The sequence below is a fragment of the Pagrus major genome, chromosome 6 (assembly GCF_040436345.1).
Source record: "Pagrus major chromosome 6, Pma_NU_1.0".
Classification (NCBI taxonomy): domain Eukaryota; kingdom Metazoa; phylum Chordata; class Actinopteri; order Spariformes; family Sparidae; genus Pagrus; species Pagrus major.
In genome coordinates this window covers 39,145,176-39,217,264 of record NC_133220.1, presented here as the reverse complement: position 1 = coordinate 39,217,264, position 72,089 = coordinate 39,145,176, and positions in this window count along the sequence as shown.

Sequence of the window (72,089 nt, the reverse complement as noted above, 5' to 3'; positions counted from 1 at the left end):
CCTCAGTGAAAAACCTTTTTATAGTGAAATACAACTTTAGTTACTGCACAGTGCAAAAAGAGGCTTCTATCGCTCTGAAACGCTCAAAATTGACATGAGTGAGTGTTCACCATAAATGAATTAAAAGACAGGTGAGACCATGTTTGCCATGAAATAGATCCAAATTCAGCAAGTCCAGGCTAGGAAACTTGTTTGAAAATCCTTTTTTCAGTAAAATTCAGCTTTCTCTACTGCACAGTGCAAAAAGACGCTTCTATCGCTCTGAAACGCTCAAAAGTTGACATAAGCCAGTTTGCACCTTTAATGAATGAAAGTGCAGGAAAAACCTTGTTTGCCATCAAGAAGATCCAAATTCAACCAGTTCAGGCTAGTAAACTTGCTTGAAAATCCCTTTTTCAGTGAAATACAGCTTACTCTACTGCAGAGTGCCAAAACGTGCTCCAATCGCTCTGAAACGCTCAAAATTGACATAAGCCAGTTTGCACCTTTAATGAATGAAAGTGCAGGAAAAACCTTGTTTGCCATCAAGAAGATCCAAATTCAACCAGTTCAGGCTAGGAAACCTCAGTGAAAAACCTTTTTATAGTGAAATACAACTTTAGTTACTGCACAGTGCAAAAAGAGGCTTCTATCGCTCTGAAACGCTCAAAATTGACATGAGTGAGTGTTCACCATAAATGAATTAAAAGACAGGTGAGACCATGTTTGCCATGAAATAGATCCAAATTCAGCAAGTCCAGGCTAGGAAACTTGTTTGAAAATCCTTTTTTCAGTAAAATTCAGCTTTCTCTACTGCACAGTGCAAAAAGACGCTTCTATCGCTCTGAAACGCTCAAAAGTTGACATAAGCCAGTTTGCACCTTTAATGAATGAAAGTGCAGGAAAAACCTTGTTTGCCATCAAGAAGATCCAAATTCAACCAGTTCAGGCTAGTAAACTTGCTTGAAAATCCCTTTTTCAGTGAAATACAGCTTACTCTACTGCAGAGTGCCAAAACGTGCTCCAATCGCTCTGAAACGCTCAAAATTGACATAAGCCAGTTTGCACCTTTAATGAATGAAAGTGCAGGAAAACCTTGTTTGCCATCAAGAAGATCCAAATTCAACCAGTTCAGGCTAGGAAACCTCAGTGAAAAACCTTTTTTCAGTCCAATACAGCTTATGCTATTACACAATGCAAAAAGACGCTTGTCTCGCTCTGAAACGCTCAAAATTGACATAAGCCAGTTTGCACCTTTAATGAATGAAAGTGCAGGAAAAACCTTGTTTGCCATCAAGAAGATCCAAATTCAACCAGTTCAGGCTAGTAAACTTGCTTGAAAATCCCTTTTTCAGTGAAATACAGCTTACTCTACTGCAGAGTGCCAAAACGTGCTCCAATCGCTCTGAAACGCTCAAAATTGACATAAGCCAGTTCGCACCTTTAATGAATGAAAGTGCAGGAAAAACCTTGTTTGCCATCAAGAAGATCCAAATTCAACCAGTTCAGGCTAGGAAACCTCAGTGAAAAACCTTTTTTCAGTCCAATACAGCTTATGCTATTACACAATGCAAAAAGACGCTTGTCTCGCTCTGAAACGCTCAAAATTGACATAAGCCAGTTTGCACCTTTAATGAATGAAAGTGCAGGAAAAACCTTGTTTGCCATCAAGAAGATCCAAATTCAACCAGTTCAGGCTAGGAAACCTCAGTGAAAAACCTTTTTATAGTGAAATACAACTTTAGTTACTGCACAGTGCAAAAAGAGGCTTCTATCGCTCTGAAACGCTCAAAATTGACATGAGTGAGTGTTCACCATAAATGAATTAAAAGACAGGTGAGACCATGTTTGCCATGAAATAGATCCAAATTCAGCAAGTCCAGGCTAGGAAACTTGTTTGAAAATCCTTTTTTCAGTAAAATTCAGCTTTCTCTACTGCACAGTGCAAAAAGACGCTTCTATCGCTCTGAAACGCTCAAAAGTTGACATAAGCCAGTTTGCACCTTTAATGAATGAAAGTGCAGGAAAAACCTTGTTTGCCATCAAGAAGATCCAAATTCAACCAGTTCAGGCTAGTAAACTTGCTTGAAAATCCCTTTTTCAGTGAAATACAGCTTACTCTACTGCAGAGTGCCAAAACGTGCTCCAATCGCTCTGAAACGCTCAAAATTGACATAAGCCAGTTTGCACCTTTAATGAATGAAAGTGCAGGAAAAACCTTGTTTGCCATCAAGAAGATCCAAATTCAACCAGTTCAGGCTAGGAAACCTCAGTGAAAAACCTTTTTTCAGTCCAATACAGCTTATGCTATTACACAATGCAAAAAGACGCTTGTCTCGCTCTGAAACGCTCAAAATTGACATAAGCCAGTTTGCACCTTTAATGAATGAAAGTGCAGGAAAAACCTTGTTTGCCATCAAGAAGATCCAAATTCAACCAGTTCAGGCTAGGAAACCTCAGTGAAAAACCTTTTTTCAGTCCAATACAGCTTATGCTATTACACAATGCAAAAAGACGCTTGTCTCGCTCTGAAACGCTCAAAATTGACATAAGCCAGTTTTCACCTCTAATGAATGAAAGTACAGGAAAAACCTTGTTTGCCATCAAGAAGATCCAAATTCAACCAGTTCAGGCTAGGAAACCTCAGTGAAAAACCTTTTTATAGTGAAATACAACTTTAGTTACTGCACAGTGCAAAAAGAGGCTTCTATCGCTCTGAAACGCTCAAAATTGACATGAGTGAGTGTTCACCATAAATGAATTAAAAGACAGGTGAGACCATGTTTGCCATGAAATAGATCCAAATTCAGCAAGTCCAGGCTAGGAAACTTGTTTGAAAATCCTTTTTTCAGTAAAATTCAGCTTTCTCTACTGCACAGTGCAAAAAGACGCTTCTATCGCTCTGAAACGCTCAAAAGTTGACATAAGCCAGTTTGCACCTTTAATGAATGAAAGTGCAGGAAAAACCTTGTTTGCCATCAAGAAGATCCAAATTCAACCAGTTCAGGCTAGTAAACTTGCTTGAAAATCCCTTTTTCAGTGAAATACAGCTTACTCTACTGCAGAGTGCCAAAACGTGCTCCAATCGCTCTGAAACGCTGAAAATTGACATAAGCCAGTTTGCACCTTTAATGAATGAAAGTGCAGGAAAAACCTTGTTTGCCATCAAGAAGATCCAAATTCAACCAGTTCAGGCTAGGAAACCTCAGTGAAAAACCTTTTTTCAGTCCAATACAGCTTATGCTATTACACAATGCAAAAAGACGCTTGTCTCGCTCTGAAACGCTCAAAATTGACATAAGCCAGTTTGCACCTTTAATGAATGAAAGTGCAGGAAAAACCTTGTTTGCCATCAAGAAGATCCAAATTCAACCAGTTCAGGCTAGGAAACCTCAGTGAAAAACCTTTTTTCAGTCCAATACAGCTTATGCTATTACACAATGCAAAAAGACGCTTGTCTCGCTCTGAAACGCTCAAAATTGACATAAGCCAGTTTGCACCTTTAATGAATGAAAGTGCAGGAAAAACCTTGTTTGCCATCAAGAAGATCCAAATTCAACCAGTTCAGGCTAGGAAACCTCAGTGAAAAACCTTTTTATAGTGAAATACAACTTTAGTTACTGCACAGTGCAAAAAGAGGCTTCTATCGCTCTGAAACGCTCAAAATTGACATGAGTGAGTGTTCACCATAAATGAATTAAAAGACAGGTGAGACCATGTTTGCCATGAAATAGATCCAAATTCAGCAAGTCCAGGCTAGGAAACTTGTTTGAAAATCCTTTTTTCAGTAAAATTCAGCTTTCTCTACTGCACAGTGCAAAAAGACGCTTCTATCGCTCTGAAACGCTCAAAAGTTGACATAAGCCAGTTTGCACCTTTAATGAATGAAAGTGCAGGAAAAACCTTGTTTGCCATCAAGAAGATCCAAATTCAACCAGTTCAGGCTAGTAAACTTGCTTGAAAATCCCTTTTTCAGTGAAATACATCTTACTCTACTGCAGAGTGCCAAAACGTGCTCCAATCGCTCTGAAACGCTCAAAATTGACATAAGCCAGTTTGCACCTTTAATGAATGAAAGTGCAGGAAAAACCTTGTTTGCCATCAAGAAGATCCAAATTCAACCAGTTCAGGCTAGGAAACCTCAGTGAAAAACCTTTTTTCAGTCCAATACAGCTTATGCTATTACACAATGCAAAAAGACGCTTGTCTCGCTCTGAAACGCTCAAAATTGACATAAGCCAGTTTGCACCTTTAATGAATGAAAGTGCAGGAAAAACCTTGTTTGCCATCAAGAAGATCCAAATTCAACCAGTTCAGGCTAGGAAACTTGTTTGAAAATCCCTTTTCAGTGAAATACAGCTTACTCTACTGCAGAGTGCCAAAACGTGCTCCAATCGCTCTGAAACGCTCAAAATTGACATAAGCCAGTTTGCACCTTTAATGAATGAAAGTGCAGGAAAAACCTTGTTTGCCATCAAGAATATCCAAATTCAACCAGTTCAGGCTAGGAAACCTCAGTGAAAAACCTTTTTATAGTGAAATACAACTTTAGTTACTGCACAGTGCAAAAAGAGGCTTCTATCGCTCTGAAACGCTCAAAATTGACATGAGTGAGTGTTCACCATAAATGAATTAAAAGACAGGTGAGACCATGTTTGCCATGAAATAGATCCAAATTCAGCAAGTCCAGGCTAGGAAACTTGTTTGAAAATCCTTTTTTCAGTAAAATTCAGCTTTCTCTACTGCACAGTGCAAAAAGACGCTTCTATCGCTCTGAAACGCTCAAAAGTTGACATAAGCCAGTTTGCACCTTTAATGAATGAAAGTGCAGGAAAAACCTTGTTTGCCATCAAGAAGATCCAAATTCAACCAGTTCAGGCTAGTAAACTTGCTTGAAAATCCCTTTTTCAGTGAAATACAGCTTACTCTACTGCAGAGTGCCAAAACGTGCTCCAATCGCTCTGAAACGCTCAAAATTGACATAAGCCAGTTTGCACCTTTAATGAATGAAAGTGCAGGAAAAACCTTGTTTGCCATCAAGAAGATCCAAATTCAACCAGTTCAGGCTAGGAAACCTCAGTGAAAAACCTTTTTATAGTGAAATACAACTTTAGTTACTGCACAGTGCAAAAAGAGGCTTCTATCGCTCTGAAACGCTCAAAATTGACATGAGTGAGTGTTCACCATAAATGAATTAAAAGACAGGTGAGACCATGTTTGCCATGAAATAGATCCAAATTCAGCAAGTCCAGGCTAGGAAACTTGTTTGAAAATCCTTTTTTCAGTAAAATTCAGCTTTCTCTACTGCACAGTGCAAAAAGACGCTTCTATCGCTCTGAAACGCTCAAAAGTTGACATAAGCCAGTTTGCACCTTTAATGAATGAAAGTGCAGGAAAAACCTTGTTTGCCATCAAGAAGATCCAAATTCAACCAGTTCAGGCTAGTAAACTTGCTTGAAAATCCCTTTTTCAGTGAAATACAGCTTACTCTACTGCAGAGTGCCAAAACGTGCTCCAATCGCTCTGAAACGCTCAAAATTGACATAAGCCAGTTTGCACCTTTAATGAATGAAAGTGCAGGAAAAACCTTGTTTGCCATCAAGAAGATCCAAATTCAACCAGTTCAGGCTAGGAAACCTCAGTGAAAAACCTTTTTTCAGTCCAATACAGCTTATGCTATTACACAATGCAAAAAGACGCTTGTCTCGCTCTGAAACGCTCAAAATTGACATAAGCCAGTTTGCACCTTTAATGAATGAAAGTGCAGGAAAAACCTTGTTTGCCATCAAGAAGATCCAAATTCAACCAGTTCAGGCTAGGAAACCTCAGTGAAAAACCTTTTTATAGTGAAATACAACTTTAGTTACTGCACAGTGCAAAAAGAGGCTTCTATCGCTCTGAAACGCTCAAAATTGACATGAGTGAGTGTTCACCATAAATGAATTAAAAGACAGGTGAGACCATGTTTGCCATGAAATAGATCCAAATTCAGCAAGTCCAGGCTAGGAAACTTGTTTGAAAATCCTTTTTTCAGTAAAATTCAGCTTTCTCTACTGCACAGTGCAAAAAGACGCTTCTATCGCTCTGAAACGCTCAAAAGTTGACATAAGCCAGTTTGCACCTTTAATGAATGAAAGTGCAGGAAAAACCTTGTTTGCCATCAAGAAGATCCAAATTCAACCAGTTCAGGCTAGTAAACTTGCTTGAAAATCCCTTTTTCAGTGAAATACAGCTTACTCTACTGCAGAGTGCCAAAACGTGCTCCAATCGCTCTGAAACGCTCAAAATTGACATAAGCCAGTTTGCACCTTTAATGAATGAAAGTGCAGGAAAAACCTTGTTTGCCATCAAGAAGATCCAAATTCAACCAGTTCAGGCTAGGAAACCTCAGTGAAAAACCTTTTTATAGTGAAATACAACTTTAGTTACTGCACAGTGCAAAAAGAGGCTTCTATCGCTCTGAAACGCTCAAAATTGACATGAGTGAGTGTTCACCATAAATGAATTAAAAGACAGGTGAGACCATGTTTGCCATGAAATAGATCCAAATTCAGCAAGTCCAGGCTAGGAAACTTGTTTGAAAATCCTTTTTTCAGTAAAATTCAGCTTTCTCTACTGCACAGTGCAAAAAGACGCTTCTATCGCTCTGAAACGCTCAAAATTGACATAAGCCAGTTTGCACCTTTAATGAATGAAAGTGCAGGAAAAACCTTGTTTGCCATCAAGAAGATCCAAATTCAACCAGTTCAGGCTAGGAAACTTGCTTGAAAATCCCTTTTTCAGTGAAATACAGCTTACTCTACTGCAGAGTGCCAAAACTTGCTCCAATCGCTCTGAAACGCTCAAAATTGACATAAGCCAGTTTTCACCTTTAATGAATGAAAGTGGAGGAAAAGCCTTGTTTGCCATCAAGAAGATCCAAATTCAACCAGTTCAGGCTAGGAAACCTCAGTGAAAAACCTATTTATAGTGAAATACAACTTTAGTTACTGCACAGTGCAAAAAGAGGCTTCTATCGCTCTGAAACGCTCAAAATTGACATGAGTGAGTGTTCACCATAAATGAATTAAAAGACAGGTGAGACCATGTTTGCCATGAAATAGATCCAAATTCAGCAAGTCCAGGCTAGGAAACTTGTTTGAAAATCCTTTTTTCAGTAAAATTCAGCTTTCTCTACTGCACAGTGCAAAAAGACGCTTCTATCGCTCTGAAACGCTCAAAATTGACATAAGCCAGTTTTCACCTTTAATGAATGAAAGTGCAGGAAAAGCCTTGTTTGCCATCAAGAAGATCCGAATTCAACCAGTTCAGGCTAGGAAACCTCAGTGAAAAACCTTTTTATAGTGAAATACAACTTTAGTTACTGCACAGTGCAAAAAGAGGCTTCTATCGCTCTGAAACGCTCAAAATTGACATGAGTGAGTGTTCACCATAAATGAATTAAAAGACAGGTGAGACCATGTTTGCCATGAAATAGATCCAAATTCAGCAAGTCCACGCTAGGAAACTTGTTTGAAAATCCTTTTTTCAGTAAAATTCAGCTTTATCTACTGCACAGTGCAAAAAGACGCTTCTATCGCTCTGAAACGCTCAAAATTGACATAAGCCAGTTTGCACCTTTAATGAATGAAAGTGCAGGAAAAACCTTGTTTGCCATCAAGAAGATCCAAATTCAACCAGTTAAGGCTAGGAAACCTCAGTGAAAAACCTTTTTATAGTGAAATACAACTTTAGTTACTTCACAGTGCAAAAAGAGGCTTCTATCGCTCTGAAACGCTCAAAATTGACATGAGTGAGTGTTCACCATAAATGAATTAAAAGAAAGGTGAGACCATGTTTGCCATGAAATAGATCCAAATTCAGCAAGTCCAGGCTAGGAAACTTGTTTGAAAATCCTTTTTTCAGTAAAATTCAGCTTTCTCTACTGCACAGTGCAAAAAAACGCTTCTATCGCTCTGAAACGCTCAAAATTGACATAAGCCAGTTTGCACCTCTAATGAATGAAAGTACAGGAAAAACCTAGTTTGCCATCAAGAAGATCCAAATTCAACCAGTTCAGGCTAGGAAACCTCAGTGAAAAACCTTTTTGTAGTGAAATGCAACTTTAGTTACTGCACAGTGCAAAAAGAGGCTTCTATTGCTCTGAAACGCTCAAAATTGACATAAGCCAGTTTGCACCTTTAATGAATGAAAGTGCAGGAAAAACCTTGTTTGCCATCAAGAAGATCCAAATTCAACCAGTTCAGGCTAGGAAACCTCAGTGAAAAACCTTTTTATAGTGAAATACAACTTTAGTTACTGCACAGTGCAAAAAGAGGCTTCTATCGCTCTGAAACGCTCAAAATTGACATGAGTGAGTGTTCACCATAAATGAATTAAAAGACAGGTGAGACCATGTTTGCCATGAAATAGATCCAAATTCAGCAAGTCCAGGCTAGGAAACTTGTTTGAAAATCCTTTTTTCAGTAAAATTCAGCTTTCTCTACTGCACAGTGCAAAAAGACGCTTCTATCGCTCTGAAACGCTCAAAATTGACATAAGCCAGTTTGCACCTTTAATGAATGAAAGTGCAGGAAAAACCTTGTTTGCCATCAAGAAGATCCAAATTCAACCAGTTCAGGCTAGTAAACTTGCTTGAAAATCCCTTTTTCAGTGAAATACAGCTTACTCTACTGCAGAGTGCCAAAACGTGCTCCAATCGCTCTGAAACGCTGAAAATTGACATAAGCCAGTTTGCACCTTTAATGAATGAAAGTGCAGGAAAAACCTTGTTTGCCATCAAGAAGATCCAAATTCAACCAGTTCAGGCTAGGAAACCTCAGTGAAAAACCTTTTTTCAGTCCAATACAGCTTATGCTATTACACAATGCAAAAAGACGCTTGTCTCGCTCTGAAACGCTCAAAATTGACATAAGCCAGTTTGCACCTTTAATGAATGAAAGTGCAGGAAAAACCTTGTTTGCCATCAAGAAGATCCAAATTCAACCAGTTCAGGCTAGGAAACCTCAGTGAAAAACCTTTTTTCAGTCCAATACAGCTTATGCTATTACACAATGCAAAAAGACGCTTGTCTCGCTCTGAAACGCTCAAAATTGACATAAGCCAGTTTTCACCTCTAATGAATGAAAGTACAGGAAAAACCTTGTTTGCCATCAAGAAGATCCAAATTCAACCAGTTAAGGCTAGGAAACCTCAGTGAAAAACCTTTTTATAGTGAAATACAACTTTAGTTACTGCACAGTGCAAAAAGAGGCTTCTATCGCTCTGAAACGCTCAAAATTGACATGAGTGAGTGTTCACCATAAATGAATTAAAAGACAGGTGAGACCATGTTTGCCATGAAATAGATCCAAATTCAGCAAGTCCAGGCTAGGAAACTTGTTTGAAAATCCTTTTTTCAGTAAAATTCAGCTTTCTCTACTGCACAGTGCAAAAAGACGGTTCTATCGCTCTGAAACGCTCAAAATTGACATAAGCCAGTTTGCACCTTTAATGAATGAAAGTGCAGGAAAAACCTTGTTTGCCATCAAGAAGATCCAAATTCAACCAGTTCAGGCTAGGAAACCTCAGTGAAAAACCTTTTTATAGTGAAATACAACTTTAGTTACTGCACAGTGCAAAAAGAGGCTTCTATCGCTCTGAAACGCTCAAAATTGACATGAGTGAGTGTTCACCATAAATGAATTAAAAGACAGGTGAGACCATGTTTGCCATGAAATAGATCCAAATTCAGCAAGTCCAGGCTAGGAAACTTGTTTGAAAATCCTTTTTTCAGTAAAATTCAGCTTTCTCTACTGCACAGTGCAAAAAGACGCTTCTATCGCTCTGAAACGCTCAAAATTGACATAAGCCAGTTTGCACCTTTAATGAATGAAAGTGCAGGAAAAACCTTGTTTGCCATCAAGAAGATCCAAATTCAACCAGTTAAGGCTAGGAAACTTGCTTGAAAATCCCTTTTTCAGTGAAATACAGCTTACTCTACTGCAGAGTGCCAAAACTTGCTCCAATCGCTCTGAAACGCTCAAAATTGACATAAGCCAGTTTTCACCTTTAATGAATGAAAGTGCAGGAAAAGCCTTGTTTGCCATCAAGAAGATCCAAATTCAACCAGTTCAGGCTAGGAAACCTCAGTGAAAAACCTTTTTATAGTGAAATACAACTTTAGTTACTGCACAGTGCAAAAAGAGGCTTCTATCGCTCTGAAACGCTCAAAATTGACATGAGTGAGTGTTCACCATAAATGAATTAAAAGACAGGTGAGACCATGTTTGCCATGAAATAGATCCAAATTCAGCAAGTCCAGGCTAGGAAACTTGTTTGAAAATCCTTTTTTCAGTAAAATTCAGCTTTCTCTACTGCACAGTGCAAAAAGACGCTTCTATCGCTCTGAAACGCTCAAAATTGACATAAGCCAGTTTGCACCTTTAATGAATGAAAGTGCAGGAAAAACCTTGTTTGCCATCAAGAAGATCCAAATTCAACCAGTTCAGGCTAGGAAACTTGCTTGAAAATCCCTTTTTCAGTGAAATACAGCTTACTCTACTGCAGAGTGCCAAAACTTGCTCCAATCGCTCTGAAACGCTCAAAATTGACATAAGCCAGTTTTCACCTTTAATGAATGAAAGTGCAGGAAAAGCCTTGTTTGCCATCAAGAAGATCCAAATTCAACCAGTTCAGGCTAGGAAACCTCAGTAAAAAACCTATTTATAGTGAAATACAACTTTAGTTACTGCACAGTGCAAAAAGAGGCTTCTATCGCTCTGAAACGCTCAAAATTGACATGAGTGAGTGTTCACCATAAATGAATTAAAAGACAGGTGAGACCATGTTTGCCATGAAATAGATCCAAATTCAGCAAGTCCAGGCTAGGAAACTTGTTTGAAAATCCTTTTTTCAGTAAAATTCAGCTTTCTCTACTGCACAGTGCAAAAAGACGCTTCTATCGCTCTGAAACGCTCAAAATTGACATAAGCCAGTTTTCACCTTTAATGAATGAAAGTGCAGGAAAAGCCTTGTTTGCCATCAAGAAGATCCGAATTCAACCAGTTCAGGCTAGGAAACCTCAGTGAAAAACCTTTTTATAGTGAAATACAACTTTAGTTACTGCACAGTGCAAAAAGAGGCTTCTATCGCTCTGAAACGCTCAAAATTGACATGAGTGAGTGTTCACCATAAATGAATTAAAAGACAGGTGAGACCATGTTTGCCATGAAATAGATCCAAATTCAGCAAGTCCAGGCTAGGAAACTTGTTTGAAAATCCTTTTTTCAGTAAAATTCAGCTTTCTCTACTGCACAGTGCAAAAAGACGCTTCTATCGCTCTGAAACGCTCAAAATTGACATAAGCCAGTTTGCACCTTTAATGAATGAAAGTGCAGGAAAAACCTTGTTTGCCATCAAGAAGATCCAAATTCAACCAGTTCAGGCTAGGAAACTTGCTTGAAAATCCCTTTTTCAGTGAAATACAGCTTACTCTACTGCAGAGTGCCAAAACGTGCTCCAATCGCTCTGAAACGCTGAAAATTGACATAAGCCAGTTTGCACCTTTAATGAATGAAAGTGCAGGAAAAACCTTGTTTGCCATCAAGAAGATCCAAATTCAACCAGTTCAGGCTAGGAAACCTCAGTGAAAAACCTTTTTTCAGTCCAATACAGCTTATGCTATTACACAATGCAAAAAGACGCTTGTCTCGCTCTGAAACGCTCAAAATTGACATAAGCCAGTTTGCACCTTTAATGAATGAAAGTGCAGGAAAAACCTTGTTTGCCATCAAGAAGATCCAAATTCAACCAGTTCAGGCTAGGAAACCTCAGTGAAAAACCTTTTTTCAGTCCAATACAGCTTATGCTATTACACAATGCAAAAAGACGCTTGTCTCGCTCTGAAACGCTCAAAATTGACATAAGCCAGTTTTCACCTCTAATGAATGAAAGTACAGGAAAAACCTTGTTTGCCATCAAGAAGATCCAAATTCAACCAGTTCAGGCTAGGAAACCTCAGTGAAAAACCTTTTTTCAGTCCAATACAACTTATGCTATTACACAATGCAAAAAGACGCTTGTCTCGCTCTGAAACGCTCAAAATTGACATAAGTCAGTTTTCACCTCTAATGAATGAAAGTACAGGAAAAACCTTGTTTGCCATCAAGAAGATCCAAATTCAACCAGTTAAGGCTAGGAAACCTCAGTGAAAAACCTTTTTATAGTGAAATACAACTTTAGTTACTGCACAGTGCAAAAAGAGGCTTCTATCGCTCTGAAACGCTCAAAATTGACATGAGTGAGTGTTCACCATAAATGAATTAAAAGACAGGTGAGACCATGTTTGCCATGAAATAGATCCAAATTCAGCAAGTCCAGGCTAGGAAACTTGTTTGAAAATCCTTTTTTCAGTAAAATTCAGCTTTCTCTACTGCACAGTGCAAAAAGACGGTTCTATCGCTCTGAAACGCTCAAAATTGACATAAGCCAGTTTGCACCTTTAATGAATGAAAGTGCAGGAAAAACCTTGTTTGCCATCAAGAAGATCCAAATTCAACCAGTTCAGGCTAGGAAACCTCAGTGAAAAACCTTTTTATAGTGAAATACAACTTTAGTTACTGCACAGTGCAAAAAGAGGCTTCTATCGCTCTGAAACGCTCAAAATTGACATGAGTGAGTGTTCACCATAAATGAATTAAAAGACAGGTGAGACCATGTTTGCCATGAAATAGATCCAAATTCAGCAAGTCCAGGCTAGGAAACTTGTTTGAAAATCCTTTTTTCAGTAAAATTCAGCTTTCTCTACTGCACAGTGCAAAAAGACGCTTCTATCGCTCTGAAACGCTCAAAATTGACATAAGCCAGTTTGCACCTTTAATGAATGAAAGTGCAGGAAAAACCTTGTTTGCCATCAAGAAGATCCAAATTCAACCAGTTAAGGCTAGGAAACTTGCTTGAAAATCCCTTTTTCAGTGAAATACAGCTTACTCTACTGCAGAGTGCCAAAACTTGCTCCAATCGCTCTGAAACGCTCAAAATTGACATAAGCCAGTTTTCACCTTTAATGAATGAAAGTGCAGGAAAAGCCTTGTTTGCCATCAAGAAGATCCAAATTCAACCAGTTCAGGCTAGGAAACCTCAGTGAAAAACCTTTTTATAGTGAAATACAACTTTAGTTACTGCACAGTGCAAAAAGAGGCTTCTATCGCTCTGAAACGCTCAAAATTGACATGAGTGAGTGTTCACCATAAATGAATTAAAAGACAGGTGAGACCATGTTTGCCATGAAATAGATCCAAATTCAGCAAGTCCAGGCTAGGAAACTTGTTTGAAAATCCTTTTTTCAGTAAAATTCAGCTTTCTCTACTGCACAGTGCAAAAAGACGCTTCTATCGCTCTGAAACGCTCAAAATTGACATAAGCCAGTTTGCACCTTTAATGAATGAAAGTGCAGGAAAAACCTTGTTTGCCATCAAGAAGATCCAAATTCAACCAGTTCAGGCTAGGAAACTTGCTTGAAAATCCCTTTTTCAGTGAAATACAGCTTACTCTACTGCAGAGTGCCAAAACTTGCTCCAATCGCTCTGAAACGCTCAAAATTGACATAAGCCAGTTTTCACCTTTAATGAATGAAAGTGCAGGAAAAGCCTTGTTTGCCATCAAGAAGATCCAAATTCAACCAGTTCAGGCTAGGAAACCTCAGTGAAAAACCTATTTATAGTGAAATACAACTTTAGTTACTGCACAGTGCAAAAAGAGGCTTCTATCGCTCTGAAACGCTCAAAATTGACATGAGTGAGTGTTCACCATAAATGAATTAAAAGACAGGTGAGACCATGTTTGCCATGAAATAGATCCAAATTCAGCAAGTCCAGGCTAGGAAACTTGTTTGAAAATCCTTTTTTCAGTAAAATTCAGCTTTCTCTACTGCACAGTGCAAAAAGACGCTTCTATCGCTCTGAAACGCTCAAAATTGACATAAGCCAGTTTTCACCTTTAATGAATGAAAGTGCAGGAAAAGCCTTGTTTGCCATCAAGAAGATCCGAATTCAACCAGTTCAGGCTAGGAAACCTCAGTGAAAAACCTTTTTATAGTGAAATACAACTTTAGTTACTGCACAGTGCAAAAAGAGGCTTCTATCGCTCTGAAACGCTCAAAATTGACATGAGTGAGTGTTCACCATAAATGAATTAAAAGACAGGTGAGACCATGTTTGCCATGAAATAGATCCAAATTCAGCAAGTCCAGGCTAGGAAACTTGTTTGAAAATCCTTTTTTCAGTAAAATTCAGCTTTCTCTACTGCACAGTGCAAAAAGACGCTTCTATCGCTCTGAAACGCTCAAAATTGACATAAGCCAGTTTGCACCTTTAATGAATGAAAGTGCAGGAAAAACCTTGTTTGCCATCAAGAAGATCCAAATTCAACCAGTTCAGGCTAGGAAACTTGCTTGAAAATCCCTTTTTCAGTGAAATACAGCTTACTCTACTGCAGAGTGCCAAAACTTGCTCCAATCGCTCTGAAACGCTCAAAATTGACATAAGCCAGTTTTCACCTTTAATGAATGAAAGTGCAGGAAAAGCCTTGTTTGCCATCAAGAAGATCCGAATTCAACCAGTTCAGGCTAGGAAACCTCAGTGAAAAACCTTTTTATAGTGAAATACAACTTTAGTTACTGCACAGTGCAAAAAGAGGCTTCTATCGCTCTGAAACGCTCAAAATTGACATGAGTGAGTGTTCACCATAAATGAATTAAAAGACAGGTGAGACCATGTTTGCCATGAAATAGATCCAAATTCAGCAAGTCCACGCTAGGAAACTTGTTTGAAAATCCTTTTTTCAGTAAAATTCAGCTTTATCTACTGCACAGTGCAAAAAGACGCTTCTATCGCTCTGAAACGCTCAAAATTGACATAAGCCAGTTTGCACCTTTAATGAATGAAAGTGCAGGAAAAACCTTGTTTGCCATCAAGAAGATCCAAATTCAACCAGTTAAGGCTAGGAAACCTCAGTGAAAAACCTTTTTATAGTGAAATACAACTTTAGTTACTGCACAGTGCAAAAAGAGGCTTCTATCGCTCTGAAACGCTCAAAATTGACATGAGTGAGTGTTCACCATAAATGAATTAAAAGAAAGGTGAGACCATGTTTGCCATGAAATAGATCCAAATTCAGCAAGTCCAGGCTAGGAAACTTGTTTGAAAATCCTTTTTTCAGTAAAATTCAGCTTTCTCTACTGCACAGTGCAAAAAAACGCTTCTATCGCTCTGAAACGCTCAAAATTGACATAAGCCAGTTTGCACCTTTAATGAATGAAAGTGCAGGAAAAACCTTGTTTGCCATCAAGAAGATCCAAATTCAACCAGTTCAGGCTAGGAAACCTCAGTGAAAAACCTTTTTATAGTGAAATACAACTTTAGTTACTGCACAGTGCAAAAAGAGGCTTCTATCGCTCTGAAACGCTCAAAATTGACATGAGTGAGTGTTCACCATAAATGAATTAAAAGACAGGTGAGACCATGTTTGCCATGAAATAGATCCAAATTCAGCAAGTCCAGGCTAGGAAACTTGTTTGAAAATCCTTTTTTCAGTAAAATTCAGCTTTCTCTACTGCACAGTGCAAAAAGACGCTTCTATCGCTCTGAAACGCTCAAAATTGACATAAGCCAGTTTGCACCTCTAATGAATGAAAGTACAGGAAAAACCTAGTTTGCCATCAAGAAGATCCAAATTCAACCAGTTCAGGCTAGGAAACCTCAGTGAAAAACCTTTTTATAGTGAAATGCAACTTTAGTTACTGCACAGTGCAAAAAGAGGCTTCTATCGCTCTGAAACGCTCAAAATTGACATAAGCCAGTTTGTACCTTTAATGAATGAAAGTGCAGGAAAAACCTTGTTTGCCATCAAGAAGATCCAAATTCAACCAGTTCAGGCTAGTAAACTTGCTTGAAAATCCCTTTTTCAGTGAAATACAGCTTACTCTACTGCAGAGTGCCAAAACGTGCTCCAATCGCTCTGAAACGCTCAAAATTGACATCAGCCAGTTTTCACCTTTAATGAATGAAAGTGCAGGAAAAGCCTTGTTTGCCATCAAGAAGATCCAAATTCAACCAGTTCAGGCTAGGAAACCTCAGTGAAAAACCTTTTTATAGTGAAATACAACTTTAGTTACTGCACAGTGCAAAAAGAGGCTTCTATCGCTCTGAAACGCTCAAAATTGACATGAGTGAGTGTTCACCATAAATGAATTAAAAGACAGGTGAGACCATGTTTGCCATGAAATAGATCCAAATTCAGCAAGTCCAGGCTAGGAAACTTGTTTGAAAATCCTTTTTTCAGTAAAATTCAGCTTTCTCTACTGCACAGTGCAAAAAGACGCTTCTATCGCTCTGAAACGCTCAAAATTGACATAAGCCAGTTTGCACCTTTAATGAATGAAAGTGCAGGAAAAACCTTGTTTGCCATCAAGAAGATCCAAATTCAACCAGTTCAGGCTAGGAAACCTCAGTGAAAAACCTTTTTTCAGTCCAATACAGCTTATGCTATTACACAATGCAAAAAGAGGCTTGTCTCGCTCTGAAACGCTCAAAATTGACATAAGCCAGTTTGCACCTTTAATGAATGAAAGTGCAGGAAAAACCTTGTTTGCCATCAAGAAGATCCAAATTCAACCAGTTCAGGCTAGGAAACTTGCTTGAAAATCCCTTTTTCAGTGAAATACAGCTTACTCTACTGCAGAGTGCCAAAACTTGCTCCTATCGCTCTGAAACGCTAAAAATTGACATAAGCCAGTTTTCACCTTTAATGAATGAAAGTGCAGGAAAAACCTTGTTTGCCATCAAGAAGATCCAAATTCAACCAGTTCAGGCTAGGAAACCTCAGTGAAAAACCTTTTTATAGTGAAATACAACTTTAGTTACTGCACAGTGCAAAAAGAGGCTTCTATCGCTCTGAAACGCTCAAAATTGACATGAGTGAGTGTTCACCATAAATGAATTAAAAGACAGGTGAGACCATGTTTGCCATGAAATAGATCCAAATTCAGCAAGTCCAGGCTAGGAAACTTGTTTGAAAATCCTTTTTTCAGTAAAATTCAGCTTTCTCTACTGCACAGTGCAAAAAGACGCTCCTATCGCTCTGAAACGCTCAAAATTGACATAAGCCAGTTTTCACCTCTAATGAATGAAAGTACAGGAAAAACCTTGTTTGCCATCAAGAAGATCCAAATTCAACCAGTTCAGGCTAGGAAACCTCAGTGAAAAACCTTTTTATAGTGAAATACAACTTTAGTTACTGCACAGTGCAAAAAGAGGCTTCTATCGCTCTGAAACGCTCAAAATTGACATAAGTGAGTGTTCACCATAAATGAATTAAAAGACAGGTGAGACCATGTTTGCCATGAAATAGATCCAAATTCAGCAAGTCCAGGCTAGGAAACTTGTTTGAAAATCCTCTTTTCAGTAAAATTCAGCTTTCTCTACTGCACAGTGCAAAAAGAGGCTTCTATCGCTCTGAAACGCTCAAAATTGACATAAGCCAGTTTGCACCTTTAATGAATGAAAGTGCAGGAAAAACCTTGTTTGCCATCAAGAAGATCCAAATTCAACCAGTTCAGGCTAGTAAACTTGCTTGAAAATCCCTTTTTCAGTGAAATACAGCTTACTCTACTGCAGAGTGCCAAAACGTGCTCCAATCGCTCTGAAACGCTCAAAATTGACATCAGCCAGTTTTCACCTTTAATGAATGAAAGTGCAGGAAAAGCCTTGTTTGCCATCAAGAAGATCCAAATTCAACCAGTTCAGGCTAGGAAACCTCAGTGAAAAACCTTTTTATAGTGAAATACAACTTTAGTTACTGCACAGTGCAAAAAGAGGCTTCTATCGCTCTGAAACGCTCAAAATTGACATGAGTGAGTGTTCACCATAAATGAATTAAAAGACAGGTGAGACCATGTTTGCCATGAAATAGATCCAAATTCAGCAAGTCCAGGCTAGGAAACTTGTTTGAAAATCCTTTTTTCAGTAAAATTCAGCTTTCTCTACTGCACAGTGCAAAAAGACGCTTCTATCGCTCTGAAACGCTCAAAATTGACATAAGCCAGTTTGCACCTTTAATGAATGAAAGTGCAGGAAAAACCTTGTTTGCCATCAAGAAGATCCAAATTCAACCAGTTCAGGCTAGGAAACCTCAGTGAAAAACCTTTTTTCAGTCCAATACAGCTTATGCTATTACACAATGCAAAAAGAGGCTTGTCTCGCTCTGAAACGCTCAAAATTGACATAAGCCAGTTTGCACCTTTAATGAATGAAAGTGCAGGAAAAACCTTGTTTGCCATCAAGAAGATCCAAATTCAACCAGTTCAGGCTAGGAAACTTGCTTGAAAATCCCTTTTTCAGTGAAATACAGCTTACTCTACTGCAGAGTGCCAAAACTTGCTCCTATCGCTCTGAAACGCTAAAAATTGACATAAGCCAGTTTTCACCTTTAATGAATGAAAGTGCAGGAAAAACCTTGTTTGCCATCAAGAAGATCCAAATTCAACCAGTTCAGGCTAGGAAACCTCAGTGAAAAACCTTTTTATAGTGAAATACAACTTTAGTTACTGCACAGTGCAAAAAGAGGCTTCTATCGCTCTGAAACGCTCAAAATTGACATGAGTGAGTGTTCACCATAAATGAATTAAAAGACAGGTGAGACCATGTTTGCCATGAAATAGATCCAAATTCAGCAAGTCCAGGCTAGGAAACTTGTTTGAAAATCCTTTTTTCAGTAAAATTCAGCTTTCTCTACTGCACAGTGCAAAAAGACGCTCCTATCGCTCTGAAACGCTCAAAATTGACATAAGCCAGTTTTCACCTCTAATGAATGAAAGTACAGGAAAAACCTTGTTTGCCATCAAGAAGATCCAAATTCAACCAGTTCAGGCTAGGAAACCTCAGTGAAAAACCTTTTTATAGTGAAATACAACTTTAGTTACTGCACAGTGCAAAAAGAGGCTTCTATCGCTCTGAAACGCTCAAAATTGACATAAGTGAGTGTTCACCATAAATGAATTAAAAGACAGGTGAGACCATGTTTGCCATGAAATAGATCCAAATTCAGCAAGTCCAGGCTAGGAAACTTGTTTGAAAATCCTCTTTTCAGTAAAATTCAGCTTTCTCTACTGCACAGTGCAAAAAGACGCTTCTATCGCTCTGAAACGCTCAAAATTGACATAAGCCAGTTTGCACCTTTAATGAATGAAAGTGCAGGAAAAACCTTGTTTGCCATCAAGAAGATCCAAATTCAACCAGTTCAGGCTAGGAAACCTCAGTGAAAAACCTTTTTATAGTGAAATACAACTTTAGTTACTGCACAGTGCAAAAAGAGGCTTCTATCGCTCTGAAACGCTCAAAATTGACATGAGTGAGTGTTCACCATAAATGAATTAAAAGACAGGTGAGACCATGTTTGCCATGAAATAGATCCAAATTCAGCAAGTCCAGGCTAGGAAACTTGTTTGAAAATCCTTTTTTCAGTAAAATTCAGCTTTCTCTACTGCACAGTGCAAAAAGACGCTTCTATCGCTCTGAAACGCTCAAAATTGACATAAGCCAGTTTGCACCTTTAATGAATGAAAGTGCAGGAAAAACCTTGTTTGCCATCAAGAAGATCCAAATTCAACCAGTTCAGGCTAGGAAACTTGCTTGAAAATCCCTTTTTCAGTGAAATACAGCTTACTCTACTGCAGAGTGCCAAAACGTGCTCCAATCGCTCTGAAACGCTCAAAATTGACATAAGCCAGTTTTCACCATAAATGAATTAAAGGACAGGTGAGACCAGGTGAGACCAGGTTTGTCCTGAAATAGATCTAAATTCAGTAAGTCCAGGCTAGGAAACTTTCTTGGAAAATCCTTTTTTCATTGAAATACAGCTTACTCTACTGCAGAGTGTCAAAACGTGCTCCTATCGCTCTGAAACACTCAAAATTGACATGAGTGAGTGTTCACCATAAATGAATTAGAGGACAGGTGGGACCAGGTTTGTCATGAAATAGAACCAAATTCAGCCAGTCCAGGCTATGAAACTTGCTTGAAAAACCTTTTTTCAGTGAAATACAGAGTACACAGTACAAATACACAGTAGTAACACACATTACACAATAGAAAAACACTGCACACATTAGAAATACAAAGTAGAAATACAGAGCACAAAGTAAAAATACACATAACACAGTAGAAATACAGAGAAAACAGTAGAAATACACAGCAGAAATACACATCACACAGTAGTTATACACTGTAGAAATACACATCACACATTAGAAATACAGAGTTTGAATCCACATCACACAGTAGAAACAGACTGTAGAAATACAGAGCACAAATTGGAAATATACTGTAGTAATACACACAGCACATAGTAGGAATACAGATTAGAAATTAACATCACACAGTCAAAATACACATCACAATAGAGATACACAGTAGAAATACACAGTAGAAATAAACATCACACAGTCGAAATAAACAGTAGAAATACACAGCACACAGTCAAAATACACCGTAGAAATACAGAGCAGACAATAGAAATACACAGTAGTAATACACATCACAGTAGAAATACACATCACAATACAAAAACACAGTAGAAATACACAGTAGAAATAAACATCACACAGTCGAAATACATAGTAGAAATACACAGCACAGAGTCGAAATACACAGTAGAAATACAGAGTAGACAATAGAAATACACAGTACAAATACACATCACAGTAGAAATGCACATCACAATAGAGGTGCACAGTAGAAATACACAGTAGAAATACACATCACAGTAGAAATACACATCACAATAGAAATACACAGTAGAAATACATAGCACACAGTACAAATACACTAGAAATCCATATCACAGTCGAAATACACAGGAGAAATACACATCACAGTAGAAATACACATCACAATAGAGATACACAGTAGAAATACACATCGCACCGTAGAAATACATATCACAATAGAGATACACAGTAGAAATACACAGTAGAAATAAACATCACACACTTGAAATACACAGTAGAAATTCACAGCACACAGTCGAAATAGACAGTAGAAATACAGAGCAGACAATAGAAATACACATTAGAAATAAACATCACAGTAGAAATACACAGTAGAAATACACAGCACACAGTACAAATACACTGGAAATACATAGCACACAGTCGAAATACACCGTAGAAATACTAAGCATACAATAGAAATACACAGAAGAAATACACATCACAATAGAAATACACAGTAGAAATACACAGAACACAGTACAAATACACTAGAAATACATAGCACAAAGTCGAAATACACAGTACAAATACAGAGCAGACAATAGAAATACACAGTACAAATACACATCACAGTAGAAATACACATCACAATAGAGATACACAGTAGAAATAAACATCACACAATTGAAATACACAGTAGAAATACACAGCAGAAATACAGAGGAGACAATAGAAATACACAGTAGAAATACACATCACAGTAGAAATACACATCACAATTGAAATACACAGTAGAAATACAGAGCAGACAATAGAAATACACAGTAGAAATACACATCACAGTAGAAATACAAATCACAATAGAAATACACTGTAGAAATACACAGAACACAGTACAAATACACTAGAAATACATAGCACACAGTCCAAATACACAGTACAAATACAGAGCAGACAATAGAAATACACCTTACAAATACACATCACAGTAGAAATACACGTCACAATAGAGATACACAGTAGAAATTCACAGTAGAAATAAACATCGAACAGTAGAAATACACATCACGGTAGAAATACACATCACAATAGAGATACACAGTAGAAATACACAGTAGAAATAAACATCACACAGTTGAAATACACAGTAGAAATACACAGCGCAGAGTCAAAATACACAGCAGAAATACAGAGGAGACAATAGAAATACACAGTAGAAATACACATCACAGTAGAAATACACATCACAATTGAAATACACAGTAGAAATACATAGCACACAGTACAAATACACTAGAAATACATATCACAGTATTAATACACAGTAGAAATGCACATCACAGTAGAAATACACATCACAATAGAGATACACAGCAGAAATATACATCGCACCGTAGAAATACACATCACAATAGAAATACACAGTAGAAATACACAGCACACAGTCCAAATACACAGTCCAAATACAGAGCAGACAATAGAAATACACCTTACAAATACACATCACAGTAGAAATACACATCACAATAGAGATGCACAGTAGAAATTCACAGTAGAAATAAACATCGCACAGTAGAAATACACATCACAGTAGAAATACACATCACAGTAGAAATACACATCACAATAGAGATGCACAGTAGAAATTCACAGTAGAAATAAACATCGCACAGTAGAAATACACATCACAGTAGAAATACACATCACAGTAGAAATAGACATCACAATAGAGATACACAGTAGAAATAAACAGTAGAAATAAACATCACACAGTCAAAATACACAGTAGAAATACACAGCACAGAGTCGAAATACACAGCAGAAATACAGAGAAGACAATAGAAATACCCACTAGAAATACATATCACAGTCGAAATACACAGGAGAAGTACACATCACAGTAGAAATACACATCACAATAGATATACACAGCAGAAATACACATCGCACCGTAGAAATACATATCACAATAGAGATACACAGTAGAAATACACAGTAGAAATAAACATCACACACTCGAAATACACAGTAGAAATTCACAGCACACAGTCGAAATAGACAGTAGAAATACAGAGCAGACAATAGAAATACACATTAGAAATAAACATCACAGTAGAAATACACAGTAGAAATACACAGCACACAGTACAAATACACTAGAAATACATAGCACACAGTCGAAATACACTGTAGAAATACTAAGCATACAATAGAAATACACAGTAGAAATACACATCACAATAGAAATACACAGTAGAAATACACAGAACACAGTACAAATACACTAGAAATACATAGCACAAAGTCGAAATACACAGTACAAATACAGAGCAGACAATAGAAATACACAGTACAAATACACATCACAGTAGAAATACACATCACAATAGAGATACACAGTAGAAATTCACAGTAGAAATAAACATCACACAGTAGAAATAAACATCACAGTAGAAATACACATCACAATAGAGATACACAGTAGAAATAAACATCACACAGTTGAAATACACAGTAGAAATACACAGCGCAGAGTCAAAATACACAGCAGAAATACAGAGGAGACAATAGAAATACACAGTAGAAATACACATCACAGTAGAAATACACATCACAATTGAAATACACAGTAGAAATACAGAGCAGACAATAGAAATACACAGAAGAAATACACATCACAGTAGAAATACACATCACAATTGAAAAACACAGTAGAAATACAGAGCAGACAATAGAAATACACCTTACAAATACACATCACAGTAGAAATACACGTCACAATAGAGATACACAGTAGAAATTCACAGTAGAAATAAACATCGCACAGTAGAAATACACATCACAGTAGAAATACACGTCACAATAGAGATACATAGTAGAAATTCACAGTAGAAATAAACATCGCACAGTAGAAATACACATCACAGTAGAAATACACAGTAGAAATACACAGCACACAGTACAAATACACTAGAAATACATAGCACACAGTCGAAATACACTGTAGAAATACTAAGCATACAATAGAAATACACAGTAGAAATACACATCACAATAGAGATACACAGTAGAAATAAACATCACACAGTTGAAATACACAGTAGAAATACACAGCGCAGAGTCAAAATACACAGCAGAAATACAGAGGAGACAATAGAAATACACAGTAGAAATACACATCACAGTAGAAATACACATCACAATTGAAATACACAGTAGAAATACATAGCACACAGTACAAATACACTAGAAATACATATCACAGTATTAATACACAGTAGAAATGCACATCACAGTAGAAATACACATCACAATAGAGATACACAGCAGAAATATACATCGCACCGTAGAAATACACATCACAATAGAAATACACAGTAGAAATACACAGCACACAGTCCAAATACACAGTCCAAATACAGAGCAGACAATAGAAATACACCTTACAAATACACATCACAGTAGAAATACACATCACAATAGAGATGCACAGTAGAAATTCACAGTAGAAATAAACATCGCACAGTAGAAATACACATCACAGTAGAAATACACATCACAGTAGAAATACACATCACAATAGAGATGCACAGTAGAAATTCACAGTAGAAATAAACATCGCACAGTAGAAATACACATCACAGTAGAAATACACATCACAGTAGAAATAGACATCACAATAGAGATACACAGTAGAAATACACAGTAGAAATAAACATCACACAGTCAAAATACACAGTAGAAATACACAGCACAGAGTCGAAATACACGTCACAATAGAGATACATAGTAGAAATTCACAGTAGAAATAAACATCGCACAGTAGAAATACACATCACAGTAGAAATACACAGTAGAAATACACAGCACACAGTACAAATACACTAGAAATACATAGCACACAGTCGAAATACACTGTAGAAATACTAAGCATACAATAGAAATACACAGTAGAAATACACATCACAATAGAAATACACAGTAGAAATACACAGAACACAGTACAAATACACTAGAAATACATAGCACAAAGTCGAAATACACAGTACAAATACAGAGCAGACAATAGAAATACACAGTACAAATACACATCACAGTAGAAATACACATCAAAATAGAGATACACAGTAGAAATTCACAGTAGAAATAAACATCACACAGTAGAAATAAACATCACAGTAGAAATACACATCACAATAGAGATACACAGTAGAAATAAACATCACACAGTTGAAATACACAGTAGAAATACACAGCGCAGAGTCAAAATACACAGCAGAAATACAGAGGAGACAATAGAAATACACAGTAGAAATACACATCACAGTAGAAATACACATCACAATTGAAATACACAGTAGAAATACAGAGCAGACAATAGAAATACACAGAAGAAATACACATCACAGTAGAAATACACATCACAATTGAAAAACACAGTAGAAATACAGAGCAGACAATAGAAATACACCTTACAAATACACATCACAGTAGAAATACACGTCACAATAGAGATACACAGTAGAAATTCACAGTAGAAATAAACATCGCACAGTAGAAATACACATCACAGTAGAAATACACGTCACAATAGAGATACATAGTAGAAATTCACAGTAGAAATAAACATCGCACAGTAGAAATACACATCACAGTAGAAATACACGTCACAATAGAGATACACAGTAGAAATTCACAGTAGAAATAAACATCACACAGTCGAAATACACAGTAGAAATACACAGCACAGAGTCGAAATACACAGCAGAAATACAGAGATGACAATAGAAATACACAGTAGAAATACACATCACAGTCGAAATACACATCACAATAGAAATACACAGTAGAAATACACAGCACACAGTACACATACACTAGAAATACATAGCACACAGTAGAAATACATTGTAGAAATACACATCACACAGTCCAAATACACTGTAGAAATACACAGTAGCAATACACATCACATTACAAATACACAGTAGAAATACTGCACAGTGCAAAAAGAGGCTTCTATCCCTCTGAACGCTCAAAATTGACATGAGTGAGTTTTCACCATAAATGAATTAAAGGACAGATGAAACCATCTTTGCCATGATATTTATCCAAATTCAACTATTCCTGGCAAAGCAGCTTCCTTGAAAAAAAACTTTTTTCAATGAAGTACTTCATACTCTACTGCACAGTGCAAAAAGTGAATTAAAGACCAACGGAAACCATGTTTGCAACAATGCAATAATCCAACTTTGGCCATCCACAACAAAATAGAACACAAAAGAACATATGAAATATGATCAAATTTGAAACAGAAATATCCATATTTTATGGACCAGAAGGTCCTGCAGCATGTGACCTGGTGCTCTCTACAAATGCACCTGTTACACTTGGTGCAGGTGGTAGAAGACCTCTATTTTAGCCTTGTGCACAACCAGCATTCAGCTCTCCTTCTGGTCGAGCTGGTGGCAGCAGTGGCAATGGCGGTGTCGGTGGTTTCTGCTAGGGCAGCAACAGTGGTCTGTAACTTCACCACCATGGCAGCAGCATGTCGGTCATCGAATCGGAGGCTGGCGCTTATCATATGAAATCGTTTGTGGGACATAGTGGTCCTGACGACTGTTCTCCCACTCTGGTCATCCCACAGACTGCGGGTAGAGTCCCCTTTGGACCGGTACACACCTGCCAGGATGAGAAGTCCCAAGTACGCTCAGCCAAGCTGTATGTTTATCTTTAGCTGTGAAAGCAGTCAGGTGCATAAACACAGTGACAGTTGTTTTTGTTTTTGAGTACAGCAAAGGCAAGAGGCCATGTTTTTACTCAAGCACCTCTTCGAAGACACATGAAACACAACCCTCAAAAAATGCCATTTTTTCCCCCTTAAAAGATCAATGCTTGGTTACAGATTCACACACTCTCTCTCTCACACACACACACACACGCACAGGCGCGCAAACACACACACACATGAAAACTCTTGGGGTCGGCTAATACTCACAGGGCTGCATAATATAACTGGCAAAAAGTACAAGTGAAACCATGTTTGACGTGAGCCAGTTTTCACCATAAATGAATTGAAAGACAGGTGAAATGCTCTTTGCCATGAAATAGATCAAAATTCAACCAGTTCAGGCTAGGAAACTTCCTTGAAAAACCTTTTGTCAGTGAAATTCAGCATACACTACTGTACAGTGCAAAACAATTGACATGAGCCAGTTTTCACCATAAATGAATTAAAGGACAGGTGAGACCATGTTTTCCATGAAATAGATCCAAATTCAACCAGTTCAGGCTAGGAAATTTGCTTGAAAGACCTTTTTTCACTCAAATACAGCTTATGCTACTGCACAGTGCAAAAAGAGGCTTCTTTCGCTCTGAAACGCACAAAATTGACATAAGCCAGTTTTCACCCTTAATGAATAAAAGGACAGGAAAAACCTTGTTTGCCATCAAATAGATCCAAATTCAACCAGTTCAGGCAAGGAGACCTCAGTGAAAAACCTTTTTTCACTCAAATACAGCTTATGCTACTGCACAGTGCAAAAAGAGGCTTCTCTTGCTCTGAAACGGTCAAAATTGACATAAGCCAGTTTTCACCCTTAATGAATTAAAGGACAGGAAAAACCTTGTTTGCCATCAAATAGATCCGAATTCAACCGGTTCAGGCAAGGAGACCTCAGTGAAAAACCTTTTTTCACTCAAATACAGCTTATGCTACTGCACAATGCAAAAAGAGGCTTCTCTTGCTCTGAAACGCTCAAAATTGACATAAGCCAGTTTTCACCCTTAATGAATTAAAGGACAGGAAAAACCTTGTTTGCCATGAAATAGATCCAAATTCAACCAGTTAAGGCTAGGGAACTTGCTTGAAAAGCCCTTTTTCAGTCAAATACAGCCTATGCTACTGCACAGTGCAAAAAGAGGCTTCTCTCGCTCTGAAACACTCAAAATTGACATGAGTGAGGTTTCACCATAAATGAATTAAAGGACAGGTGAAGCCATCTTTGCCATGAATAGATCCAAATTGAACTATTCCTGGCGAAGAAACTTGCTTGAAAAAACTTTTTTCAGTGAAATACAGCTTAAGGCTAGGAAACTTCCTTGAAAAACCCTTTTTCAGTGAAATACAGCTTACTCTACTGCACAGTGCAAAAAGAAGCTTCTCTCGCTCTAAAACGCACAAATTGATATGAGCCATTTTTCACCAAAAATGAATTAAAGGATAGGTGAAACCATCTTTGCCATGAAATAGATTCAAATTCAGCAAGTCCAGGCTTCAGTGAAATACAGCTTAATCTTTTTTCCATGTGCAAAAAGATGCTTATTTGACTGGGAAAAGCTTAATTTTGCCAGAAGTGAGTTTTGACCAAAAACGAATTAAAGGAATGTTTATCCAACTTCAAATATTCCTGGTACGAAAACTTCCCTGAAAAGCCTTTTTGTCAGTGAAATGCATGATCCACTTCACAATGCAACAAGACGCTTATCTCGCTCAGAAACGCTGAAAATTGCCATAAGCCAGTTTTGACCGAGAATGAATTAAAGAACATCTGAATCATGTTTTGCATAATATTTATCCAACTTCTTTTGAGGCACTTGAACACATAAAATTGCTTTTTCACTTTCATTGAAGTGTTTGAATTTGAGTGGTATAATCAACTTTGTAATACCTGTGGTGTGATGAGAATTTTGTACTTCATGTAGAGGAATGTGAATTGAAGTTTTATACAGCCCTATTCAAAGAGCCTGTTTAACATGAACTGTAACCTGTGACTTTGTTTTATGACCTTGTTTTATGACTTGTTTTATGACCCATGTAAGGTACTGAGTAATCACTGAAGGTAAACACTGTCTTTACTTTACTCACAATAGAAATACACAGTAGAAATACACAGCACACAGTAGAAATACACATCACACAGTAGAAATGCACAGTCGAAATGAACAGCACACAGTAGAAATACACAGCACACAGTAGAAATACACAGTCGAAATGAACATCACACAGTTGAAATACGCTGTAAAAATGCAGAGCACACAGAAGAAATACACATCACCCAGTAGAAATACACTTTAGAAATACAGACCACACAGTAGAAATACACAGTAGAAAAACACATCACACAGTTGAAAAACACTGTAGAAATACACAGCACACATGTGGAATACAAGGTAGAAATACAGAGCACACAATAGAAATACACAGTAGAAATACACAAGACACAGTAGAAATACACAGTACAAATACACAGTAGAAATACAGAGCATGCAATAGAAACATACAGTTGAAATACTAAGCACACAGTAGAAATACACAGTGAAAAATGCACAGCACACAGTCGAAATACACAGTAGACATACATAGCACACAATAGAAATACAAAGTAGAAATACATAGCATACAATAGAAAAACAAAGTAGACTTACAAATCACTCAGTAGAAATACACATCACACAGTCGAAATACACAAGACACAGTAGAAATACACAGTAGAAATACACATCATACAGTAGAAAGAGAGAGTAGAAACGCACAGCACACAATAGAAATACAAAGTAAATATACACAGAACACAGTAAATACACATTGCACAGGAATAATACACAGCACGCAGTAGAAATACACTATAGAAATACACAGCACTCAGAAGAAATACACAGCAGAAATATACAGCACTGAGTATTAATACACCGCAGAAATACACATCACACAGTAGAAATAGACAGTAGAAACACACAGTAGAAACACACAGCACACATTAGAAATACACAGTAGTAACACACAGCACACAGTAGAAAAACACAGTAGAAATACACATCACACGGTAGAAATACACTGTAGAAATATAGAGCACACATCACACAGTAGGAATACACATCACAAAGTCGAAATACACAGTAGAAATACACATCACACAGAAATACACAGTAGAAATACAGAGCACACAATAGAAATACACAGTTGAAATGCACAGCACACAGTAAAAATACACAGCAGAAATACACAGCACACAGTAGAAATACACAGTCGAAATGAACATCACACAGTTGAAATACACAGTCAAAAAAAACATCACAGTAGAAATGTACAGTAGAAATACACAGTAGAAATACACAGCACAGAGCAGAAATACACAGTAGAAATACACAGCAGAAATACACAGCACATAGTAGAAATACACAGTAGAAACACACATCACACAGTTGGAATACACAGTCGAAACACACATCACACGGTAGAATACGCAGTTGAAAAACACATCACACAGTCAAAATACACAGCACACAGTATACATACACAGTACACAGTATAAATACACAAGAAACAGTATAAATAAACTGTACAAAGTATAAATACACACTTTAAATTCACATTGCACAGTATAAAAATACAGAGCACACAGTATAAATACACAGTACGCAGTATGAATACACATTACAAGGTATACACACACAGTACACAGTATACATACACAGTACACAGTATGAATACCCAGTACACAGTACAGAGTATAAATACACATACACAGTTGAAATACACAGTCGAAATACACATCACACAGTAGAAATGCACAGTCAAAATACGAAATACACAGTAGAAATATACATCACAGTAGAAATGCACTGTAGAAATACACATCACAGTAGAAATACACTGTAGAAATACACAGTACATAGTAGATATACACTGTAGAAATACACAGTACATAGTAATAATACACTGTAGAAATACACATCACACAGTAGAAATACACTGTAGAAATACAGAGCACACAGTAGTAATACACTATAGAAATACACATCACACAGTAGAAATACACTAGAAATACAGAGCACACAGTAGAAATACACAGTAGAAATACACAGCACACAGTAGAAATACACAGTAGAAATACACATCACACAGTAGAAATATACTGTAGAAATACAGAGCACACAGTGGAAATACACAGTAGAAATACACAGCACACAGTAGAAATAGACAGTAGAAACAGGATTTGCTTAATTTCTGGACGTATCCTACCTGCACTCCAAGACAAAATAATGAAACGCAATCTGAGGGCATCTTTAAAAGGCTTGTTTTGGGGTGCAAGTGTGGCTCACGCCCATACCAATTTGAACACGCCAGATCTCTGAAGCTAAGAAGTGTTGGTCCTGGTGAGAGTTTGGATGGGAGATCGCTTGGGAATGCCAGTGCTAAGCTTTTTGACTTTGCTCTACAGACACCAGAGGGCGCTGCAGCTTCTTCAGTGGAGACAGAGGGTTGAAAAAAAACAGCAGCCTGTTTCTTGTTTTCCGGTTATGCAGGCTGTCTGTTTAGGTGGAGAAATGTAAATGACTAGTCCTTCACTTCCTATTTCCACTGTATGCTGTTTTATACTACTACTTCATTCCATTTCAGAGGGAAATATGGTACATTTTCCTCCTCTAAACATGTAATTATTTGATCAAATTGAATACATCAATGAAAATGCTGCTGAGACAATAATGTGTCATTGCTTACCAATCCACTGATAGCTGTTTTTCATACAGCGAAAGCCTTAGAAATGTAAAAACAGGTGACAGCAGAGCTTGTTATGAAGGCTCATTTTTCATCCTGGTAACCGGATTTGCCTTATTTCTGGACGTATCCTACCTGCACTACCGGCCTTTTTTGGGGTGCAAGTGTGGCTTACGGCCATACCACTCTGAACACGCCCCCTTTGGTGAAGTAGTAAGTTTGTGTATTGGTGAGAAGAAAAAAATCTAAAAAATCATGGACGGACTAAAAATCAAAAACAATATAATCATGGCGAGGGAATTGGGCATAGACGAAATGGTGGTCTCTTTTATTAATTTGCCCACTTATATTGAGGACATGGCAATACTGGAGAAATTAAGAGACTGGGGAGTCAAGCCTGTTTCTGGAATCAGGAGACGGATGTGGCCAGGGACGGAGATCACGGACGGAACTTTGCATTCGGCCTGGACGTATTGTTAGACACATGTTTTAAATGTGGAAAACAGGGCCAAAAACGGAGCAGCAGACGGGAGGAGGGGGCTGGAGTAAGGACAGGTCTAAAGACAAGTGAGGGTACCGGGGTGAGAATGACTGGGTTAGAGTGGACGGTGTCTGATGTTACGGGCAGTGAGGGAGGTACCATGGAGAAGGTGGGAGAAATGAGGAAAAGACCCATGACAAGACGGCAAGTGAAAAGAACTCATGGAGATACTCTTTTCAATATTGCTTATCATGCTCCATATTTCCTCCTTCAATGGGAATGGGCTCCGAGACAGAGACAGAAGACAGCAAACCTTGCTGGTGTGTGAGGCTGACATCATTTGCCTACAAGAGACTCACTGGGATGATGAGTGTGTTGGAGAGAGACTGAGAGAGAATGGATGGGTGAGTGTATGTTAACAATGGAGGAACTAAATCAAGAGGGGTGGCAATTTTGGTGAAGAGGGGAGTGATTGAGGATGTAAGAAAGAGTGTGGATGATGAGTGATTGGAATAACATTTGAACACATGGAGGAAAAGTTTTAACTAATGAATGTATTTGCACCGAATGAGGAAAGAGAGAGAAGGTGGGAGTGGGAGGAATGTGTGGTGACAACTGTATGATTGTGGGTGATTTTAATGTGTGGTGGGAAGGTTGGATGCTTCATCAATTGTGTGTTTCAGGAGTGATTCATCCAGAGGTGTGCTGAGACAGGTGATGAGAGAGAAGATCACTTTGATCTTCACACAGGATTGCAAGCTGTCATCTGTGAGGCGGGAGCGATGTTTGCTCTTTATGTAGTTCATGCTGGGTGAAAACCTGCTCACATAAGTATGTGGATCCAAAGATCGACAGGACTCCAAATGCATATTTTTTCATGTTCATATAAGTGTCAGGAATGGCATTCCATGCTTCGAACACAAGTTTGTCTGGTTTGGGGAGGTTTTCAATATCATTCCATTTGTTCTTCTGAGCAAGAGTGGCCTTCTGATGAGCAACATCCTCAAGATCAGCTGTCAAGCTTCTTAACTTAGACACCCTTACGTCTTTGTCAGCTATGTCGGCCAGTTCGATCTCAAGACTGGGTTGACTTACAACTGTAAATGCAGTCATATTCAACAGGGATGGTGACGGGAAAGGATAATGTGTTTTTTTCCTGTCTGAAATCGCAGAATCTTTTTCCAAACGCAGTTTGCATTGTGATGATTGCATGCTGCAAATGGTCATAACATACAGTAATTGAAAGAAGTACATAGTATAGAAGTTGTCAGAGGTCCATAAGAGGTTTCCAAGTCTTCAGAAAAATATCCCCTTTATTTTTCAAGGAGTAAGTACGCTGTTCCAATCGTAATGTCTCGTTGAGAATTCTTATAAACAAATCAAAGGTTGGAGGTTGTTGTTTGTTCCAGTTCAGCAGAATACATTTCTTTGCTATGTATGATATTATGCTAATCTGTTTGGCTGAAATGGGGTCTAGTGTCTTGTCCAATTCTGTTCCGAAGAGGTACCATATTGGAGAGATGTCCAGTGGGATTTGGAGGACCTTAACAGTCAGATCACGTACCTCTGACCAGAAGCGTTTTATTTGTCTACACTCCAAGAAAACGTGAATGACAGATCCTATACATATTTTACAACGATGGCATTTAGAGGAAGAATTAGGATATATCTTGTTTAAACGAACTGGGGTAAGGTACATTCTGTACATAAACTTATAATTCTGTTCAATTATTTTATTACAGAACAGTGATGTAAATACATTTTGACATATAGCGTCCCATTGATCTCTACTTAGGTTGCATCCCAGAACTTTTTTGCTATATATTTCTAAGTGGCGTAAAGGAAGAACTATGATGGTCTAGCAGAGTATTGTAAATCAAAGAGATTTTCCCTTCAACGAAGTAGCACTATTCAAAATTTCTTCCAGACTTGTTAGCCCCAAACACAACCATCCAGATCTTTCTAGAGTAGTAACTAGGTGACAAATTTGTAAATATTTATTAAAGTCTTGTTTAGGGATTTTAAACTCCGACCTTAATTCAAAGCCTTCATTGAATATGTCTTTAAAATTGTGTAAACCATGATCTTTCCATTTTGTAAGCAAGGACTTTCCGATTGAGGATGGCAAGTCCGGGTTAGAGGATAAAAGAGCTAACAAAGAAATTCTAGCAGAAGACCCACAGAACCTCTTAACATCTAGCCAGGCCTTAAAGGAATAGTTCACTCTAGAATGAAATTCAGTCATTATCGACTCACCTTCATGCTGATGAGAAGTCCGGTGTAGTTTCTTATTCCTCAAAGTGCAGCTGGAGACCCACGGGGGTACCCTCCGGCAGCAATAATCCATGTAACGAGCGTTGATGGCATCCGAGACCAGGGCTAGTTTTTGCTATGGGCAATGTGGGCGACTGCCCAGGGTGCAATCTATGTGAGGGCGCACGAGCGCCCTCAAAAAAAAAAAAAAAAAAAGACAAAACAAAACTCGCCAGTTTTCTAGACTACCACTCATTTCCATGTCAAGTCAGTGGAGTGGGAGCTGGGGCGCCCTCATTGTCATATCAACTTACTACTGAGAGTCACATAGGTTGTGTGTGTCAGAAGAGGTAAGGGGGAGGGGGGCGGGGGATCAACTTGCAACTGCAGAGGTTGGATCAAAGCAAGGGGGAGGGGGAGAGGGATAGACTGATGATCCCAGGCCACACAACACAAACTGCTTCCAAATAAATTGTATTTCATTCCTAAAATTAATATAGACCCATATACCTACATGTAATTAATTGGGTTATGTGAAAAATGTAAAAAAAAAAAAAAAAAAAGTTTAAAAAATCTGTGCATGCATCTACATGAATTTGTTTACATCACGTGACTCCGGTTGTTTGACGGGCGAACGGACGGTGTTGGCAAAAGGTAATAAAAAAAGGTAATGATGTCGAGTCTTCATCTTCATCATGGATCAAAGTAAAAGACTAAAGAAGCCAACAGGTGCCCAGTTCAGAAAAAGAAGAAAAGAAGAAGAGGAGAAACGGGCAAAAGATAAAGGTATGCAGATTTCTGAGTGACGTTAGTGACAGTAGCCTATAGGCTATTTATTAGCCTCTTGCTAATATGTTGCTACTTAGCCACAGAAGGTTTTTAGTTTTGCTGAACTAGCAGCTATTAGAATTGAGGCATCATGCCATGCAACTAATTTCACCCATAGGCAAACTAGGCTAGTTTGTGTTTGCAACACAAGTGCAAATTCACTTGTGGAATTTGTAATGCTATACGCTATATGCTAACTTAAATTACTTCTAATATACATTGACATGGCATACATAAGCTACATGTGATATAGCTTTTTGAATAATTTGTAGTGTGTTATGCTTAGTTAATAGGATGTTAACAAATGTTAAATAACTCATTTTAATTGGGTAACTGATGCATGTGTGATGTAAGTGTGATCTAACTTACATATTGTATCTTAATTGTAAATTCAGGGGCACTTCTGAAGTATTTTGGAGCTGGAGCACCCACTGGCCAAAATGAGGAGTCAGATACTTCCACAGCAGCCACAGACATGGTCCTGGAGTCTGATGAGGAGCCATCTACCTCTGCAGCCACACAGGCCTCTTCAGGGATGGTCCTGGAGCCATCTACCTCCTCAGCCACATGTAATGTTCCTTGCAGGACTCCTCAGGTGTGTGTGTGTGTGTGTGTGTGTGTGTGTGGGTGGGTGGGTGGGTGGGTGTTTGTGTGTGTTTTTGCATATTTTTTTACTTTTGTAAACGCTATGAATGCTGTGAATAACATGTATACTAATGACAATACAATATTTTTTTAGCTTTCTTCAGGAATTTTTCAAGCATGGTTATTAGATCCTGTGATGAAGGATTTGTGCAATTTACATTGGTGTTTATATACTGTATTTCATTTATTTATCTTGTTTTTTTCTCTGTTCTTGTTACCTTTTTGTATTTTAGATTATAATATGCCTCCATACTGCTCGTCCGCTGCAATCCAAGTGTCCTGAAGTGGCGACATCCAGACCACTATGGAAGCCGCGCCAGACAAGATCAACGAGACCGCCATAAACACACATCGGTATTTACATTCTGCTGTGAGCGACCGAGCGACACACAAACTGTCAAGTCAAACTGAAGTTAAACGAGTGATAATTAAAAAGAACTACAAAAAAACTGCAAAAGAACTACAAAAAAAACTGAAGGAGGAACCATTGCACAGTTGCTGGCCGGACCGTAAAAACCGGCGCACATCATCGCAGGTGCAGATCATCATCAATCAATCACACGCAAACAGCGGCAGGGAAAGAGACAGTTCTCTCGTCGCCTGAACCCTGCAGTGAGCCCATGCAGAAGAGAGCTTCTACAAACACCAGAGAGGCAGCCGGTAAGACGCGTGAACAGAGACTCTTGCTACGGAGGTTCAATTGCTGATTGTTTGTGTTAGCGCTAGCTTAGCCACGGGGTTGGTTGCCCAGTAACGCGTGGCTTATTAAACACTTAATGCCCACGTGTGCTGACTGTTTGTTAACGTCCTGAGTCTAATGAAATGTGTTGAGAATGTACCATATGTACCATATGGGATTGATCTCTCTGGATCGGCAAGGTACAGAATGATATCATCGGCATATGATATTCTATTATCTGTTGTCCCAAACTGAATACCGGAAATTTCTTCACTTGTCCTTATGACTTCAGCAAGGGGTTCGATCGCTAAATTAAATAAAAATGGGCATAGGGGATCTCCCTGTTGACAGCCTCTGCTTAAGTTAAATCTTTCTGAGACAGCACCATTAACACATATTTGAGCTTGTGGATTACTGTACATTGCTTTAACCCAACTGATACATCTATCGCCAAAATTAAACTTCTCCAAAACCCGAAGTAAGTATGACCACTCGACCCTATCAAACGCTTTTTCTGCATCAAGGGATATTATCATAGCTGGTTGGTTGCAAAGGGTCGAGTGGTACACTATGTCTAACAGCCTTCAAATATTATCTGTCGCATATCGTGCCTTTACAAAACCTGCCTGATCGGGGTTAATTAGCTGAGGAAGAATGTCTTCTAGTCTATGTGCAATTAATTTAGAAATAATCTTAAAATCAACTGGTAGTAACGAAATTGGACCAAATGATGTACATTCTGCAATGTCTATCTTTTTTATGTATCAATGATATGACAGCTGTCTTCATTGATTCGGGAAGGGTCCCATTTTCAAAGAAATCTGTAACCATAGGCATAAGGAGAGGTTCAATCTGTGGCCAAAAGGTCTTATAGAACTCTGCACAGTATCCATCTAATCCTGGAGTTTTCCCAGAAGACAGAGACATAATTGCCTGTAGAACTTCTTTTGAGGTGAATGGAGAGTTCAGGTATTGTTTATCTTCTTCAGAGATGGAGAGGAGAGATACATTTTCTAAAAACATGTTAATGTCAATCATAGAGGGGTTTTCAGATGAGTATAATTGCTTATAAAAATCTATAAAAGAAAACTATTGACTGCAAGTCATATTTTAGCTGTCCCTTTTCATTGCGTATGCGGTCGGCGCTTTCTTTTTTAAGCTGGTACGCTAAGAGCCTGCTAGGTTTATTTTCATACTCATGATATTGCTGTTTAGTTAAGAACAGGAGTTTTTTTTATATGTTCGGTTTGAGTAAGGTTGAGACGGTTTCTGACGTCATTAAGCTTCTTCAAGTTTTCATCTGTGGGTGACTGAAGTGTCTCCAAGTTGACAAGCTCCTTTGTAAGTAGTTCAGTTTGTTTGGTAATATTTTTCTTTTTTGCAGATGTGTATGACATCAACTGCCCTCTAATCACGGCTTTGGCTACATCCCATATTACCACAGAGGTGACGGGGAAGCTGCATTATCTTGCCTGTATTGGTCAAGCCGTAGTCTTATTTTGTTACAAGCTTCAACATTTGTAAGAAGTGAAGAGTTAAACTTCCAGTTCTTGTTTGTTGGGGGATAGATAGCTGAAGATAGACTGGTGAGTGGTCCGATATAAGGATGGATCCTATATCACAGGAAACCACAGAGGAAAGATGGTGCTTCAGCATAAAGAAAAGGTCCAGTCGAGAGTATGTTTTGTGGTGATACTGCAGTTTAGAAAATAAAAATACACATTTTGGAATGGTTATCAATGCTTTCAGCTAATCCTTGTAGAAGAAATACTTCTGTCAAACACTGACTTTCCAGAAGTCTTTATTTGAACATATGAACATTAATAGAAAAAAAGGTTTTGAATTAATTTAAAGTTAAATAACGTCTTTACATTTTTAACTAAAATAATTATTAATCTTTTTTAAAAATGTATTAAAATAAAACTCAAATACAATCTTTAACAAAAACTGTTGTGATTTTCAGTTCTTTTTTTTAACAATCACTTCTCACTTTAATGTCACTGTAACAAAAACTGTTGTGATTTTAAGTTTTTTTTGTACAATCACTGCAACAATTGAACTGTTTTTTTGTCCTTTAATTTTTAAAGTTCCTTAAAGAGGTCCAGAAGGCGTCGCAGCACAGGCAGCAGACCAAGGAGGAGATCCAGAAGGTGCCCCCTGAAGTTCCTGGAGATAAAGACCTTTTCTAGCTCTTACTGCTCTCTGCCTCTTCAGGTCCTCCAAAGCCTTGGTATCCAACTGCCTTACCACTACCTGGCACATTTGTGGGCAAAGCCGTCTAGGGCTGATGAGTTTCTTGAGAGGAGAGTCATTTACCTTCTTTTGGAGTTAAATGTACTTTGCTCTTGGGCTTTTGTTTCTCGTCCTAGGAGACTTCACTGGGGAGCAGGAAAGCCTGGTAATTTTTTTGGCCTCGTTATGTTTCCCAGTAGACTTCACTGGGGTGCAAGACAGCTTGGGATGTTTCTTGGCCTTGTGCTGTTTCACTGTCTTTCTTACAGCATCTTCCCGAACCGGTGCCCCTGTTGTCTTTGTTACATCCTCCTCTTCCTCTGAAGATGAGCCAACCTCTACCACATTGTCAGCTGGTCTCTCGGGGTCATGGTCTCTCTGTCTTTTCTAAGCCTCTTTGTCATCATCTTTTTGCTTTTGGCTGCTGCCTCCTTCTTCTGAGCTTTCGCTGCTGCCACTGTCTCGTATAAGCCTCTTTGTCATCTTCTTTCCTTTGCCCTGTGTTATGCTCTTGCTTGTTCCTGCTTCACTGTCACACTGAATTGTGCCCTCCTTGTGTCCTGTCTCCTTCGCAACACATTTCTTGCCCTTGTCTGCTCCCTCTTCTTCCTCTGAAGTCATGGAAACACTGTTGTCCTTGTCAACTCTTTTTGTGCTCTCAACCTGCGTGTTGGTGTAGATCTTGCACCTGTTTTTGTTTGTCTTTGCAAGCGCGATTGGCTGTGTCTTCACGCGTCTGGAAAGCTTCGCCAAAGCCCAGGTCAGCCTCATAGAATTTCTCTGCTGTGGCTGTTGAGTGGCACATCAGCCTGTGGATGTTCCCCTTCTTGCTCTCCTCCAAACTTCGCCCAACCTACAGAAAGTGAAACGATTACAAATACATTAATAGTTGTGCACAATTACAATTGTGCACACTTGTCATTAATATCTGACAAAAATGAAAATGTCTTACACGTGCTGATGCTGCTGCGAAGCAGGGAGAGCGTTGGCCTCCCTGGAAGGCCAAATGACTCCCAGCAGTTCTGAAAAGCGGTGAGTATTTCATGATATGGGCCACCGTTGTTGTTGTTGGAAAATACCAGTTCAGAGTTGCCGGTTAGGTAGTTGTGTAGGTTGTACATTAGTCGGTAAAACCACATGTACTATCACTTCGTAAGTGGAATCAGGGCATGACCAAAGCTCTCTTTGGTTTTGTGGTCTTTAACCTGTGAAGGAAACAAGCAAGCAAGCGCCGACATGTAGTGGAAATGTGGAAAATAGCAAATCATTGCCCATATCCGGAATGTAAAGGAAGTTAGAGGCTAAGTTTGGATTAATTAGCAGTTTTCATTCATTATGTGGAAAGTAGAGCACTTTCATGCTGTATTTGGAAGCATAGCAAATTGTAACCCATACATGGAATATAAAGGAATTTAGAGGATATATTGGGATTCATTGACAGTTGACATTCAATATGTGGAAAGGGGAGTACTCTACACTATGTGCTGTAATTTGGTGCATCCTCTTACTCGAGTTATCCTCCATTCCAACTCATCCTCCTCTGCCTGGGCAAACTCCTCCACCGCAAGGTTGGTGATGACCCCCTTCCTGTGGCCATTGACACATGCAATATACCCACTCAGTAAACCATACACACGCTCGAGCGCCTCCCTGCTCTTGTCTCTCTCAAGGGTGCCTGTAAAGTCAAAGGACATTGTCAAGTCTACTTGATGTTTATAGTGCCAAACCATAACGTAAGTTCTTCATTCATCTTGGGGCATTTTCCATATAAAGCAGGTCTAGGCCATACTCTTTCTAATATTCGAATAGAAGGTTGCTCCCTACATACTTACGTAGAGCTAGCGGTATGACTCTACAGTCATGAACGCTGTTGTGTATTACCCTCACCCCAGTCCTTACAACCACAACGTGTGCTTGAGGTAGACTTTCAGTAGGGTAGTGAGGTGGAGGCACATCACCAGTGGGCTGGAAGAGAATGTAGAGTGTTTAAGTTTCAACTGATGTCATGAGTCTAAAATGCAGCACAATTTAACAAGAAAATGAAGAACATGTTGGTCTTACAAGGCAATGAAGGGTGTCTGGGATTTGCGGGGCAGCCACCCTGCCAAGGACTCTTGCTGCCCAGGTTCTTTGCATCGTTGTTTGTGGCATCTGAATATAAGCAGAGACTACATGTAACAAAATAATCAAATAAATTAGACACTACTATCTCCACTTTGGAGTGGGTTAGGGAGCTGGATAGGCTTTTGTAATATGTCTCCATCTCTGGAATCACTAGGAAGCAAAACGGCATTTGGGGAATGTTACATACCAGGCACTTGGACGGTCCACTCGCCCTTTACAGGCTCTTTGTCCTCACCAGGCTCCTTGCAATACAAAAAGAAAATTCACATATTTAAACAGTCAATAGTTACACATCTTCTGTTCACTCTTCCTGCTTTATTCAGACTTTTAATAAAGTACTTTAAAAAAGAAAAAAATAATTAAAGCTGCAAGCAGCGATGAACGGGCCCTCGCAGGCCACGCGGGTCGGGCCGTGCTGCTGTCGGGGCGTGCTCCTTACCCGGACCCATTGCCCCGTTATTGTGCGCGCATGTCTTAACTGATAGCCAAAAAGCGGTTTTGTGTTGATAATAGCGCCACCTGCTGGTGATTTTTGGTGTGTGAGTTACAGATGCCAGTCTGTACCGGCCCAATCAGTTTCATATCCATAAGTGTTATGGTGTGGGCACAGTGCCAATTATAAAATGAAACTGCCACCAGAGCGCCACCTAGTGTCAGATCGGTAACACCTTCGTCAGCTATCCTCAGGAGGCCATTGGCAATCAGTGTACCAAGTTTCGTGTTAATCCGACCAACTGACGTCGAGATATAAAATACTTCAATTTAAATAGCGCCACCTAGTGGTCATGGGCCAAGATTTTGCACAGAGCCTTAGGGGCTCATGGGGAAGTAGTATCCTGAGTTTTATGTCATTTGGACACACCAATGTGGAGATATGCAACACTTCCTGTTTTGACCCGAATCCACAGGAAGTTGTTATTTAATAACTTGAGTATTCTTTGGCGTATCAAAATTCTTTTAATAACTTTTTGTCAGAAGGGTCCACTGATGGTGTGTGCAAAGTTTGGTGAAAATCGGTGAAATTGCCTGGGAGGAGTTCGAAAAAGTAGGTTTGCGACATTTCGCGAGCTAGCGAAAAAAAACGCTAGGCGCAAATGGGCGTGGCCTATATCAGGAGATTCAGCACAATTCACTGCACGCGTGGATATAAGGTTTTTGAATGTGCGACAAAGTATGTGGGAGTTATTAGGCAAAAACGGTTTGTGTTGATGATAGCGCCACCTGCTGGTCATTTTTGGTGTGTGAGTTACAGGGGCCAGTCTATACCGCCCCTGTCAATTTCATATCCATAAGTGTTATGGTGTGGGCACAGTGCCACATATAAAATGAAACTGCCACCAGAACGCCACCTAGTGTCAGATCACTAACCCCTTTGTCAGCTATCCTCAGGAGGCCACTGGCAATGAGTGTAACAAGTTTTGTGTTCATCCGACCAACCGATGTCGAGATATAAAATACTTCAATTTAAATAGCGCCACCTAGTTGTCATCGGCCACAATTTCGCACAGAGCCTTTGGGCCTCATGAGCAAGTAGTATCCTGAGTTTCACGTCATTTGGACAAACCAATGTGGAGATATGCAACACTTCTTGGTTGGAACGAAATCTGCAGGAAGTTGTTATTTAATAACTTGAGTATTTTTTGGAATATCAAAATTCTTTTGATAACTTTTTGTCAGAAGGGTCCACAGATGTTGTGTGCAAAGTTTGGTGCAAATTGGTGAAATTGCCTGGGAGGAGTTCGAAAAAGTAGGTTTGTGACATTGCGCGAGCTAGTGAAAAAAACGCAAAGCAGAAATGGGCGTGGCCTATATCAAGAGATTCAGCACAATTCACTGAACGCGTGGATATAAGGTTTTCGAAGGTGCGACAAAGTATGTGGGAGTTATTAGCCAAAATGCACTTTCCTTGATAATAGCGCCACCTAGTGGTGCACATTCACAACAACAACAGATTATAAAATTTTTCGCCAAGCCTAATGACTTTGCCAAATAAAATCGAGTTTTCATTCACATTCAGGCAGTGAAAAATGCGATCATTTTGGACGAAGGAATAAAATAATAATAATAATCATTCGAAAAACAATAGGGACCTCGCAGGTTCCCTGCTCGGGCCCTAATTAAGGTTGCGTGTGTGTGTGCATGCGCATTATATCATGTGTAGTCAACTGTGAGCCTAGCTCCTCCTCTCCCTCCTTAATGTCCTGAATCTACATCTTCATCTGAAGATTGCTGGAAATACATTTGTGAATTTTACCAACAGTGCTACCGTGTACATATGCCGCAAAGCCAACAACACGCTACATGTTGCAAACCATTTAACAAAATTCACTTCACAGTCCGTACTTGCATTCCTAAGTGGCGAATTGGGTCGTGAGAAAGACATTCCAACACGGTCCTTGAAATAGAGAAAATACCATATTTTATAACATTAATAATTAATATGTGGAATGTAAAGGGAAACAGATGCTATATTGGGATTCATTAGAGATTTCTATTCAATATTTGGAATATATGGGTCCTTTCATTGGTGGCTATAATGCCAATATTGGAACAATCACTGCTTTTCATTTTACCCCGGTAATATGTGTTTTCGATTAAAATCCAAAAATTGAAAGCAGTACTAATTGGGATTTTATCTGTATCATTTCATCGTACTGTTTTCTGAAGTGAATCCTGGTGGCCTGTCTACAGTGAACAAGACACTTCCTGAATTTATATCCTAAACCAGCCACTTTCTGATTACTTAATGGGCAACCCATCAGGCCTGTGATTACAGTTTTCGAAAGCTTTTATCATCTTCTTTTATTTGAATGGCTGCCAATGCCTCAATGGAACAATGAGAGATTATTATATTCTCCTTTGAAGGCTGTGACCCTTTGATGTCTGAAAGAGTTTACATTCCCCAATAGTGTACCAAGAAGCATTCTGGGAGTGTTGTCAATAGTCATTCAAGTCTTTTTTTTTTAAGTAGTTTGGCATGGAGGATCACTTGTTGGGAATGCTGATCGCTAATTAGCAAAATTCACCCATTTTTAATTAGAGTTAGCATCTAAGATTTCACTTTTGGAATACGAGTTATCCTTGTAATTACAGTAGTGATTTCTGTGCAATATTTTCAATGAGTAGGAATGCTACATTGGGACTGATTAGGGTTAGGTTTACACCTTGCAATTTAAAGTAAAATTGGTAATGTGAGCTTATTTGCGGGACAAATAAAGGATTTCTGATTCTGATTCTGATTATTGCATTACGCTATGCCATTTTTTTCCCCAACGTACCTCAATTCCAGCTGTCCTTCTGGTAGAAGTCTGGCAAATACAAACAGTTTTCTCAGCCTTCCACGGATGTTGTCCAATGTCAGATTTAGCTCCTTTGCTGCTGTAACCAGCTCCGCAGACTCCTTTAGAACTTCTTTGATCCAAAAGGTGGACAAACAAAAGGGGGAAAATAAACACTGTCATGTGCATTGTTTTGAAGGTAATCCTGCCAAGGCCTCGAAGCTCAGAGGGCAGTTTTCTTTTTTACAGTGGAAAGTAAATAAAATGGAAGGGACACATTTTAAAAGCAGCAAGACAGTGTTGTTAAAGCATACAACAACAAAACTTACCCGTTGGCATCTGATGCCCTTGCACTTCAGTTCTTTCCCAAACAGGTGTTGCAGTAACTTGTCAAACTCCGGCGGATAGGTCAGTCTTCTGCGTTTTCCCTGTGTGGATAATTACATGTTATGTGTGAGAAAAGAAAGAAAATACTGTTATATAACAATCACTACAAGGATTATTTATTAATCTGTAGTACTTCTAGCCATGATCGCTGTGCTAAAGACATTGTAGAATTTGTGTGTTTCACTCACAGGCAGTGGTGCCAATGTTGGCAAGTCCTCTGAACTGCTGGAACTGCTAGAAATGCTAGCCTCCTCCTCCTTCAATGAACTACTATTGCAGCAATCTGGCTGACTCTACCATGTCACAGTAAATCAGAATATAGTTGTTAAGAATTTGGACATTGTCACACCATGGTGAGGGATGTCTTGTCCTGGGTTTTGTGTCTCGTGAACTTCCTGTTTTATTTTGAAAAGTAACTCTCCTCTCGTTTCAGGTCACTTGCCCTTCCTCATGTGCCACCAGTCTGACATCTCCCCTAATCCCTAATTGTTTCCACCTGTGTTCCCTCACCTGATGTGTCTTATAGTCTGCGTCTCCCTTTGTTCTGTGCCAGAGTGTTGTATTCGTCACGCACCCCAGCCCTCATTCACAGCCATGATCACGCCAAGAGTCAAAGTTTGTATTTCTGTTCTTGATCCTCTTAAGTGAGTGACTTTTTGTTTGTAATTTTTCTCAGTGAATTCCAGGTCTAGTTTATAGCCATTTGTTTGCCTCCGGTGGAGTGCCTCATTTGTTTCATTCTTTTTCATAGTCAGTCGAGAGAGTAGTTTATGTTTATAGCCTTTTCTTCTTCCTCCGATTGGAGTGATTTTTTTGTTATAAGTTTTCATAGCCAGTGAGCCAGAGTAGTTTAGTTCTTAGTCCTTTTTATTTGCCTCCTCAGGAGTGATTTTCGGTTTCCTTATTCCTTTTTCTTTGAGGTTGTTTTGCCTCATTTTGTTGTAGTGCTGTTGCTTGTTTTTTTTAGACAGCAGATTAGATATTGTGCTTTATAGCCTATTTGTTTGTCACCTTGCTCAAGAGTTCAAGTGAAGAAAACAAATTTCTCAATAAAAGCCTGCTCTAATTGTCCTAATTCTGCTCCTGAGTCCTCCTTCCTAGCCCAGGCCTGACAGACATTTGATTTAGTATATAATCACATTCTGTTGTATATTTAAGGACTACTGTATCAATTTTAATTTGTGCATGTTAAATACTAAAGTCACTAAAATTGCTTGTGTGGCATTTTACCTCAGCACCCTCACACTCTGACTCCTCCTCGCATGCAGTAAATGTTGACCCAGCTTCAATCTGAACAGTATGAATGGATTTAAGTTGAAGGTTTATCATCTTATACTGTGTTAAGTATGACTGCTTTACTCAGAAATTTGGTGTTTGTGTGTGAATGTGTACTCACTGGCGAACCATGCTCTTCTTTGATGTCCACTGTCGAGGTCATGTGTTCCATCTGAAAGACAGAAACCTGTAATACAAAGAAGGGACACATAAATTAATTAGAACTACTGGCAAAGCACAAACCTCCACCAAGTCAGCTTAGTTCCCCTGGATCCAGATGTGCACCAAAATTTAATGGATTGGGTTCTATTAATTTGTTAAATAAGAATTCATATAAAATATCTGTAAAAAGAGGAATGGAGCATCGGTAGGGTGAGGGATGGCGTGGGTTGCAGCCCCCTGAGATGAGAAAGGGTTAATGAATAAGAATGCAAATAATTATCGAATAAAACAGGTAGGCACACAAAACCAGTGCGATAAAATGGTGTAATAAGTCAAAGCATGCTAGGTCCGAGGACCCTGAGGGGGAAATCCGGCCAAATAACCATCCCACCGAGCTCCATGTCCTGTCTATGTGAAACCATACTTTCAAAATAAATTAGATAGGGTTAGGCTGAGGGAACTGAGCCTGCCCCCTGAAGGGGACAGGAGGTGCACGGTCGTTCCCCCAGTCGTACTCGACCCCCCAGTCCCAATAGTTCCAATAGGGTTGGTTGGTGCGTCGGCGTCTCTTGCCGTATCGGACCACAGTCCACCCTCCATCAAAATTTCACATCCTTGTGGGTAAATATTTTTCAATTGTTTTTTAATTATGGTGTAGCCTTTTGCTATATATGTAATAACGTAGATGTTTGTTATTCATTTATGAAATGAACTGTTTTATCTGAATTAATATTTTTAAACTCAAATTTTGATATAAACTAAAGAAATGAAATTGTTTTTAAATGTTTTAAACAAAAAATGCGAGTGTCTGGGGCATTGTTTCAACCCTGTCTGAGTTTTCTTCAGGCCTGCAAAGAAATGCTAACTGTCTGACTGACTTGTGGAGAGATGCTTCCCTTTCAGTGGTCTGACCAAAGGTGAGCTCCTTCTCCTGAGCGTATCATTTTATATCCCTCTACTCTTGTGTTTCAATGGTCCCGCCCCCTTTCTACGTTACGGAGCAATACTATAGTTCCCCTACGGATTTAAACTTTTTTGTACATGAAATAATCTGAATGTAGGTTTTTAAAGTAAGTATGAATTTATGTATTTATGAAATGATCTAATTAAGGACTAACTTTTTAAAGGTATTTAGGGCCAATATACCTTGTTTACATAAAAGTATACCCTGTTTTTGAGTGAAAATAAAATGAAACAATTAATTATTTTGACTTTATATCATTTTGACTATTTGACTTATCACAGAGTGGTATATGTCAAAGTTTAGTGAGGATTCCATTTTTGAATCATTTGAATTTTTTTTAATGGCAGCACATAATCATACCTGCTGTCCTCTGGGGTCAAAATTGACCCCGTCTGGTTTGACTGTTATTTAAAGAATATAAAGTGGATACTTTACCCAATACTGTGTTACACCTTTAATAACAACTTCATTCAAACACATTAACACCATTTCTTTATTCCATTTGAAATGTAAAGCCTATAAGACCTCATTTAAATGAACTTTTACCTTGTTTTTGAGTAAAAATAAATAAAATCATCACTTATTCTGACTATAGTTAACGATCAGAGTCACGTGTGTTGATAGATCATCACAGACTGGTATATGTCAAAGTTGAGTTAGGACGCTGTTTTTAAACCACCATTTTTTTTAATGGCAGCAAATAATCACACCTGTTGTCATCCCGGGTCAAAAATGACCCCGTCTGGTTTGACTGTTTATAAAAAAGTATAAATTATCACCCACCTCTGTGTTTCAACTTTTTAGTCAACTTTATTCCAACTCATTACCTACATATAAAACATGTCAACATTCATTTCCAAAACATTTAACTTTTCAAAATTAACTTTTCAGAATAGGGAGAAGGAAGAGCAACAGAAATGTAGCTTAATGCTCACCTTGCGTTGCTTGATGTGAGGTATCACCAGCTGTCGCCCGAGCTCCTCCAAGAACAGTCTCCTCCTCCTGTATGCAGACACGTCAAGAATGTTGTAGAAGACAACGAGGGGCCAACGGGCTGTCATTCTTTTGCACGTATACACACTGGTAACCTGAAACAAACCAAAAAATATTCAGGAAAGGAAGTTTATTTTCCTACACACAAATTCAATGCATTATTCCTTTCCATATATAATATAAATATTATGAATAATAAATGTGCATTACCTTGTCAAGGGTATCGACACCCCCTTTGTTGTGATTGTAATCTTCGATGATTTTTGGCCTTTTGTCATCCCTGTTGCTCACAGCAGCATCCCGATGCAGAGTGCTCATCAGAAGAACATTTTTCTGTTTTTTGGGGCGATAGGACACCAGAGCATGGGTCTCGGTGAAGGCAAACTTCGATGAGAACCGAGCCCTGTACGTTTTTGACACCAGTGCAGGGGGTAGCTTGGGCTTATTCCTCAGTACTGTTGCCACCATGTACAGCTTTCTTTTCAGCAGCTGCAGGCCAAGGACATGTGAAGTAAAGAAGTTGTCACAGGTGATTGTTTTCCTCTGGAGCCCTTCTGTCATGTTAAGGACAATTCGCATGCCCTGATTTCTGATTGCGCACCAGCAGGTTTGCCAGTAAATACCTGCATGTTCTATGCATAGCTGGACCTGGCATGGCATGCTGCCCATATTTTTATCCCATATTTCCCTGGTTTACTCGGGATGTACTGTTTGAATGGACAACGACCTCTGAAGGGCGACCAGGCGCTCATCCACAGTCACATCAGTGCATGGATCGTACATCAACGGCAAGAGAGACACCCACTTGTCCCATACGTCTCGAATGGGAGCAAGTTTGTCTCGTGCACGGCGATCTTCTCTTGTGTCTTTATCATCAAATCAAATCACTCTTGAGATTTTATGAAACATCTTGAGTGTCATGGTAGCACGGAAAATTTCCATGCCAGACTCAGCTTGCCATAAACTAGCTGTAGCTTCTTAACTGGATCGGTACATGCCAGCGAGAATCAACATACCCACATATGCCTGCAGGACCATTCGATCCATCTTTCTCCACTTGTTGGCATACACACGTTGCCCCTCCTTGTTTGTCATGTTCAGCACCACCTCTTCAATAGGCTTGGGCAGAAACAGGTCAAAAGTGGGCTTTATGTCATCAATACGAGACCTTGCATATGCAGTTGGACCATGGTAGTTTGTCTCTCTCTCTCTGCTGTCAACATGCGTCCTCCATCACTGGGAGGGATGGAAGACCAGATCAATGTTTCATCCTTTGACTGGAAATATTCTTCTATCTCAGCTGGGTCCTCTTCCTCAGATTCTTTCTCATCAGTTGATTTTTCCTCTTCATCATCATAAGTGCAGTCCTCCACTTCTGACACTTCTTCCATTTCAGCTTCAGATTCTACCTCATCATCATGTTCATCATTTCCTTCACTTCATACCCTTCTTCCATTTCTGCAGCAGGCGATGTGGGGGCTTCTTCAGAGGAAGAAGTAGCATGTGGTCCGTATGTTGGATCTATCACCTCATCATTATTTCAAGTTCAAGTTACTTTATTAGTACCCAGAGGTAGATTTTGTTTGCAGTAGAGTCCTCATACACACATATGGAAAAAACAGAGGCACATATCACACATCATCCAACTTAGGACAGTGGAAATTAAAAAACGGCAAATTAAAAAGTTCTTACAGGTCCAGATCATACTAAGATATTGAAGTGAACTACAATACTAATAGTAAAAAGAAAATAAGTAAGTAAATAAAATAAATACAGCAAGGAGTAAATAAAAGCAGCAATAATCATCTGTGCAAAATACAGCTATGCATGGATTAAAGCAAAAAAAAATCTTTTGACTGAAATGTATTTTCGAGCTGTAGCCAAGTCATATTCCCAATGTGTAATTTGTGAAACGTTACAGGGCACGTTACTTGACACGTGCTAAAAAAATAAGATAAGATTTACAGCCTCACCCCACACCATGTTCTCTAATGCAGACATAAAGTTTAAATATTTGACCAACAGTGTTTTACAGGAGGATGATCTGAACAGCTGTTCTATTCACACTTAAAATGTTTTTTGTCTTTTCAATGTAATTTTCAATCTATGAAATCAAACTGTCTTTACTCTTCCAAACAATCAACCATCTACAGAGCTTTTCAGTACGCTATTTTTCTACTTCTTCTTCTCATCATCATCATCATCATCATTATTATTATTATTAATATTATTATTATTATTATTATTATATTATTATTACTAATAGCTCTATATAACTTTTATTTTTTGCTGGCCAGTACTAAACATATTTTTTTTTGCTAACGACAATTAAAAGGACAAACAAAGGCTTCCTTTCATTTTGAATTGAAGACCGTCCGGTATTGAATTGTTCTCATGGGTTGACAAAGGGACTCCCAATTCAAAACAGACAAGGAGTATCTTGTCCGGTGCCTTTGTAAAGAGTAAAAATAATAATTTCATTGTTTATAGAGTATGTAAACAATCATTTGTTTTCAGAAAAGAAAGAAAGAGGGAAATATATTTGTGTTTTATTTTTATTTTAATCTATTGATAAAGAGTTAAGGTCATACAGTTGTGGTTGTATGTTGATGGTAATGTATATTTCTATGGTTTCCACTTCTAGCATTTGTAGCATTTCAGTTCAGAAATTGAAAATTGTGAATAAAACTGGATAGGTAGTAAACTGCTACCATAACCCTGGATAAATTCCACTTAGTAGTTACACAGTGTCTACACTACACCACCACAACCCAGAGCTCTATAAGACAGTTTGTGCAAAAGGCTATGTACTTAAAAAAATATTTTTTGTAGGACTCTGTTCCATGTTGAGTATAATAAGCCATATAAATAATAAATCACCCATTCTTGAGAATTGTGACAAAACCTTATTTTGGTTTTTTTTTATTTTTAACCTTCAATCATGCTTGGAAGATATATTTTAAAAGATCAAAGTCTTGGCTATTAAATCTTGTAATGGGCCAACCACCCAGTGATTTAATTTTTTCTTAAATAGCATTTTTTGCAGCTGAGGACTTGAACTTTGTCAACTCCGTCAGGCACACAAAAAGTCATAGTATTATAATATAAAACATTAAGGAAATGTTTAATGATTTTTGTTGTATTAAATACAAGATGATTTAATTAGCCGCATAAGCAAAACGTTTAATATTTTCTTATTCAAGAAATAAATACCATTATAATGTTGCCAACTTACTATTTTTGTTGATAATGTCATTTGTCTTCGTGATAAACAACATATAATATAATTTATAACACAAAGGACACACATTAGGTGTACCAAAGACACTTTTTATTGACATGAACTCATTTTATAAACCATTATGAACATATATTTCATGAATATCACAGAAAAAGTCCATCTGACGGAGGTGACTTCTCTATGACGGAGTTGACGTCATATGAAACATAATAGTACACAAACCTTAAAAACTGGAAGCACACAGAAAGCCATTCCAAACATGAATCTTCTCTTTTTGATTGTTTCAGATTTTGACTTGAAATCAGCTAATTCATCGATACCTTGTAAAAATCTGAGAAGATTGAGAAACTTTGTAACCAAAGTGATCAACTTTCAAACTAAATAACGATAACTGTGAAAGACCTATTTTCCCTTGAATTAAACAGCCACCATTTATTACAACTAGGGATGGGATGACATATCTAAATTCAATATTGCAATACAAAAATGTAAGGACATGTATAGGTCAGAAAATTGGATGGGGATAGTATCTGTGATTTTCTGCGACAGTAACCATAAATGGGACATTTGACTATCATAATTTAAGAAGCCCTCCATGCAAATTATATGATTTAGACTTTGTAATGACATTTTGAAATTGTGTACATTGTAGCAAGACAATGCCATTGCTTGAAAGATTTGTGGCTCAGAAATAAAGAAACATATCTGACATTGACATTGGACATTGGCCTGTGTAACAAAACTGTTGCTGTTTAGTCACTGGGAAGCAGATGGCTAATGTGTTCACATTCTATGAAGTCCATTACATCTGGAGAAGTGCTATACATTTCCCTTGTTCGACTGAGACGCATAGGAGCTGCATTTCCCACCAGTTTAACAAGAACATCTTTAACTGGGCAAAGGCATTCATCTCCCCTGCCATGTTGAGGTGTGAATTTCTCATTGGGGCCCTGGGGATGCAGGAATTCCACTCTCACATCCTGATTTTCACCATCCACAGAAACAGCTCTGGCCAACCACCAGTGCTCTTCATAAACTACTGCCATCCAGTCCCCAGGTTTAATACTCTCAGCAGTTATTCCTGTGGATGTGCCCTCAGGGCCTGATGGTGGCTCTTCTTCCATTTCCACCAGAAGTTGTGCTAAAGGTCTTAACACATTTCAGTCCCTCCAGAAAAACACGATTATGCGATCGCATAATTCAACGCATAATCAGCCAAAGTCAGCACATTTATGCAGGGGCTGCATTTTTTTCAAAGACGCCACACTTTGGCCGCATAAATCGCCGATTTCCGCGCAAAATGCGCAAAATATGCGGGGCTTGCATGATTTCATAATCCCTGCATTTTCGTTGCAAAAAAGTCACATATATCTTCGCAGAAAGTTGAAAAATGTTGCGTTTACTTCACACAAGAGCAGCCATTTTCCTCCTGTTGCCTTGGGAACGTTATGAAGTGAAGTCATCGGAAAGCTGAGAACTTAATTATTCCCAGCACTTTCTGTGATGTAGTATGCTTGCTTATCATAGGAAGTCATTAGAAATTACTCTTTACATTAAGGTAGCACTTTTTTTTTTCTTATTCATCAAACCGCAGTTTTTGCAAGTTCCCGCAATTTTTGCAAATTCCCGCAATTTCATCGCATAAAATTGCATAAATATCCCGCATATTCCATCGCATTTTTTAAGAAAACGTGCCGCATAATCAAGGATTTTTGCCCGCAACAATCACAAAAAAACTCTTCTCTCTTCTTCTCTTTTTCTGGAAGGACTGACATTTTCTTTGGGGGCTGCAGAATATCTCTGGTTATTCATGCTGCCTCTCTCAGTGCCTAAAGCAAAACAAACTGGACTGAAACAGTGACACATTCTTGGTTCACTGCAGAAACATGTCAATTCTCTGTACCAGAGACTCTTTTGATCTGGGATGACCTGGTGAATCCTTCTTGTTGCAGGCAAAGGTTTCAGGGTAGGAGGAAGGACTTTGTCGAACCTCTCCATTTCTTGTCCATCAGTGAGGTAGAGTAAGTACATTGTTAAGGCTGTTGGAAAACTTGTCATGGAACTGCTTGGCATTGACAATGTCATGTCCTCTTAAAACCAGACTGTCAGCTGCCCTCTTCACTGCCCCTCTAATTCCATCTGGAGCGCCCTTTCCGTGTGAAGTTGGAAAAAAGTTCCACATTGCCCTTTTAAACCCCAATTTCAGAGGAATGTCACTGAGGAGGAAGAAATTTTTCTTATTCTTGTATTGCTTGCTTGGACCATCTGACCAGAAATGTACTGTATCAACTGATGGATGTGCCCTCTGTATCTCTCTCAGTACAGGATCCATGTAGGCCCAAATGGATGCAGCATCTTGGCATTTAGAGTCAGAGATTGTGCTGAATCCTAACTTTGCTTCCTTTGTGTAATACATACCAGTATGTAAATTTAACAGAGGTAAGTTCTGTCCGAAATGGCATGCCTGGACTTCAGCATGGTACTCGCATTTCCATGCCTCTGAAAAATCAGTGTGTACGATGACCTCGTTCTCTTTGCACATTTGAATCAGGTTGCGGTATTCTTGTAACTGGTTCCGGACAAGACACACATGTGTTGTGGTTTCACTTTTGAGTTTTTCCTCATATAATTGTATGAGCTCTGAGAGCTTGCCTTCATGAGTTATCATTATTGTTGAGGTGTATGTTTCATCTGCTGTTGATTGTCCCACTCTTTCCCATTGTCTCCAGTGAACATTAGTTGCTTCATGTTCTGGGAGCAGCAATGTCTGCTTGTTTACACAGCGTGTACATTTTCGAAGAAGGCAGGACTCAGTTGCTGGTGTGCAACACACCAATTTAAAACTATCCTCCAGTTTTGCTGAATCCACAACCCCCGACGATTTCAGCACCTCCAACATTAAAGCTGCATTCTCATGAAGTTTACATAGGCATGTATGAAAGGGCCTTAATGCACAAAAGGATGAGTAGCTGAGTTTTACTGTAGGGTTGCTTGTGGTGAATTCCTTGTGTAGGTTTATCATGGTGTCCATCAAGATCATCCTCTGACGCTTTACTTTGTTCCTTGTTATGGTGTCTTGTTCGTCTGTTGTAATCCGGGCAGAGTTGTGGAAGAAGTCTTGAACGTCTTTGGTGATGACCTGGAGGTATCTTGCTTTTTTTGCCTTGGTTTGTTTTTTGTTCAGAGATTTACAAGATATTCCAAACTGTTGGATCTTGTGGAAATGCGATATTTTTTCAGAATTTTTCCTGATAAGGTTAATGCTTGTTTCCTGGGTGGAGTTTTGTGTTTGCTTGCGGAGAGCTCATTTACCAAAGCATGGTGGAAAAAAAGGGTACTCTTAATTGAGGGATTTCTCAAGTCACTTCCGCTAATCATCTTCTCAGTCATGGTTTGTGGAGAGTTTATGACACACCCGGATGCATGCTTCGCTCGTAATTTAATTGAAAATAAAGTACTGATTTCAAACACATTATTCAATTATTAAAGAGAACTGAGAGTTATGTCACCTCCGTCAGCATAGATGTCAACTCCATAAGATGCAATATCTGACGGAGTTGACGTCTTACGGAGTTGACGAAATGTCACTTTTTTTCACTTCACAGCATAGTTGTAGTGAGTAGCCATTTTATTTTTGAAAGATGCTAAGAGTTCTCTTAATGCTAATCAAAATACACCTTTTTAAACCACAATTCATATTCTGTTTTGATTTAGAAGGGCAACAGAGTTGACCTGTTATGGTTGAGACACACCTGATAGTAGTGCTGGGCGATATGACGATATGTATCGTGGGGACGATAGAAACGTGTCTATCGTGCCATTTGTCTTCTATCGTTTCTATCGTGATAAACACATTTTATCAATTATTTCAGAAAATATATCATTTAATAGCCTGCAACAGAGTTGCATTTTTTGGGTTATGACTATGCAGTTTCTAAACTTACATAACTGAAAATAAAGAGAAATAAAATAAATATTCTTCGCAAAGAAATGTGGTTTGCGACACGACGCTGCTTTACGTTCTTTGCGACATGTGTCCTGCACATGCGCGTTTCGTTGCTGAAGTCCGAAGGATGGATGATGGCGCAACCTGGAGAGGTTTTACAGACCGCTACACAGGCACAGGTAGAAGAACCACTTGTCCCGAAAAGAGGGGGCACATCTGTGATTTGGATGAGATTCGGATTTAAGACCTCTGACACGGAGCAAAAGGAGGCTATTTAAGCAGTCCTTAGCACAATGCTCGCCATATGAGAGAACGTCTCAACGCCACAAACAAATCACACGTGCCATCTCGAACTACATTTGTAAAGGCATGGCTCCAGTGTATATAGTTCAAAAGGACAGCTTCCGAGAACTCGTCAAAGTGCTTGATCCAAGGTACGTTATGCCCAGCCGGAAGCACTTCAGCAAAGTCGAGTTGCCCTGCTTATACGAAGTCTGTCGGGCCGAAGTGGAAAAAGATGTGTGTAGTGTGGTGCATTATGCCTTGACGACGGACCTGTGGACAAGCAGAGCTACGCAGCCCTACATGAGTATAACCATACATTTCATCAGGAGCGACTGGACCCTCTGCGCTCGCTGTTTACAGACTGCGTACTTCCCAGAGGACCACACAGGAGTCATGTTAGCCCAAGGTATGAGCCTACATGCCATTGCTACATATTTATTCTGTTGCTATTTATTTTACTAACATGCTTAAACAAATAATGCACACTGTACTGTGTAATATATTAGTATGTTATTTCAAAATTCCTATTAGTTTTGTCCATGGATCTCTTACTTCAAATTTACTTTAAAATTACTTAAAATCTAAAAACATACTTAATTGTGGTATATCGTGATATATATCGTTATCGTGATATAAAATAATCTATATCGTGATATATGATTTTTTCCATATCGCCCAGCACTACCTGATAGCAATATTATTTCATGAATTTATCAGAAAATAGTGCCTAAACAGCATTCCCGCCTTTTTTTGAAACCAGGAAGTGAAACAGGGGTCCTTAGGATATAGCTGACCGTTTTTATGCCTGATGAAATTATGCTTTTGTAGAAATCTGACGGAGTTGACAAAGATCTGGGACACAACTTTAAAGGGCCAACATTTTTTAACAAAAAATATATTTTTAAACAAAGATGATTATAATAGTACATTTGACATCTATGTTATCAGTAGGTGTTGTTATTTTTAGATTTTGAAGACTTTTTTATGATTAATATTTTATTGGGATTTTTGAATATCACACATTACAAGTACACATGTGGAAAATGTTGGTTACGAAACAATGTTGAGACTTGTATACAGAAAGTAAACAAATAACTATGTTATACAATACAACCAAAAAAAGCGAGACGAGCAATCTAACAAAGGATAAAACAGGACAGCACAACAGCAATACAATAAAATTAATTAATTAATTAATTAATTAATTAATTTTAAAAAAAAGGGGGGGGGGGAGAGACTAAGAATAATAACAGATCATAACGTGTAACATGCTCAGCGATGCTAGGTGTCGTGTTCAGATTGGCTACCATATCTCCTACACAGGTTCTTTCATATTGGACAAGTATCGTTCCCATTTCAAATTGAAGCCTTCCACTCTGTTTATTAGCCTGTATGATAGGCCCTCCAGTGCAGCCAGTCTGGCTAAGTGCAGCATTTCAGCATTTCAAAACCATTAAGTAATACACTGAAGCTTCATGACCTCTACCAAAAATTTTCATTATTTGTGTGAGGAAGCTTACAGCGGGGGGAGGTGTTGAAAGAGACCCGAATGTGTGCAGCAACAGGTGTCTGAGTTCTAAGTACTTTGAAAACTGATTCTGGGGTAGGTGGAATTGTGTCTTGATATCAGAAAAGGACTTGAGTGTATCCCCAGCATATAGGTCTCCAAGGGCCAGGATTCCCCTGTCGACCCATGACTTCCAGAGAAAAGGTGATTTCCCTATGCAGAGTTTAGGGTTGGTCCATATGGAGGCTGCAGTGTGGAGGTTTGCATCAAAAGCGAATATGAACGCCATTCTTTTCCATACCCACTGTAAGTGTGAAATAATAGGATGACTCTGTGCCTCTAATGAAAGCTTAGTGGTGATATAATGCATAGGAGGGAGTGGATTACACAAAGGGCTTTCTAGACCAAACCACGGGGGTGCTCTCTCAGGAGGTAGCGCCCAGTGCGCCAAGTGTCTCAGGCTGAATGCATAATGATAGAAAAGCTAATTCGGGACCCCCAGTCCACCTTGATCCACTGGCCTCGGTAATTTTTTCAAGTTTAATCTGGGTCGCTTATTGTTCCATAGGAATTTGTTGCACAGCCTATTAAACTGCTTAAAATATTTTGGGGGATCTTCATTGGTAGTGCCTGTAATAGGTAATTAAATTTGGGGGTGCAGTTTATTTTTATTACATTGACCTTGCCCCAGAGGTAAAAGTAATAGTGGAGACCACTGTTCTATATCAATCTTAAATTTGTTCAGAAGGGGCTCAAAATTAACCTGGACCAAATCATTCAACGACGGGGGGAAAAGGATGCCTAAATATTCAATACCTGATTGGGGCTAAGTGAAATCACCAGGTTGGAATAAGGTCTTGGGGCAGTAGGGAGTCAGAGGAAGAGCCTCTGATTTGGCCCAGTTCACTTTATATCCAGATAATTTAGAAAACAATTTAATGGTTTTGAACAGAGCAGGGAGAGAGCGTTCTGGCTCTGTTATCAGGACCAAGGCATCATCCGCGTAAAGCATCAGTTTATGACTACTACTGCCTACTTGGATACCTGGAAAGTCAGGGTCTCTGCGAATAGCCGCTGCTAGAGGCTCCAACGCCAGTGCAAAAAGTAAAGTGCTCAAAGGGCAGCCCTGCCTAGTGCCTCTATGGAGCTCAAAGGACTGTGAGATTATGCTATTCCTTGTCACTGAGGCCTTAGGCTTGGTGTATAGAAGATTTGACCCAGCTAATAAATATCCTGCCAAAACCAAAAGCTTCCAGGGTGGAGAACAAATATTGCCACTCCACCCTGTCAAATGCCTTTTCAGCATCCAAAGAGAGGGCAGCAGCAGGGGAGGGCGCATTTTGAGAGGTCCACATGATGTCAATCAAACGTCTAATATTATCAGCTGAGCTCCGAGTGCGAATAAAGCCAACTTGGTCGGGGTGAATCAGGTTGGTTATCACCTTATCTAACCTTACAGCTAGAATCTTAGCAAGAATTTTACTGTCACAGCCAATCAAACTGATTGGTCTATAGCTTCTACAGTCTAGCGGATCCTTATCCTTCTTTAAAATGAGAGAAATTAGTGCCTCAGACAGTGTGGGGGGTAGGCTGCCCTTATCCAGTGCCTCACTATACATTTGCAGAAGTAGAGGGGAGAGTTCCACAGCATACACTAGTGCTGCACGATTAATCTAATCGCAATCGCAATCGCGATGTCATGCTGTGCAATTATGTAATCGCATAAAAGACTGCGATTTGCGATTTAATGTAAACAAATGTGCATGTGAACAGGACTCTCTCTCTCTCATGTCAACATGTAGTCTACATGAAAATAGAGTCATATCAGTACAAATATTACAATGAACGGGACTATCTCCCGTGCGGTGTGGAGCACGGTGACGCCACATCCGCACTGTGTGCAGCTGCAGCTGCAGGTATAGTCACGTGACTACCTGGCCTTCAGCAGAGCAGAGCAGCGACATGGACGCCGAAGAGGAACTCGAGGAGGGAGAAGCTCAGTTGGTGAAGAAAAAGAATGCAACTTCTAATATATGGCGATACTTTGGATTCAGGTACGACGACACTGAACAGCAAGATGTGCTGTGTAAAACATGCAAAGCTAAAGTCACTACGTCCCGCGGCAATACGACCAATCTATATCAACACTTGAAACACCACAAAGAAAAATACGAAGAATGCATTCAAATGAAAGCCCAACAAAGTAACGTGAAAGATACAACTGAAAAACGCCTGAAACGACCACAACAACGCACAATTACGGATACATTTGCAAGTGTCACACCATACGAAAATACCTCGAAAAGACACAAGGAAATCACTGACTCCATAACACACTATTTGGCACGGGACATGGTGCCGATTTATACAGTTAATAAGGAGGGATTTCAAAAAATGATCCGCACGCTGGACAGGAGGTATCAGCTACCCTCGCGGAACTTTTTCTCCCACACCGCCATCCCCGAGCTCTACAACAAACGCCGAAGTGAGGTTGAAATGGAAATGGCTACAGTCAAGTTTTTTTCAACAACAACAGACTTGTGGTCAAGCAGGACCATGGAACCCTATCTAAGCTTGACCGTCCACTTTATTGACGATGACTTTGAGCTAAAAAGCCGGTGCCTGCAAACATCGTATTTTCCCCAGGACCACACGGGAGAGAACATCGCATCGGGTTTAAGGGAGGCTTTGGCAGCGTGGGAGCTGTGTGAGGAACGTCAGGTTACCATAACTACAGACAACGCTAGTAACGTCGTGAAGGCTGTGGAGCTTAATGACTGGCAAAGATTCCACTGTTTTGGCCATAGACTCCATCTTGCCATTGGTAAGTTAAATATTATTTTCTACACTCCTTTACTTATGTACTGTTTGCTCTTTCTGTCCTTCTGTAGTGTAAATGTAAAAATGATCCATGCACTCATTGAAAATCAAATTATTTTAGATTTCAATTTTGACAAAAATCATGAAAAAAAAATCATAAACACACACACACACATCAAAACAATGACCTTTATTACTGTATAAGACTCAGTTGTTTCAGATAATACTGCATGTGACTTTGAACCTAAAGAGGAGAAGAAAAGTTCATTGATGTCTTTCACTCTTCTCTTTCACAGAAAATGCTGTAAAAAGTGAAGCTCACCGCACCAACAAGGCTATTGGAACATGCAGGAAGCTTGTGGGCCACTTTTCCCATAGCTGGAAGAAAAGAGAAGCTTTAAGGGAGGCACAGAGGGAGCTCAACCTTCCAGAACATGCCATGGTGACAGACTGCCAAACACGATGGGGGTCCACACAGAAAATGATATCAAGAATCCTGGAACAACAACGTGCCTTGACCAAGGTTCTCTCTACTGACCGCAAAGCACGACAGCTGCTGCCCTCATGGCAAGACCTGGATGTCCTGGAATCCATAAACAGGGCTCTCAGCCCACTCCAGGACTTCACGGATGCGTTGTCAGCTGAGCAATATGTAAGCATATCATACCTGAAACCCATTCTCCATATTCTGAACACCTCAGTACTGGCCGAAGACCCAGAGGACACCGACCTTACCAAGTCACTGAAAGCTAAAATCCTAAGATACCTCAATGAAAAATATGAAGTTACACAGGACCTGCTGAACATCACAATGTTCCTTGATCCAAGGTTCAAAGCAAAATACCTGAGCACAGAGGAGACGAGGACCATAAAGGAACAAGTGATCTCTGAGGTGATAAGTAATAATTTTCTCTTCTGCTGCCATGATATGATTCTTATGTATTCTAAAGTGTGCTATATAAATTTTAAAAATCTTCTTCTTCTAGGTGGTGGAAATTCACCAGCAGCAGCCTGAACCTCAGCGCACCATGGTGATGGAGGATAGTCCGGATTTGGACAATTCACCACCTGCAGCTAAAGCTAAGAAGAAAACTTTAGCCAGTTTCTTCCAGAACAGCACATGCATTCCATTAACAACATCAACACCAACTACCTTTTTGGCACAGTGTAGGGATGCAGTGACTACTGAACTCAACACATACACTTACATGCCTGGTGTAGTTCATAAAGAAGATCCACTGAAATGGTGGAAGCAGCACAAAATAAATTTCCCTTTGCTGTCCAAACTAGCTCAGAAATATCTCTGCATACAAGCTACAAGCTCTGCGTCAGAAAGAGCTTTCAGTGCGAGCGGTAATGTTGTAACAGCCCATCGCTCCTGTCTGAAACCAGAAAAGGTGGATATGTTGGTTTTTTTATCAAAGAACCTCTGAAGTGGTGGTAGTTGTACCCTTTTAGAAGGTGGAAGAACAACTTGATTATTTTAGAAAGAATGTGCAGTGGTAACATTTCTATTGCTTTTGGTTTGATTGACTGATTTACTTTTAGAGAAAGTTGTAGTAGGATACAAATTATAGTCCATTTTGAAATTTAACCACTGATTTTTGTTACACTCCTCTTTAATGTCCTTTTTTTGAGGATTCAAAATGTCTTATTTAATGAGTATTTTGTATTCTTTTATTGTTGTTGTTGTACTTCGTGTTTAGAGAAAGGCCTCCACAGAAAGGCCTTCAAGTTATAATGTAAAGTAACACAGCCTTTGCACTTTGAAGGAATGCCTTTGTTATGTTAAGAAACAGGCATTTGTCTCTGTTTGAACTTTGCAGAAAGGCCTTTACCTTTTTACTGTACAAAATTGTTGCAGATTTACCAAAATGCCAACAGAATGCTCTTTAAGTTTACAATAGTGCTACTGCCTTTCTACTTTGCAGAAATGCCCTTATTCCTTTCAAGAGTACTGTAAGAACTTTTTTCAGTAGTACTTAACAGGTTTACATAAATGTCAGCAGAAAGGCATTTGAGTTTACAATAATGACATTGTGCAATTTGCAGAAATACCTTTTATTTTCAAACTTTTATTTATTTTTTGATATTAAATTATTTGGGGGGAAAATACAGTACTGTAAAAACAAAAACAGGTTTTGTATTTTTTGTGTCATTTGTATGTTTTGAGCTAAGAAATATACAAACTATTGTAATTCTCTGTGTTGTCCTTGATATTCAAGCAAGTAGACTCATGACACCGTTCATTTATAATATCGTAATCGCAATCGCAAATCGCAATATAGTCCACAATAATCGCAATCGCATATTTTCATCAAATCGTGCAGCACTAGCATACACCTTAAAAAATTCTGCTGTGAAGCCATCCGGGCCTGGCGCCTTGCTAGATGGAAGGCCTCTAATAACATCCACAATCTCCTCCCTAGTGATTGGCGCGTCAAGCAAATCTATCTGGGCCACTGATAAGGTGGGGAGAGTGAGGGAGGTCAGAAATGCATGCATCTCTTGCTGGTCAACTTGCGTTTCTGACGAGTAAAGCGTTGCATAAAACTCTCTGAATATCTTATTTATCTCTTTGGGATCACGCGTAACAGCACCATCTTCTGTCCTAATTGCTGCTATTGTGCTCTGAGCCTCTCTCTGTTTAATGTATCTAGCCAGCAATCTTCCTGCTTTGTCGCCCTCTTCTAAGTATTTTGCCTAGCTCTGAAAAGAGAGAACTCTGCCTTCTGAGTCAGAATGGAGTTAAGTTCATATTTTAGTCTGGTCAGATTAGTGAGATTTGAGGGGGTCATATTTTGCTTAAATACAGCTTCAGCGGCATAAATCTTCTTCTCCAAATAAAGTTGTTTTGTTATGTTAGATTTCTTTTTGAAAGAAGCATGTTGTATTATATGATCTCTAATAAAGGCCTTGAACACTTCCCATTCCACACCAGCAGATGGTGCTGACGCCAAATTAGTTTCTATAAAAAGATTAATTTGAGTCCTTAAAGATTCTTTGAAACTTAGGTCAAGCAAAAGGCTAGAATTGAGCCTCCACCTGGGGGACTTAGGGGTATTGCAAAAAGGGGTTACACAAAGAAACACAGGAGCATGATCCGAGAGGAGAATGTTACCGATAGAGCTAGATACTATGGAGGAGATACCAAATCCAGAAACAAAAAAATAATCGATCCTAGAAAATGTATTGTGACGCGGGGAATAGAAAGTATAATCTCTTGTGGTTGGGTTTAATAACCGCCAGACATCAACTAGACCAGAAGCTTTGCCCATTTTGTGCATAATGGAGGCTGATTTGCATTGACGCTGTGATGGGGTGCTAAGATCCAATATGTTATCCATAACCTGATTAAAGTCACCCCCCATCAAAATCGGGTAGTCTCCCATATTGTTGAGTTTACACTTTAGTTGCCCAAAGAATGTGGGATCATCAATATTAGGGGCGTAAACATTAGCTAATATGGCCCTGAATCTCAGGGAGAAGTAACAAAACCCGTCCAGCATCATCAATACTTTCCCTAATACATTTGAATTGCATTTGTTTGTAGACTAGAATTGCTACCCCCCTGCTATGACCATTCCAGCACGTGGCGGAGACATGACCAACCCAATCTCTGCAAAGCTTTCTAGATTCCTGAGTTAATAAGTGAGTCTCCTGCAGAAATGCTATATCACATCTTTTCGACTTAATAAATGTTATGACTTTTTTTCCTTTTGATAGGGTGGTTAAGACCTGGCACGTTCCATGTCATTAGTTTCAAGGTCCTTCCTTTATCAGCCTGCATCATTAGATTGGAGTAGGTCTAGTAACCGATGCATGTAGGGGATGTAACCTATCATTAGGAACCACCATCGCTGAGCAACAAGCATCATGTACATGGGCAGGAAAAGAATTGGGGAAAAAGAAAAAGAAAAAAGAAAACAATATGACAGGAAAAAAAGACGTGTATACTAGGGGTGGGCGGATCGATCCAAATATCGATAGTATCGATACCAAGGTGAGTATTGGTATTGGATCGATACTAGCGTGATGAGATTGATATTTTTGTTGTAGTTTCTCTTCTATAAGTTCAGCAAATCACTCGTATTTCTTCACAGAGTTTGTGTGAGCGCAGCATCTAGTCCTTATGCGCAGCGCTCCTCTCCACCTCTCTCACTCCGCTCCCTCAGGTTCACTAGGCCCCTCCCCTCCCCCTCCCCTCCTGCGCTGCTTGCCAGAGCAGAGACAGACTGGCGAGATGGCAGAGAGGAAGAGGCGTGCTGTTTGGAGTTATTTCACAGCTTCAGACAGAGAAACTGCTACCTGTGACGTATGCAGGAAAGCAATACTTGTATAAGCATTTAAAAGCAGCACACCCAAAAGTTAACGCTGAGCTGCAAAGCAAACGGAAGGAGGAGGAGGAGGAGGAGGAGGAGGGAGCTCCCCAAACCCGAACCAGACCCCTGGCACAGAGACAGACGTCACTGACAGAGGCCTTTCAACAAAAACCTCAACAATATCCAGGTAGCAATTTCTAGAAGTGAAAGTTATTTCCAGCATTAATTACTGTTGTTTTTCAAAGTGTAATTGGTGGTCAGAGATGTCGTTTTAGCAGAGTGATTAAACTATTATCATATATTCAGACAGTTGAAATAAATCTTAATTGTTTTACTGGAACTCAAAAATATATACTTATATTAAGATATATAGCCTACCTCAAACCTGAAGTATGAATATGGCAGAATATAATAACCCTTTTGTGTATCTGCTGAAGGAACATTAGTATTTCTATTTAAGCTACATGCAGATTTTCAAGTAAAAAGTATCGGTATCGGCATCGGCATCGGCAATACTGGCCTTGTAATTACTTGGTATCGGATCGATACCAAAATTTGCAGTATCGCCCACCCCTAGTGTATACATACTGATACATGGTGACCGTGAACTGTCGTCACCTGCAGGTGCTCAAAAAGCACCAAACTTAACACACAAAAAACTTGGTCCGTGACTTTGAACAGTCTAACAGCTCGCGAAGAAGGCAGTCATGCAGCTATAATTATGTAGCTAAAAATTATGTAGCTACAATTAGTAAGGGCTACATCAGTACAAGAACTGTGTAAGGGTCATAAGCAATAAACAGTCAAATATAACCAAAATACTTGAACAAGTTAGTTTTAAGTATCTCTCCACTCATCTAGTAATGTCTATCTGAGGCATATGTCTCCCCATTAAGCCCTTATCAGCTCTGGGTTGGTCTATAGTGCTAATGGAAATGGTGGGAAGGAGCGGAAGAAGACAAAACAAAACAAATGTATTTCTCCACCCCAAAAACAGGTGAAATAATAAGTGGGTGAGTAATAAAATAAAAAGGTACACCAGTAAGTTCAGGGAGTGACATACATTACAGATATGCTCCCCCTAACCGGGCCCCACACAGTGACATGGGTACTTTTCCTCCTGCCGCTGGGTCGTATAACTCCTCTTTTTACATGAAATAAAACTCTTTGGTTGATAAACCGCAGACTATTAGCCGCTAAACAGTTTAGTTTGACTTTTCTCCGCACATTATTTAGCTAAGGCTATTAGCGCTTTGCTAGCGACCAGTCACTCACTCAAGTGCAAACAGTACAACGAAGCATAAAACGAGCTGAAACTCACCAAAACCGCTGTGGCTTATTCAAACATGGTCCTCATGAAACACCAAGTAGATGGGTATTATTTTCCAGGCGTTAAACCAACTGTCTTTGTAACTATTTCACTCGTTAATTTCTCTGCTTCTCTTCGCTTCTCCTCCGCTCTTGGCTCTGCTGCTCAGCTCTGCCAGGAGCATGCGTAAACACAGGGCAACTAGTGCCTTAAAGGGGAAGCGTCATCACATTTCTTAAAGGCATTTTTTAAATCATTTCCATTAAATTATTGCCAAATCTGTGTTAAGTGGCTCTTAATGAAATGTATGCATTTTAATCCAAAAACACATTTATGCTTCTTAACAAAATAACCATATTTATGCTTTTAAAATAAATATTTATGTTGTATCCATTTTCCTTCTCTGGGCTGTGGACCATCTTGGATTACACTGTAATACTGTGGCGGTAAGTGAAGACCAGTCGTGTTCTACAAAGTGTTTTACCAAAAGAGTGTGTGCGTTTTTCTTTTTAGAAATATTATATCTGTGTTGGATGAACCTGGTAAGCATTGTATTACCTGTTTCACCCACATATTGCATTCTGCACTGTTTATGTAACCAATAAGTGGATTTACCAGGGCTATGGTAGCAGTATACTACCTATCCAGTTCATTCACAACTATTAATTTCTGAACTGAAATGCATCAACTTCACACAACCACAACTGCATGACCTTAACTCTTTATCACTAGATTGAAATAAAAATAAAAACACAAAATATATTTCCCTCTTTCTTTCTTTGTGGAAACAAATGATTGTTTACATTTCTGAAAAATTCAACACCGGACGGTCTTCAACTCAAAATGAAAGGAATCCTCAGTATTTTCACGATCCGCTTCCAAGATTGTAGGTAAGTATCCACAGGGAAGGAGCATGTCACGATCCAGGACCCGTTCTCTGCCCTCTCCATCCTCAGGCTTGACCACATAGACAGGGATACTCTCATCTGGCTGTTTGACAACAACATGAACAGTGGACTCCCACTTGTCTGAGATTTTGTGCTTCTTTCTGAGACTCAGGGTCCTTACAAGGACCCTGTCCCCCACTTCCAAAGGCAGAGCGGTCACTTTAGCATCCCAGCGCCATTTGTTCAACAGCTGCCTTTTCTCAGCATTTCTTGAAGCTAGCTCATATGCATGTCTCAGTCTTTTCTTCAGGTCACGCACATATTGTGAGTGCGTTTTGGGGTTGTGGCCTTGAGGGCTGATGCCCAAACATAGGTCAATGGGAAGACGCGGCTCTCTGCCGAACATGAGAAGAAAAGGAGCTTCCCCAGTCACATAATTTCTTGTACAATTATACGCGTGTACTAGGGGCCTAACATATTTCCTCCATTCCTCCTTCTTTTTCTCCTCCAGAGTTCCCAAGAGATCAAGCGTTCTGTTGAATCGTTCTACCGGATTCCCTCTCGGGTGGTAGGGTGTTGTGTGAGACTTGGAGATTCCAGTATGTCTACAAAGCTCTGCTACAACTTCTGACTCAAAACAGGCTCCTTGATCACTATGTAGTCTGCGGGGAAAACCATAGTGACTGATGAAGTTCTCCCATAACACTGTGGCAACAGTTTTGGATGTGTGGTCTCTTGTTGGATATGCCTGTGCATATTTTGTATAGTGATCAGTTATGACCAGTACGTTTCTAGTGTCTCTTGAGTCAGGTTCTATTGACAGAAAATCTATACAAATCAACTCGAGGGGACCACTGACTTTGATGTTAACCAGTTTTGATGCCTTTTGCACTCTAGCTTTCCGTCTAACACATCTTTCACAGCTTTTACATTTTGTCTCAATGTACCTAGGCATTATCGGCCAATAGAATCTAGCTCTGGCTAGTTCCAAAGTTCTTTCAATGCCCATATGCCCCACTTCATCATGAACACTTTGTGACTACTAGGTATGACAAGTTGATGAAAAGCTTCACCTCTTTGGTTGAGAACCCTGCGGCACAACACACCATCCATCAAGGGTAGTTTTGATCGCTCTCATAAGAGTAGGGCTACCTCCGGCTTCCCAGTTCTCATATCCATTGTCTCAGTGTCGATGCCACTTTCAAACATGTAAATAATTTGTGCTAGGGCAGCATCCTCTCTGCAAACAATGAGTGAGTGCAATCAAAGTAAGACACTAAGCATTTTTTACAGACAGCATACAGTACCTGTACCAAAGACAATGTCGGTGCCTACCTGAGACATGTAGCACACGCTGTTCAAGTTGCATACACCTCCACTTGAAGTAAAATGAACGGTCATCCCCGAATCCGGCACTGACCCTGTCGTCTTTGGAGGGGGCGAGGGCTCCGGTTGTTATGGGGAAGTATTTGATGAAAGCTTCCCATTGGTCCTCAGGTGGGAGTTTCACAGATGGAGAACTTCAAGAAAAGAAAAGCATGTGTAGCCATCAGGTAGTTGTGATGTCGGACTGGCACCAATGAATGTCTTTAATATGGAACCATCCAAAGGATATGTGTCGAATCACAAACATGCTGTAATCCACCTGGCATTTTGGCTGAAGAGCTGCCTGATGTTGGATGCAAGGCCACTATTACTATTCCAGCTGATTTATATAACCTACAAATACTTGCGGCACACTTAACCCTACTGCAGCAGTCTTCATCCATCACAATATTTAAACATTCCACCAAAGAATCACGTATATAAATTCTTGATAGGAATGGCAGTGTTAGCTCTCCGAACAAGTTGGAAACTCTGTTGAAGGTGCCCAGCATTGTCATATCCATCAACGGGCAATACTGGATAATGGGTGACAGTACGCGCAAAGGCAAATTAGGGCTAGCAATGAAGGGAGTGTCAGGGTCAGCATGAAAGATATGTTTTGGCACTGTAGGACATGCAGAAGGAACAATATCAGGGTCAGTGTGACGGACGGTGTTGGGGTCACCATGTGGGACATCACTGGGGTCACCATAAGGGACATCACATGAGTCACCATGAAAGACATCACTGGAATCACCATGAGGGTCATTGTTGGGGTCAGAGTGATGGTCAGAGTCAGGGTTTGAATGGTGGTCAGAGTCTGGGACAGCATCAGAGCCAGTATTATAAAGAAGCACCCTCTGCTTCAAAGGTCCTTGATGTACCTCTAAGTGTTGCTGGTTGATGGCAGATGGCAGACTGAAAAGGTAGAGCAGAGAAAACTTGCTTCATGATAAGGTGTATGCCCACCATTGGCCCCGACCAATCCGCCTATCCCAGACTTTTGGCTCTTTATACTACAAAAATGGCTGAAAACATTTTGTGTTGACACACGAAAAATATAAATAATATAGGTGATGGAGCTTAGCCGCTAGCTAAAACATACAACATTATCCCAACAAACATCTTAATACACAGAATATTTAAACAGATAAGGTGGATGGCTTGGTTTAACAAAGATATTAATTGAACTTTAAAGGTCACAAATAGTGCTGCTTACCTGCAATAGTCACAGTAGAAGTGAGCACGGCATTCTCAAAGGCCCAAAATAACTCTCATGGGTGCCACCTAGTGGCTCAACTTTATACATCAATAAAATGTCAGAATGAAATTACTATTAAATACTTGGTTTCACTAATTTAGTTTACTAATGCACTGAAGCCCATGCCTTTTGCTTTACTTGCAGCTTTATTTGAGAGGTAAAATGATGATAATGCAACACTTTTCTCACTATGTGAGCTATTATTACATTATGACCGGTATCAATAAGGCTCTTAATGTAATAAGTTATTACATTATTACATTATGCGCAAAGCCCTTATTACGTTATACCTCCGTGATTTCATTACATTATGAGCCGATTATTACATTATGAACTTTTATTACATTTAAATTATTACATTATGAGGCGTTATTACATTATTAGCCATTATTACATTATGAGTTGCTACAGCACCGAAACTGGCAATGTTTACCTTTGGTCTCTGGAGGACGTCCCCGCGGCCTGGCATGTACCAGACGGCGGATTTCGGCCCGCTTACTCCCTGATTTTCTTACAGCTGTGTCGTAGAAGAGAGGGGGAAAAGGAAAACAGAGAGAGAGGGAGAGAAAAGGAAGTTTTAAGTCAGAGTTGTTGATGTTCAATGGTTGCAATATGCCTTGTCTGACGTGTAAGAACAAGTTAACTAACAATACTAGGACTAATAATTACCAGTTACAGGTTACATAAGCAACCTGCTAGTTCCGGTCACTTAATGAGTGAAATTGCCTCAACCCGGTTTAAGAAATGTAAAGTACACTCACTGATTCCAGAGGTGGTCCAAGTCGGACCTGGCATTGGCCACGGGACCTCCCTTCTTACCAACGAAAAAGCAGCCCTTGTCACCCTGTGCTTGAGCTTGCCTCTTCAGGCAGAGCGGCCTGATGCCCGTGAAGTAGGCATCAAACCACTGTCGGTGGGAAAGGAAATACCAAGCTGGTTTTTCAAGTCTGCCATCTTGTGGAAATGTTTTTTTGACTTTAATGTTAAAATGAAAACGCTCAACTCACCCTATCCTCTTCTGCACTGATTACCACTGTGTCTTTCCTTGAACTGGAGCAACACCCCGGCACCGACGCCCACCTGCCAGTCGTTCCAGTCCAGAATAAGCGCACGCTTACCTTGAAATTCACAACTGTGTGTTCCGATTTCGGGTGCGTAATCATCAGGGTCACCATGCAGAAGTATCGGTAAATCGTCATGTGCTTCTCCGATAACTGCTCGCTACTTTGCAGCTTACGGCAAGCTTCCTCGATCCATTCTTTGGCCTCCTCCAGCAGACCCTGGTGCTCAGACCAGGACTCCTCCTTCCTCTGAGAGCTGACATGCATCACAGGTTCATATAGGAAATGTAGATTTGACACATCAAAAAAGAGTCAGCTTAAATGTCAAATAAATCATAAGCATAACCAACCTCCCCTCTGCACCCTGCGGTGTCTCCTCTTCTTCACTGAGCACAAAGAGTCCTTTGCTCCTCATTCGTTGCAATCAAGCCTATTCAACACACCTGGCTTGGCAGAAACTCACTTGATAGCTACTTCACTTCAATGGTCTCACAACAACTAACACAAAAAGTATCTAGACAAGATTAAATATTTCAACTAACTTTCTTCACAGAATGCCTAAACACCAAGTCTACAATTTCTCTTTACTCACCAGCAGCAGTTCAGCTTCCTTCACCTGGACAAAATGTATTTTCATGTGTTTGACCAGTGATTGGCAAGCCTTATCTGGAACCAAGGAGGACAAAGTCTCGTATTCCCAGCATCTGCCAACCCTGGTCCACTCTCTCTGCGACTCTTTTGCCCTTTTGACTTCAGCTTCCCGTTCCTCTTGAGTGCTCTCCTCCATGCAGGATCTTTTGAGGTGGACAGGCAGTGTGTCACACCCCTTTTTGCACCGGAGGAGGATAATGTGGACATGGACAGAGGCAACAGTGAGGGTGGTGCCATAGAGGGGTCAAAGGTCAGTTGTATGGTAAATGGCATAAGAAGTCATAAAAATGTCGTAGTTTAGTATACTCGGTTAAAAAACATATAAATCTTCGAGTCTAAATCTAAATCGAACGATAGAAACATCAAAGTATAGTGAGTTAAAATATCACATAGAAAAAAAGTGTCAGTAGAATACCAGTACGTTATCGTGTAATCACAAATGTTAAATCAGACTCACATTAGACTGGTCTGATACTGACTTAGGTCTATGTGAGACTAGAATAACCATCTGTTACTTAGTATGAGCCAGTATAAACCAGTAGGTAACCAGACTGGGACTGTGTGATCTTCAGGTGAGTAGAGACTCTGATGAGGAGTGGACTCACCCGAGCTCCGGTGACACGACACCTTCTGGCCAAAAACTCTGACATCGGAGCTGTCTTTTTTACAAGAGACTAACCAATTAATTTCAGAACAGGTGGAGTGTTTCAGTCAGTATTAAACTGTCCTGTTAGTTTTTCTTAGTGACCCAATAGTTAAAAACCAAATAAACAGTTTTACCTCCCAGGTGGTTTAAGATAGTGTGTAAGTGATAAAAGTGGTTTATGTGCATGCCATAAAATAGTAATACAAAATTGTTATTCTGTTGAAGCAAGAGATCTATAGAATGCTTAAACAGTTTTTCGACCAACAGAAGGACAAGATTGCTGTGAAAGTCCCTCCTGGTGTAAGGGCACTCCAGTTTAACAAATGTGAACATCACAGCTAGAGCTACATGAACTAGAATATATTTTTGATATTTTCTTATTTGTATTTGTTTTTCAGATGCCGCAGCCAAACAGGCAGCCGTTTCCTCATCCTCTGTGGCACATCAATGTACTTCAGTTCAACCTCCTTAACTTCCTGTTCTCCCCTCTTTTGATGATGTCACTGTGTCACAAAACCGTGCTGACGGTGAGGAGAAAAAGACATGGATCAGGAAAGGTTGTTCTCAACAGGAGTCTGGCTTGTGGCTCCACCCTGATGGCTGGCCGGTCTGCCCCCGCTCTCTCCTTCATGTTTTACCCTGCGTTGCACACGGGCTTACACATGTAGGTAAAGGGGGGATAAATGACATAATCTGATCGCAGTGGTTTGCACCAGGCATTACAAATGTTGCACAAACACTGGTGAATAATTGCATGATATGTCAACAGACAAGACGAGCAGGTAATACCATCAGCCATAACCATTTGCCGCTGCCATCAGGTCCTTTTGTAAATATGCAGATTGATTTTGTACATATGCCTAGTTGCCAAGGATAGAAATACTTGCTTGTAATCACTGATATGTTTTCCAAATGGGAGGAAGCGTATCCATCAAGAAAAGAAGATGCATAAACAGTTGTAGAATGTTTGATAAAAGAGCTTATCCCGCATTTATGGGTAACTATGGGAATAAATAGTGATAGGGGCCCTGCTTTTGTTGCAAAAATTACTCAGTCTTGCATCAATACTGGGGATCCAGTGGAGATTGCATGTTCCCTATCACCCACAGAGCTCAGGTCAAGTGGAGAGAATGAACTCCACCATTAACAAAGACTATGATGACAACAGGGCCAAAATGGCCTGATGCCCTTCCGCTAGTGCTGTATGCTATTCGCAGCACGTCAAACTCCACAACAGGACTTAGCCCCCATGAAATCTTTT